At 41.9% G+C, this 72089-nt stretch overlaps 1 protein-coding gene and 1 non-coding gene across 5 annotated transcripts; both read left to right on the top strand.

The window, feature by feature from the left end:
• Window positions 1-15880: 15880 nt before the first annotated feature.
• HMGXB4 (HMG-box containing 4) lies at window positions 15881-69779 on the top strand. 4 transcript variants are annotated; one of them, XM_058431194.1, is made up of 11 exons: window positions 15881-16000; window positions 37413-37511; window positions 38167-38315; window positions 38896-38974; window positions 39743-40698; window positions 58631-58712; window positions 60671-60735; window positions 62012-62117; window positions 62903-63072; window positions 67919-68041; window positions 68534-69779. In XM_058431194.1, the coding sequence occupies exons 2-11, from the start codon at window positions 37481-37483 to the stop codon at window positions 68576-68578; spliced, it is 1806 nt and encodes a 601-aa protein (XP_058287177.1). In that variant the 5' UTR covers window positions 15881-16000; window positions 37413-37480; the 3' UTR covers window positions 68579-69779. The 4 variants fall into 4 exon arrangements, with proteins under 4 accessions (XP_058287177.1, XP_031996028.1, XP_031996031.1 ...); XM_032140137.2 differs by lacking the exon at window positions 15881-16000 and adding an exon at window positions 32544-32608; XM_032140140.2 differs by lacking the exons at window positions 15881-16000; window positions 37413-37511 and adding an exon at window positions 32544-32608.
• On the top strand, window positions 24445-24506 carry LOC116459589 (U7 small nuclear RNA). The gene has a single exon (XR_004245626.1). It is a non-coding gene; the product is annotated as a U7 small nuclear RNA (small nuclear RNA).
• Window positions 69780-72089: the final 2310 nt, after the last annotated feature.

The raw sequence follows: 72089 nt of genomic DNA, 5'->3' as shown, positions 1-72089 counted from the left end.
CACTCCAGCCTGGGTGACAGAGCGAGACTCCATCTCAAAAAAAAAAAAAAAAAAAAAAGCTCTTTACGGGGACCTCTGAAGAACCCACAAAGGCACTCTGAGAAACAGCTAGCATCCTGCCCATTGCTCCCAACCTTTCCCATCCCTCTCTCGGCGCAGGTCCCTGGGACTGGGTCAAGCCTGAGCTGGAGGGTGGGAAAGAGGAGCATTAAATGAAAAACAGGATTGAAGTACTTAGCTGCAAATGACCAAAAATCTCTAGGATCTGCCTACAATATTGTGAGAAAGATAAGAGTAGAGCAGAATATGCCCCCACCTGGTTCAGACAGTTCAATACATCCTTGATAACTACCAGCTATTGAGTACTAGACACACAGCGAGGTGTTCCTCAGGGCTGAGCTCATCTAATCCTCTCAGCAACCTTAGGGGAAGGTGTTACTGTCCCTACTGTACAGCTGAGAAGTGTGAGGCTTAGAGAAGCTACACAGTTTGCTCAGGATCATACAGGCAACGCATAGCAGAGTCTAAATTCAAACTCGGACCATTTTCATTCTGGTGCCTTGTTCATCAACTGGTTGGTAAATTATGGTATACCCATACAATAGAATACTAGTCAGTAACAAGAAGAAATGAATGACAGATGCATGACGGAACCTGGGTGAATCACAAAAACATTATGCTGAATGAAAGCAGGCAGACACAGAAGACTACTTTCTGTAGGATTCCACGTATATGAAATTCTAGAAAAGGCAAAGCACAGTGCCAGGGAACAGATCAGTAGTTGCCAGAAGCCAGAGACTGGAGAAGCAATGGGGCATGGGAAGCTTTTTGGGGTGGTAAAAATGTTCTATACCATGGCCAGATTCTGTGGCTCATGCATGTAATCCCAGCACCTAAAGGTGTTAGCAGAGCCAAGGAGGCTCCAGCCATGTGAAGGCATGGGCTGGAGAAGAGGACAGAACTAGAAAAATAAAATGAAATGACAGGTGGTAGAGTTGAGAAAGGGATGGACAGGGAGCAAATCCTAGAGTAAACATCTGACTGGAAAGAGACTTGGAGATGAACTCGAATCCAATGCCTGCCCCTACCTTTAAAGTTGGGAAACTGAGACCCAAAGAGAAGATCAAAGCAGTGGCAGTGGTGCTGGGGGGCTGTTTACCTCTGTATTAGTCCATTTCACACGACTCTAAATAACTGCTTGAGACTGGGTAATTTATAAAGAAAAGAGATTTAATTGACTCACAGTTCCACGTGGCTGGGGAGGCCTCAGTAAACTTACCATCACGGCAGAAGGGGAAGCAGACATGCCTTACACGGCAGCAGGAGAGAAAGCTTGTGAAGGAAGTGAAGGGGGTGGAGCCTCTTATAAAACCATCAGATCTCGTGAGAACTCACTCACTATCACGAGAACAGCATGGAGGAAACCGCCTTCATGATCCAGTCACCTCCCACCTGGTTCCTCCCTCAACACCTGGGGAGTACAGGTCAAGATGAGGTTTGGGTGGGGACACAGAGCCTAACCATCTCAACCTCCTTTATTTCATTCTTTCAACAAACATTTACAAACAGCTTGTTCTACATAGCAGACAGTCCAAGTCAAACAGGACAGAGCCCCTACTCTCCGGGAGTCCACAGCCGGAAGAGAGACAGCCAGATGCCCTGGAAATCTACACTTCATGATGCTCAAGACACTCAATTTCCCAGTCCCCAGGCTGAGTTACCAAAGTATTGACATAAGCAGGGGGGACTACAGATTTGAGGAGCCTGCAACTTATTCAGGAAGCCCTCTTATGGAGAAATGATGCAAAATTATAAATGCAAAGTTGAGTACAAAAGCAGAAAGGGTCTGTACAGGTGAGAGGTCCTGAAGCTTAAGTTTCTTTAGCTTTTACAGCAATTCCTTCCCTGACCACACCTGAAGCCAAGGGCAAAAACGTAATTCTGAACTGGGCCAACAGCGCCCTCTAGTGTACCCACGGAGGAAGGCCTCAAGGAGCTCTGAGCTTCGGACACACCCACGCAGGCGCGTAAAGCCAAGCAGGTAAATTTGGCCATCGGCTTCCTAGGCACTTTCTTATCAGCCCATAGACCTCCCCTTCTAACCCTAGACGTATGCAATTATTATTAGAAGCTCAGAGCTCAGCGTCCAGATGGACAGTTCCTTGCAGTTCCTTGATTTGGGGCAGGTAACTTTACCCTTCCACGCTTGTTTCCTTTCCTGCAAATAAGTTGCGTCATAATGAGATTAACTACCTACTTCAGAAGATAGTTGTAAAAATTAAATTAGATGACTCACTTTTATGATGTCTCTAAAATTAGTTTTAAAAAGACTCGCTTCTAAATGCTTTATACAAAGGGCACTTTGATGCGTAATTTTTTTATTTTTTATTTTTATTTTATTTTATTTTATTTTTTTTTTTGAGACGGAGTCTCTCTCTGTTGCCCAGGCTGAGTGCAGTGGCGCGATCTCGGCTCACTGCAACCTCCGTCTCCCGAGTTCAAGCGATTCTCCTGCCTCAGCCTCCCGAATAGCTGGGACTACAGGCGCCCGCCACCACGCCCGGCTAATTTTTGTTATTTTTAGTAGAGACAGGGTTTCACCATGTAAGTTATTTTTTAAGGAAAATGTATTCACCTGGCCATATTTTCTGCTTCTTCATGAACTCTTCTGAAGGAATTACCCTTACTGCACACTCACAAAGGACGACGCAAGGCCCAGTTACACAGTGCAGGGTAGAGACAAAGTGTGTGTCTGTCTCATCCACCACTCCACAGACCCCTAAAGAGTGAGGTGGGAGTTTATTCATCTCCCCATTCCCCCCAGCACATCCCTGGCTCATGTCCCATCACGGGAAAAGTCACTTCATGGATCCATGTCTGGAGAGGGTGCAATGTCGGTGTGAGATGCGTGAATACTAAGTGAGTACTCTTCATGTTTTCTTCTAACTTTATATTTTGACACAATTTCAGATTTAGAGAAAAGTTGCAAGAATAATGAATGATGAATTCTCAGGGGCTCTTCTTCCAAATTCCCCAAAACATGCACATTAAACTCAGAGCCTTCTGTGTCCTCTGCCCCTTTCTCTCTCGATACGCTTGAGTGTGTATTGCATCATCTTCTGAACCATCTCCAGTTAGTTGAAGATGTGGTCCTCTTTTGCCCCCAAATCTTCAGTACATATTTCCTAAAAAGAAGGACATTCCCTTATATAACCACAATTCAATTATCAAAATCAGGAATTTGGCATAAATTCAATACTATTCTCTACCCTGCAAACCTTATTTAGATTTTACCAACTGGCCCCAATAATGTCATCTACCCAGAAGAAAATCCGAGATCGTGCACGGCATTCCACTGTTACCTCTTTTCAATCCGACCAGATTCCTCCCTCAACACCCGGGGGGTACAGATCAAGATGAGATTTGGGTGGGGACACAGAGCCTAATCATCTTAACCTCCTCTATTTCATTCATTCAACAAACATTTACAAACAGCTGACCCTAAGCAAGCAGCTGGAATTGAGAGACCAGCAGGAAAGTAATGGGATATCAACCCTCCCTCATCACACCATTTGCTTTTCACTTATTTATTTGCAACTGTAGTCTTACATATGATAAGTTCCTCCAAAGAGAAGAGGGAAGAGAATTCTGATCCCTCCCTTCTGAAGTTTAAAATTATTAAAATACACCTTATGGACTGGGGTAGCCTCAACTGGAGCCCAATTGCTGAAAGGACAGGACAGACCCTGGGAGGAAGTTTGCCCTGGGATGGATAGCTGGGAATTAAGGGGCATGATGATAGGAGCCTGGACAAGTAACCAGGAATCAACCCTGAGAATTCTGTCCTCAGAGAATTCTGATCCATCATAACCCATTCATGGTCCAACCACCTGGCACTGTGGTCATGCCTTGGAGACAAGATATGGTGTCCATCCTCAAAGAGCTCATCACTGAAGAGCTCCTGGGACACTTGGGGACCATGTTTGTCATGTGATCATGTGCTTGCCAGGTGACTCCCCTGACTAAGCATAAGCAAAGAGCTGAGGAAGGTGAAGCTGTGCTCACAGGAGGTGGGCAGCTCTGTTGGAGCCATATCACTGCAGATATTCTGAAAATCACAAGGTCATCAGGGAAGGGTGCTTCAGGCAAGGAAAGGCAGAATGAAAGCCAAATCCTGAGACTGTGCAAGAACCTCTGGGCACCTGGGAAAATTTGGGGAACTAGAGAAAGCTGGACCCCTTCTGAGTAAATTAAGTGAGGGCTCAGAGCTGTTGCCGTTTGAACAGGCTTCTATAGGAGACTGTGCTTGGGTCCAGGGAATGGAGAACTTCAGAGTTAACATTCCCTGAATCCTTGGTCATTGCGATAGAGTTATCGGCCTTCAGACAAAAGGAAAGAGGGAAACAAAACTTGTCTCTCTGAATCCAAGTTCCCAGACACCAGCCAAGGACCAAACCCACAAGCAGCCTTTTCTAAGGACAGCAGTCTTCACTCTTTTCTACACATAGATCTTTTTACTCTGGCTGCTTTTTGAGATTTTTCTCTTCATCATTGGTTTTAAGCAATTAGATTATGATATACTTTGATGCAGTTTTTACGTTTGAGGGTTTGGAAATTTTTGACCCATTATTTCTGCAATTTTTTTTTAGTATTCATTCTCTCTCTATTTTTCTTTCCAACTTTTATTTTAGGTTTGGGGTACATGTGCATGATTGTTACATGGGTAAATTGTGCATCACAGGGGTTTGGTGTACAGATTACACTTCATCCCCCAGGTAATAAGCATAGTACCCAATAGGTAGTTATTTGATCCTCACCCTCCTCCTACCCTACACCTTCAAATAGGCCCCAGTGTCTACTGTTCCCTTCTTTGAGTCCATGTGAACTCATTGTTTAGCTCCCACTTGTAAGTGAGAACATGTGGCATTTGGTTTTCTGTTCCTGCGTTGATTTTCTCAGGATAATGACCTCTTGCTCCATCCATGCTGCAAAAAAAAAAAAAACAAAAACAAAAACAAAAAACAAACAAAACAAAAACATGATTCTGTTATTTTTGTGGCTGTGTAGTATTCCATGGTATAAACATACCACATTTTCTTTATCCAATTTACCATTGATGAGCACCTAGGTTGATTCCACATCTTTGTTATTGTGAATAATGCTGTAACGAACATAAACATACATGTACCTTTATAGTAGAATGATTTATACTCCTATGGGTATATACCCAGTAATGAGATTGCTGTGTCAAATGGTAGTTCTGTTTTAAGTTCTTTGAGAAATCTCCAAATTGCTTTCCACAGTGGCTAAACTAATTTATGTTCCCACCAGCAGTGTATAAGCATTCCCTTTTCTCTGCAACCCTGCCAGCATCTGTTATTTTTTGACTTTTTAATAGTAGTCATTCTGACTGGTGTGAGATAGTATCTCACTGTGGTTTTGATTTGCATTTCTCTAATGATTAATGATATTGAGCATTTTTTCATATGCTTGTTGGCTGGGTGTTACATCTTCTTTTGAAAAGTGTCTGTTCATGTCCTTTGCCCATTTTTTAATGGGGTTGTTTGCTTTTTGCTTGTTAATTTGTTTAAGTTCCTTATAGATTCTGGTTATTAGACCTTTGTTGGATGCATAGTTTGCAAATATTTTCTCCCATTCCGTAGGTTATGCAGAAGCTCTTTAGTTTAATTAGGTTCCATTTGTCCATTTTTGGTTTTATTGCAATTGCTTTAGGTATCTTTGTCATGGAATCTTTGCCAGGGCTTATGTCTAGAATGGTATTTCCTAGGTTACCATCAGACCTGCCTTACAAGAGATCCTTAAGGGATTGCTAAATATGGAAATGAAAAACTATTACCAGCCACCCCAAAAGCACACTTAAGTACACCATTGACACCATGAAGCAACTACACACTCAAGTCTCTCTCCTCGTTCAGGTACTCAAATTACATTTACGTTAAACTTAAAATTGTCCCACAGCTCACTAAAATTCTTCATTTAGGGGTCTTTCTTCTATATTTCATTTTGGATGGTTTCTATTGCTGTATCTTAAAAAAAAAAACTTTTCTTCTTCAGTGTCTAAATGGCTATTAATTCCATTTAGCACATTTTTCATGTCAGGCATTGTAGCTTTCATCTCTAGAAATTTAATCTGAGTCCCTTTTTTGACATTTTGATACCTTTATTGAAGTATATTTGACATATATTTAAAGTGTGATATTTGATGGATTTGTAAACACCAATAAAACAATGATCACAATCAAGATAATAGACATATTTAATCACACCCAAAAAGTTTTTCTTTCCTTACCATTTTGCCATATTTGCTGTTATCTCCCTTTCTTTGTCCATATATATTCATTTTTCTGAACCATTTGAGAGTAAAATACATACATCATGTCCCTTTACCCCAAAATAGTTCAGTACTTCTTTTCTGAAAACAAAGACATTCTCTTACATAATCACAGTGCAGTTATCAAATTCAGGAAAAATAATACCAACACTGTTACTAAATCTGTAGACCATGTGCCGATTTTGCCAATTATTACCATCATGTCCCTTATAGCAATGGATAGACTTTTTAATTAAACTTTTTATCTTGAGATTATTGTAGATTTGCGTGTGGTTGTAAGACATAATATAGAGAGCTTCGTGCACTCTTTACCCAGTTTCTTCCATTGGTATCTTCTTACAAAATCAGAGTACAATATAATAACCAGAATATTGACATTGATACAGTCAAGATTCAGAATGTTTCCATTTTCACAAAGATCCCTCATGTCCTTTTATAGCCATACCCACTTCCCTCCTGACACCATTCCCTCTTTAATCCCTGACAACTTCTAACCTTTTATTCTATTCTTAATTTTTGAGGAGGCTCCACACTGTTTTCCATAATGGTTGTACCAGTGTACATTCCCACCAACAGTGTAAGAGGGTTCTCTTTTCTCCACATCCTCACTAACATGTGTTAGCTCTTGTCTTTTTGATAATGGCCATTCTAATAGGTTTGAGGTGATAGCTATTTGTGGTTTGGATTTGCATTTATCCTAATGAGTAGTGATGCTGTGCACCTTTTTGTATATCTGTTGACCATTGTTATATTCGAAAAATATCTATTTAGGTTCTTTGCCTGTATTTTAATCAGGTTACTTGGGTTGTTTATTTGCTATTAAGTTGTGCGAGTTCCTTATATATTTTGGATATTAACCCCTCATGCAATGTTGAGAAAGAAAAAGAAAGTTGGAGGCCTCACACTTCCTGATTTCAAATTATATTACAAAGCTATAGTAATCAAAATATATGATACTCGCATAAAAACAAACACATAGACCAATGGAGCAAGAGTAGAAAGCCCAGAAATAAACCCAAGCATGTACAGTCAACTAATTTTTGACAATAAGAAGACACAAAAGGAGAGTCTCTTCAATAAATGATGCTGGGGAAACTGGATCCACATGCAAAAGAATGACACTGGACTCTTACCTTTTACCATATACAAAAATTAACTCAAAATATATTAAAGACCTAAACATAGACCTGAAACTGTAAAACTCCCAGAAGAAAACAGGGGGAAGGCTCTTTGATACTGGCTGTGGCAATGATTTTTTGAATATCACAACAAAAGTTCAGGCAACCAAAGCAAAAATAATTGAGTGGAATTACAGCAAACTAAAATGCTTCTGCATAGCAAAAGAAACAATCAAGGAAATCAAAAGGTAGCCTACAGATGGGAGAAAATATTTGCAAATCATATACTGTTGAGAATTCTTTATGTATTCTATATTCTAGTCCTTTTTCAGATATGTGCCTTGCTAATATTTTCCCCCACTGTGTAGACTCTTTCCATCCTCTTAATAGTCTTTCACAAAGCAATGGTTATTAATTTTGATAAAGTCTAATTAATCAGTTTTTTTTCCTTTTAAGGATCATGTATTTGGTGTCAAGTGTAAGGACTCTTTCCCAAGGAATAGGTCCTAAAGATTTTCCCCTGTGCTTTTTTCCAAAGTTTTGTAGATTTCCATTTAATTTTTGTGCCAAGTGTGAGACTTAGTTCAAGGCTTTGTTGTCATTGTTGTTTTTGCCTATGGGTGTCCAATTATTCCAGCACGATTTGTTGAAACAGTTATCTTTCCTTTATTGGATTTCTTTGTTCCCCTTTGTTAAAAGTCAGTACAGTGTATTCGGCCAGGCACAGTGGCTCATGCCTGTAATCCCAACACTTTGGGAGGCCGAAGTGGGTGGATCACTTGAGGTCAAGAGTTAGAGACCAGCCTGACCAACATGGTGAAACCCCTGCTCTACTAAAAACATAAAAATTAGCCCAGCATGGTGGCACATGCCTGTAGTGCCAGTAACTCAGGAGGGCTGAGGCTCTCGGGAGGAGCCTCCACACTGTTTTCCATAACGGCTGTACCAATTTACATTCCCACCAACGATTGTAAGAGGGTTCCCTTTTCTCCATATCCTCACCAACATGTGTTATCTCTTGCCTTTTTGATAATGGCCATTCTAATAGGTTTGAGGTGATAGCTACTTATGGTTTGGATTTGCATTTATCCTAATGAGTAGTGATGCTGTGCACTTTTTGATATTGGAAAAATATCTTTTAAGAATCGCTAGAACCTAGAAAGTAGAGGTGGCAATGAGCCGAGATGCCGCCACTGTGCTCCAGCCTGGGTGACAGAGTGAAACTCTGTCTCAAAAATTAATAACTTTTTAAAAAGTCAGAAGGGTGTATTTGTATGAGTTAATTCCTATGTTCTATAATCTATTCCAATGATCTATGTATCTCTGCCTCTGCCAATACAGAAGGTATTGGCAATTACTGTAGGTATATAGTAAGTCTTGAAATCAGGTACACTGATTTCACACACTGTATTCTTCTTTTTCAAAATTAGTTTATTATTCTAGTTTGTTTGTCTTTCTTTCTTCTTTTTTTTTTTTTTTTTTTTCTGAGACAGAGTCTCGCTCTGTCGCCCAGGCTGGAGTGCAGTGGTGTAATCTTGGCTCACTGCAACCGTCCGCCTCCCAGGTTCAAGCGATTCTCCTGCCTCAGCCTCCTGAGTAGCTGGAATTACAGGCACCCACCACCACGTCCAGCTAATTTTTGTATTTTTAGTAGAGACTAGGTTTCACTATATTGGTCAGGCTGGTCTCGAACTCCTGACCTCATGATCCACCCACCTCAGCCTTCCAAAGTGCTGAGATTACAAGTGTGAGCCACCACGCCCAGCATTTGTTTGTCTTTATGTATAAATTTTAGAATAATCTAGTCCGTAACTACAAAAAAATCTTGGTGAGATCTTTCTAGGAATTGCATTAAACCTACATATAATTTGGGGAGAATTAACATCTTTACTATGTTGCATCTTCCAATCCACGAAAACATGTCTCTCCATTTATTTATATAGTCTTTAAATTAATTCATCAGCATTTTGTAGTGTTCATCATACAATCCCCATACATGTTTTGTTAGATTTAAACCTAAGTATTTCTCTTTTTTTAGCAATTTCAAATGGTATTTCATTTTATTTTTGAATGATTGTAAATGGTATTGTATTTTACATTTTGGCATCTGCATGTTGCTTGCTATTGTATAGTATACATACTAGCAAGTATGTAGAAATACAGTTGATTTTTATATGTTTTTATTGTATGCTGTGATGCTGCTAGGCTCACTTACTAGTTCTAAGAGTTTTTGGTTGATATCTTGAGATGTTCTCCATAAACAATCATGTCATCTGCAAATTGAAACAGTTTTATGTCTTTCTTTCTGATCTATACGGCTTTTATTTCCTTTTCTTGCCTTATTGCAGTACCTAGAATTGACAACACTATGTTGAATAAGAATAATGAGAGCAGATATCCTTGCCTCGTAGCCAATACTAGGGAAAAAATATTCAGTCTCTTATCAAGTATGTTAGCTATAGGTTTTCTGTGGATGCTCTTTATCAACTTGAGAAAGTGCCCCTTTTATCCTATCTTTCTGAGAGTTTTTTGTCATGAATGGGTATTGAATTTTATCATATGCTTTTTCTGCATTGATTGATATGATCATGTAAATTTTTTTCTTTATTATGTGGACCAATATTCAAATATTGAACCAGTCTGACATCCTTAGAATAATTGTGTAATTCTTTTATATATTGCTGAATTCTTTGCTAATTTTTTAAATTTTTATTAATTTTTCCATAAGTTCTTGGAATAATTGTGTAATTCTTTCATATATTGCTGAATTCTCTTTGCTATTTTTAAATTTTTATTATTTTATTTTATTTTTCCATAAGTTATTGGGGTACAGGTGGTATTTTGTTACATGAGTAATTTCTTTAGTAATGATTTGTGAGATTCTGGTGCACCCATCACCCGAGCACTATACACTGCACCATATTTGTTGTCTTTTATCCCTGGCTCCCTTCCTACTCTTCCCCGCAAGTCCCCAAAGTCCATTGTATCATTCTTCTACCTTTGCGTCCTCATAGCTTAGTTCCCACTTATCAGTGAGAACATACAATGTTTGGTTTTCTATTCCTGAGTTACTTCACTTAGAAGAATAGTCTCCAATCTCACCCAGGTCACTGCAAATGCTGTTAATTCATTCCTTTTTATGCCCAAGTAGTATTCCACATTAAATATATATATACCATAGTTTCTTTATCCACTCATTGATTGATGAGTATTTGGGTTGGTTCCACGATTTTGCAATTGTGAATTGTGCTGCTATAAACATGCATGTGCAAGTATCTTTTTTGAATAATGACTTCTTTTCCTCTGGGTAGATACCCAGTAGTGGGATTGCTGGATCAAATGGTAGCTCTACTTTTAGTTCTTTAAAGAACCTCCACACTGTTTTCCATAGCGGCTGTGCTAGTTTACATTCCCACTAGCAGTGTAGAAGTGCTCCCTGATCACCACATCCATGCCAACATCTACTATTTTTTTATTATGGTCATTCTTGCAGGAGTAAGGTGGTATTGCATTGTGGTTTTGATTTGCATTTCCCTGATCCTTAGTGATGTTAAGTATTATTTCATGTTTGTTGGCCATTTGTATATCTTCTTTTGAGAATTGTCTATTCATGTCCTTAGCCCACTTTTCAATGAGATTGTTTTTTTCTTACTGATTTGTTGGAGTTTGTTGGAGATTGTGGATATCAGTCCTTTGTCAGATGTATAGATTGTGAGATTTTCTCCCACTCCATAGGTTATCTGTTTACTCTGCTGACTGTTCCTTTTGCTGTGCAAAACTCTTTAGTTTAACTAGGTCCCAGCTATTTATCTTTGTTTTTATTGCATTTGCTTTTTGGTTTTTGGTCATGAATCCTTGCCTAAGCCAATGTCTAGAAGGGTTTTTCCAATGTTACCTTCTGGAATTTTTATAGTTTCAGGTCTTAGGTTTAAGTCCTTAATCCATCTTGAGTTGATTTTTGTATAAGGTGAGAGAAGAGTATCCAGTTTCATTCTCCTACATGTGGCTTGCCAATGATCCCAGCACAATTTGTTGAAAAGTCTGTCCTTTTCCCACTTTATGTTCTTGTTTGCTTTGTTGAAGATCAGTTGGCTGTTAGGAATTTGGGTTTATTTCTGGGTTCTCTATTCTGTTTCATTGGTCTATGTGCCTATTTTTGCACAAGTACCACACTGTTTTGGTGACTATGGCCTTGCAGTATAGTTTGAAATCAGGTAGTGTGATGCTTCCAGATTTGTTATTTTTGCTTAGTCCTGCTTTGGCTATGTGGGCTGTTTTTGGTTCCATATGAATTTTAGAATTTTTTTTCTAACTCTGTGAAGAATGATGGTGGTAATTTGATGGGGATTGTGTTGAATTTGTAGATTGCTTTTGGCAGTATGATCATTTTCACAATATTGATTCTACCCATCCATGAGCATGGGATGTGTTTCCATTTGTTTGTGTTATCTATGATTTATTTCAGCAGTGTTGTGTAGTTTTCCTTGTAGAGGTCTTTCATTCCTAAGTGTTTTATCCTTTCTTTTCAGCTATCGTAAAAGGGGTTGAGTTCTTGATTTGATTCTCTGCTTGGTCACTGTTGATGTATAGAAGAGCTACTGATTTGTGTACATAAATCTTGTATTGGAAACTTTGCTGAATTCTTTTATCGGTTCTAGGAGCTTTCTGGAGGAGCCCTTAGGGTTTTTAAAGTAAATGATGATATCGTTAGCAAACAGCAACGGTTTGACTTCCTCTTTACGAATTTGGATGCCCTTTATTTCTTTCTCTTGTCTGATTGCTCTGGCTAGGATTTCCAGTACTATGTTGAAGAGGAGTGGTGAAGGTGGTCATCCTTGTCTTGTTCCCGTTCTCAGAGGGAATGCTTTCAACTTTTCCCTATTCAGTATTATGTTGGCTGTGGGTCTGTCACAGATGGCTTTCATTACATTAAGCCTTTGCATGCCGATTTTGCTGAGGGTTTTAATCATAAAGGGATGCTGGATTTTGTCTAATGCTTTTTCTGCATCTATTGAGATGATCATGTGATTTTTGTTTTTAATTCTATTTATGTGGTGTATCACATTTATTGACTTGCATATGTTAAACCATCCCTGCATCCCTGGTATGAAACTCACTTGATCACAGTGGATTATCTTTTTGATATGTTGTTAGATTCAGTTAGCTAGTATTTTGTTAAGGATTTTAGCATCTATGTCAATCAAGGATATCAGTCTGTAGTTTTCTTTTTTGGTTGTGTCTTTTCTTGATTTTGAAGGCAGCAGATAGTTAGTTGGTGAGTTCTTATCCATTCTGTGGTTCTGTACCTTTTAAGTGGAGTATTTAGGCCATTTACATTCAATGTTAGTATTGAAATGTGAGATACCATTGCATTCATCATGCTCTTTGTTGCCTGCATACTTTGGGGTTTTTTTTTGGTTTTGATTTTTAAACTTGTATTTTTGTTTTATAGGTCCTATGTGATTTATGCTTTAAAGAGGTTCTGTTTTGATGTGTTTCCAGGATTTGTTTCAAGATTTAGAGCTCCTTTTAGCAGTTCTTGTAGTGGTGGTTTGGTTATGATGAATTCTTTCAGCATTTGTTTGTCTGAAAATGACTGTATCTTTCCTTCATATATGATACTTAGTTTCACTGGATACAAAATTCTTGGCTGATAACTGTTTTGTTTAAGAAGGCTGAAGATAGGGCCCCAATCCCTTCTACCTTGTAGGATTTCCACTGAGAAATCTGCTGTTTATCTGATAGGTTTTCCTTTATAGGTTACCTGGTGCTTCTGTCTCACAGCTTTTAAGATTCTTTCCTTCGTCTTAACTTGGGATAACCTGATGACAATGTGCCTAGGCAAAGATCTTTTTGCGATGAATTTCCCAGGTGTCCTTTGTGCTTCTTGTATTTGCATGTCTGGGTCTCTAGCAAGGCCGGGGAAGTTTTCCTTGATTATTCCCCCAAATATGTTTTTCAAGCTTTTAGAATTGTCTTCTTCCTCAGGAACACTGATTATTCTTAGGTTTGGTCATTTAACACAATCCCAGACTTCTTGGAGGCTTTGTTCATATTTTCTTATTATTTTTTCTTTGTCTTTGTTGGATTGGGTTAATTTGAAGACCTTGTCTTCACGCTCTAAATTTCTTTCTTCTACTTGTTCAGTCATATTGCTGAGACTTTCTAGAGCATTTCACATTTCTAAAAGTGTGTCCAAAGTTTCCTGACTTTTTTACTGTTTTTTCTTTAGGCTATTTCCTTGAATATTTCTCCCTTCACTTCTTGTACCATTTTTTTTATTTCCTTGCATTGGGCTTTGCCTTTCTCTGGTCCCTCCCTGATTAGCTTAATAGCTAACTTCCGGTCGGGCGTGGTGGCTCACGCTTGTAATCCCAGCACTTTGGGAGGCCGAGGCGGGTGGATCACGAGGTCAGGAGATCGAGACCACAGTGAAACCCCGTCTCTACTAAAAACACAAAAAAATTAGCCGGGCGTGGTGGCGGGCGCCTGTAGTCCCAGCTACTCGGAGAGGCTGAGGCAGGAGAATGGCGTGAACCCGGGAGGCGGAGCTTGCAGTGAGCCGAGATTGCGCCACTGCACTCCCGCCTGGGCGACAGAGCAAGACTCCGTCTCAAAAAAAAAAAAAAAAAAAAATAGCTAACTTCCTGAATTCTTTTTCAGATAAATCAGGGATTTCCTCTTGGTTTGGATCCATTGCTGGTGAACTAGTGTGATTTTAGTGCGGGGTGTCGATGAGCCTTGTTTTGTCATATTACCAGGGTTGGTTTTCTGGTTCCTTCTCATTTGGGTAGGCTCTGTCAGAGGGAAGATCTAGGGCTGAAGGCTGTTGTTCAGACTTTTTTGTCCCATGGGGTGTTCCCTTGATGTAGTACTCTCCCACTTTTCCTGTACATGTGGCTTCCTGTGAGCTGAACTGCAGTGATTGCTGTCTCTCTTCTGGGTCTAGCCACCTAGCGAGTCTACCCAGCTCTGGGCTGGTACTGAGGGCTGTCTGCACAGAGTCCTGTGATGTGAACCACCTATGAGTCTCTCAGCCATGGATACTAGCGCCTGTTCCAGTGGAGATGGCGGAGGGTGCAATGGACTCTGTGGGGGTCCTTAGCTTTGGTGGTTTAATGCTCTATTTTTGTGCCAGTTGGCCTCCTGCCAGGAGGTGGTACTTTCCAGAAAGCATTAGCTATAGTAGTGTGGAGAGGGACCAGTGGTGGGCAGGGCCCCAGAACTCCCAAGATTATATGTCCTTTTGAGAGGTGAAGCTGGCTGGGCTTCTGGGTCGGGTGGGGACTTGGAGAACTTTTCTGTCTAGCTAAAGGATTATAAACACACCAATCAGTGCTCTGTGTCTAGCTAAAGGTTTGCAAATGCACCAATCAGCACTCTGTAAAAACGCACCAATTAGTGCTCTGTATCTAGCTAAAGGTTTGTAAACACACCAATTAGCACTCTGTAAAAACGCACCAATCAGCACTCTGTAAAATGGACCAATCAGCAGGACGTGGGCAGGGCCAAATAAGGGAATAAAAGCTGGCCACCGACCCAGCAGCGGCAACCCGCTCGGGTCCCCTTCCATGGTGTGGAAGCTTTGTTCTTTCTCTCTTCACAATAAATCTTGCTGCTGCTCACTCTTTGGGTCCACACTACCTTTACGAGCTATAACACTCACTGCGAAGGTCTGCGGCTTCACTCCTGAAGTCGGTGAAACCATGAACCCACCAGAAGGAAGAAACTCCGGACACATCTGAACATCTGAAGGAACAAACTGGGGACACACCATCTTTAAGAACTGTAACACTTACCTTGAGGGTTCGCGGCTTCATTCTTGAGGTCAGCAAGACCAAGAACCCACCGGAAGGAACCAATTCCGGACACATTTTGTCTACAGCTACCAGGTTGGGTAGGGAAGGACTAGCAGGTGGGTGCGAGGCTAGGCATGTATGAGCTCAGGCTCCCCTCGGGCAGATCTTGCTGTGGCTGCTATAGGGGATGGGGGTGAGATTCCCAGGTCACTGGAGTTGTGTACGTAGGAGGATTATGGCTGCCTCTGCTGAGTCATGCAGGTTGTCAGGGAAGAGGGGAAAAGCCAGTCACAGGCCTTATCCAACTCCCATGCAAACCCAAGGGTCGGTCTCACTCCCACTGTGACCCCCACAACAGCCCCAAATCTGTTTCCAGGCAGAGGGCAAGTTGAGCTTGAAGACTTGCCCAAGGCTTTCTGCCTCCCAGCTGGGAAAGAAAAGGGCTTTAGTTCCTCCCCCGCCTGTGAAGTCTGCAAGCCAGATTTGTGCCCTCCCCCGAGTTCTGGCCTAGGCTTCTCGCCCCGTTCAAATTGTTACAAAGTTCAGCTAGAAAAGTCCTTGTCCCTGTGGAGTTTTATCCCCTGCTCCTCTGGCCACCCTCCTGATGGATCCCGGTGGTGCCAGGCGGGAATGGGCTGCTTCGGGATCCATTGAGCTCCCAGGGCCTCCCTGCTGCTTCCTCTACTCCTGTATTTTGCTCAGCTCAGCTCTCTAACTTGACTCAGCTCCAGGTAAAGTCAAGAACTTCCTCAAACAGACCTTCAGCTTCTCCACTGGGGGTGTGTGTTCAAGAGAGGAGGGTCTCCCTTTCCCACTTCCGCAGTTGGGGCACTCACAGTATTTGGGGTGTCTCCCGGGTCCTGCAGGAGCAGTCTGCTTCCTTCAGAGGGTCTGTGGGTCCTCTCAGGATTGCTGGTTTGTTCTTGCAGTCAATCTGGGGTTAAAATTCACAGTGCAAGCCTCCGCATGCTGCTCTGTCTGGAGCTGCAATCTAGTCCTGCCTTCCGTCCGCCATGATCCCTAATATTTTACCAAGGATGTTTGTGCCTATATTCACGAGGGATATTAATCTGTAGATTCCTTTTTTATACTGTCTTCTCTGGTTTTGCTCTTGGGGTAATACTAGTTTCATAAAATAGACTTGAAAGTGTTCTCTCCTCTTCTGTTTTCTGGAAGATATTTTATAGACTTTAAAATTCTTCTTTAAACGTTTAGGAGAATTCTCTAGCAAAATCATCTGGGCATGGAGATAAACTTTTTGAGAAATTTCAAATTATAATTTTGGTTTCCTTAATAGTTTGTAGGGCTAGTAAAAAGATCTATTTGTGATAGTGTGTGTGTTTTTTTTTTTTTTTGAAGAACTGATCCATTTCATCTAGGTTGTTAAATTTAAATTACAATTTTGATTTCCTTAATAGTTATAGGGCTAGTAAAAATATCTATTTGTGGTATTAAATAGTTGGTGTTTTTTTTGAAGAATTTATTTATTTCATCTAGGTTGTCAAATTTATGTGTGTAGAGTTGTTCAAAATACTCCCTTATTATTCTTTTGGTGTCTGCAAGGTCTGTAGTGATATCTTCTGTTTCATTACTGATAATAGTAATCTGCTCACTCTCTCTCTCTCTTTATCTCTCTCTCTCTCTGATCTTATCAAGGAACTAGCCCTTTGCTTCACTGATTTTCTCCATTTTTTCCTGTTTCCAACTTCACTGATTTTGCCTCTTATTTGTATTTTATTCCTTCTGCCTTGGATTTAGTTTTCTCTTCTTTATCCAGGTTCTTGAGATGGGAGCTTCAATTATTGATTTAGACCTCTTTTCTAATGTATTCATTTAGTGCTATATATTTCCCTCTCAGCCCGCCTTTAGCTGTGTCCCATAAATTTTGATATGTTGTGTTTTCATTTTCACTCAGTTTAAGTTACTTGTTCATCTTTTTCAGACTTCCTCTTTGACCCAAGTACTCTACAGAAGTGTGTTGCTTAGTTTTCAAGTGTTTGGAGATTTTACTATTATCTTTCTATTATTAATTTCTAGTTTGATTCCATTTTTGTCTGTGAACAAAATTGTCTCTGTATGATTTCTTTTAAATTTGTTGGGATTTGTTTTATGGCCCAGAATGTAGTCCATCTTGGCATATATTCTTTTTTTTTTTTTTTTGAGACGGAGTCTCACTCTGTCACCCAGGCTGGAGTGCAGTGGTGCAATCTTGGCTCACTGCAAGCTCCGCCTCCCGGGTTCACGCCATTCTCCTGCCTCAGCCTCTCCGAGTAGCTGGGACTACAGGCGCCCGCCACCACGCCCGGCTAATTTTTTTGTGTGTATTTTTAGTAGAGATGGGGTTTCACCGTGGTCTCGATCTCCTGACCTCGTGATCCGCCCGCCTCGGCCTCCCAAAGTGCTGGGATTACAAGCGTGAGCCACCGCGACCGGCCCATCTTGGCATATATTCTGTTGGCACTTGAAAAGAATGTATGGGGCCAGGCGCGGTAACTCACGCCTGTAATTCAAGCACTTTGGGATGCCAAGGCAGGTGGATCACCTGAGGTCCGGAGTTCGAAACCAGCCTGGCCAACATGGTGAAACCCCCTCTCTACTAAAAATACAAAATTAGCCAGGTGTGGTGGCACACGCCAGTAATCCCAACTACTTGGGAGGCTGAGGCAGGAGAATTGCTTGAACCTAGGAGGTGGAGGTTGCAGTGAGCCGAGATCACACCATTGCACTCCAGCCTGTGTGACAAGAGCGAAACTCTGTCTAAAAGAAAATAAAAAAGAAATGCTTTTCCAGAAACACATTTACAAACACAGCCAGAAATAACACTTTACCAGCTATCTGGGCATCCCTTAACTCAGTCAAGTTGATAAATAAATGAACTGTCACAGATATTTAACAGTTCTTTTTTTGTTTGTTTCTTTGTTTATTGTTGTTGTTATTGAGTCAGGGTCTCACTCTGTCTCACCCCACCCAGGCTGGAGTGCAGTGGTGTGATCTCAGTTCACTGCAACCTCCGTCTCCAGGGTTCAAGCAATTCTTGTGGCTCAGCCTCCCAAGTTGCTGGGATTACAGGCGTGTGCCACCACGCCCGGCTAATTTTTGTATTTTTGATAGATACGGGGTTTCCCCATGTTGTCCAGGCTGGTCTCAAAGTCCTGGCCTCAAGTGAACCACCCATCTTGGCCTCCCAAACTGCTGGGATTACAGGTGTGAGCCACTGTGCCTGGCCAACAGTTCTTTCCTTAATGCACCTGAAAAATATCGCTCCACTTCCTTCTGGCCTCCATGATTTTTGATGAGAAATTTTTTTCTCATTCAGATTGTTTCTGTTGTATAAGAAAAACATTTTTCCCTGGCTGCTTTCAAGGTTTTTTTTTTGTATTTAGTTTTCAAAAGTTTAGTTATGATGTGTCTTGGAATGAATTTCTTTGGGTTTATCTATTTCGGGATTTGTTCACCTTCTTGAATATTTAGGCTTATGTCTTTTGCCAAATTTGGAAATTTCAGCCATTATTTCTTCATATACTTTTCCAGCCCTGCCCTTTTATTTCCTCTCTCTAGGACTCATGATAGGAATGTTGACTCTTTTGTTGTAGTCCCATGAATTCCTAAGACCCTGCTCATTTTATTTTCAGTCTATTTTTTTTCTATTGTTCATATTGGTTAATTTCTTTCTTTCTTTTTTTTTGAGACAGAGTCTTGCTCTGTCACCCAGGCTGGAGTACAATGGCGTGATCTTGGCTCACTGCAACCTCTGCCTTCTGGTAAAATAGAGGTTTCTCTTCAAAAAATTCCTCCCCATCTAATTAAGAATAAATAGTAACTTCTCTTAAAAACAAAATTTATTCAAAGACCTGTGCTAACATTCTTAAATATCTGCTAGCCGTAATAAAGAAGTCAATGTACTTTATGTTCTTAGCTCCCACAGTTTAACCTAAATATTTGCCCTGGCATAATCATACTGGTTCAAGCAAGCATTGGGTCATAGCCTGTTCCTCTTCCTTATTTAAAGGTGTTTTTACCTTTCTCATCATTCCACAAGTTACTTCCTCCTTCCTTTGTTCTCTGCCTTTGCCTCTTTTAAAAAGTTCCAAGTTGCTAGCCAATCAGGACAAATACAAAATGTGAGGTCCCGGTCCAGCCAATGGAAACCGAACACAGCAGTAGGGTAAACACATCAGGCATCAGGTTATAAATGACTCTGTCTCCTTTGTTCAGTATACTCTCGTAACAAAACTGCTGGCAACTGTACCCTTTCTGTAAAAAGTATAAAAATGGCCTTACTGAGAACATTAAATTTATGTTAAAGTACAATTTCTTTACAGCACTGGGGAACAAACATTTCAAACAAAGCAATTCTCCTGCCTCATCCTCCCGAGTAGCTGGGATTACAGGTGCCCGCCACCACGGCCGGCTAATTTTTTGTATTTTTAGTAGAGATGGGGTTTCACTATGTTGGCCAGGCTGGTCTCAAACTCCTGACCTCGTGATCCACCCACGTTGGCCTCCCAAAGTGCAGGGACTGCAGGTGTGAGCCACTGCACCTGGCCCATATTGGTTATTTTCTAATATTCTGTCTTCAAGTTCACTTGCCCCTCCACTTCCTCTGCTCCACCTCCATTCTGCTGTTGACCTCATCCACTGGGTTTTTTGTTAGCTCTTCTATATATTCTTTATTTCTTTTTCTCTTTTATTTTATGAAGCTTTCTTTTTCTTTGCTGAGACTATCTTTTTTCTCTTTTTATAATATTTTATATTTATATTCTTGTTTTTTATTTTACTGCCTACAGCCCTTTTAAGAATTTTTTTCTTTTTTTAATCATGTTCATAATTGCTCACTGAAGTATCTTTATGATGGCTGCTTTAACATCTTTAAGAGATAAATGTAACGTCTCTGTCATCTTGCTGTTGGTATCCATCAATTGTCTTCTCTCATTCTGTTGGAGATCTTCCTGGTTCTTTAGGTAGGATGAGTGCTTTTTGATTGAAATCTACACATTTGGGGTATTATGTTAGGAGACTCTGGATCTTACTTAAACCTTCAGTTTAGTTACCTTTTTCTGATACCACTCCAGCAGGGGAAAGAGGGGGCTGCCACCTCATTACTGCTAGCTGGGGGTAGAAGTCCAGGTTGCCACTATTGACACCAGAGGGGGGTTCTTCATTACTGCTGCCCAAGAGTGGGAGCTTCGGCCCTCTGCTAGGCTTCTGCTGCTCTCTCCTGGGTGGGAGGGGCAGGAGTGCCTCGTTATTGATCCCCACAGGGTCCCACTGACACCAGGTCCAGGGCAACCTCATTACTGCCAGGCAGTGGTGGCCGTCCTGACTCTCTCCTCGGCCTCCTCTGACACCACCCCAGCCAGAACAGGGAAGGGTGGCTAATTACTCCTGGGCGCAGCTCCCCACATAATCTCCACTGTCACTGTAGCTGGGTGAGAGTGGGGCCTCATTACTATGCAAGGGGACGAAAGCCCCATCGTCCTCTTGACCTTCCCTGACACCACCTGGGATGGGAAGGGGGTGCAGGAGGGCAGGGTTGAGGTGCTCAAAGAGAGTGGAAGTCTGGGCTCCCCACTCAGCCTTTGCTGGCACAGGTGGTGTGGGTCCACCGCCTATTCTGTGGTGTTTGACTGGAGTGGAGCAATTATTTTCTTTTTTTTTTCTTGAGATGGAATCTCGCTCTGTCACCCAGGCTGGAGTGCAGTGGTGCGATCGCAGCTCACTGCAAGCTCCACCTCCCGGGTTCACGCCATTCTCCTGCCTCGGCCTCCTGAGTAGCTGGCACTACAGGCTCCTGCCACCATGCCCGGCTAATTTTTTGTATTTTTTTAGTAGAGGCGGGGTTTCACTGTGTTAGCCAGGATGGTCTCAATCTCCTGACCTCGTGATCCGCCTGCCTCGGCCTCCCAAAGTGCTGGGATTACAGGCGTGAGCCACCGCGCCTGGCCATATTTTCTCAAAGTTCTCTGTCTTGCTAGGAGGTAGCTGGCTAGAAACAGCGTGCTTCTGTTGGGCCTTGTGTGCCCCTGTTGGCTCTTCCACATTGCCCACTCCTCCAGCACCCCATCTGGTATATATCAGGCAAAAAGAAACCCCAGGGAACTTCTTCAGGTCCTGAGGTACCCGGTTGTTCTGCCTTCTTCTCCCCACCTTGCAGTATCTTCTTGCATTTGTTTTGTATGTAAAATCCAAGGTGTTTAGTTGTACTTAGCAAGGATAGGAAGAAGCACATCCACGCCATCTTCCTGGAACCAGATGACTTCTTGAGTCCCTTTTACATCTTTTGTGTCCCTGCTCGGCACACTTCATTTTCCCTCCACCTTCTTGAACATATGGAATATAGTTATAATGACTGCGTTTATTGTCCTTGTCTTCTAATTCTGTCATCTGTGTCGTTTCTGGGTCTGTCTATATGGATTGATTTTCTTCCCCATTGTGGGTCACATATTCCTGCTTTTTTTCCATGCCTGATGATTTTTTTTATTGAATGCCAGGTATTGTGAATTTTACCTTGTTTGGGCACTGGATATTTGTATTCCTGTAGACTGTCTTGAGCTTTGTTCCGTGACGCAGTAAAGATACTTAAAAACAGTTCGATCCTTTCAAGGTTTGTTTCTAAGCCTTGTTGGATGGATCAGAGAAGCCTTTACTCTAGGGCTAATTTCCCTCACTCCCAAGTGTACCACCAGATGTCCATCCTGGCTGATGGGAACCCAGATGGTTCCAGCACTCCACGAGCTACAGAGATTGTTCCCTCCAGTCCTTCAGGTGGCCTTCTCCAGCCTTGGGTGCTGTCTGCATGCATTAGCTGATCACTATTTGCTGAAGATGCAAGAGGGACTCTCACAAGAGCTGAAACTGTCTCTCTCGTTAGCGTTCTCCTCTTCCATGCTCTGCGTGTGAATGCCAGCCACTTTGGCCTCCCCAAACTCCCCACTCCGTCTCCTCAACTCAGAGACACCATGGGGCTCCAAAGAGGTCAATAAACTGTTCTGGAAACTCTCCAGGCAGTAAGCCAAGGCAGCCATAGGGCTCACTTTGTTTGTCTCCCTGTCTCGAGGATCACTCCCTTGTGCTGCCCGATGCATAATGTCTGAAAACCATTTTTAGACTTTTTTTTTTGCTGGTTTGTTTGTTTGTTTGTTTTCATTATCTCAGGCAGCAGGGGAAATCTGGTCCCTGTTACTCCAACTTAGCTAGAAGCAAAGTCTCCCAAAGACATAATTTTAAGTGAGCAAAACAAGTTGTTAACAAAATCATGTGTCATTTAACAACAGGGATACAGTCTGAGGAATGCATCATTAGGTGATTTTATCGTGCAATCACCAGAGAGTGCACGTACACAAACCTAGATGGGATAGCCTATCACACACCCAGGCTACATGGTATGACCTATTGCTCCTAGGCTACAAATGTCTATAGTATGTAACTGCCCTGAATACTGTAGGCATTTGTAACACAATGATATTTGTGTTACAAATACCATTGTATCTAGACGTATCTAAACACAGAAAAGGTACAATAAAAATACAGTATAAAAGGTTGCAAAATGGTACACCTGTATAGGGCACTGTGTTAGCCAGTTCTTTCATGGCTACAAAGAAATACCTGAAGCTGGGTAATGTATAAAGAAAGGAGGTTTAATTGGCTCGTGGTTCTGTAGGCTTTACAGGAAGCATGCTGCTGGCATCTGCTTCTGGTGTGGCCTCAGGAAGTAAACAATCAATCATGGCAGAAGGCAATAGCCAGAGCAGGAGCAATGGGCAGGGGATGTCGGGATTTTTTTTTTTTTTTTTTTTTTTTTGGAGATGGAGTCTCGCTCTGTCACCTAGGCTGGAGTGCAGTGGCGCAATCACAGCTCACTGTAGTCTACACCTCCCAGGTTCAAGTGATTCTCCTGCCACCTTCCCAAGTAGCTGGGACTACAGGCACCCGCCGCCAAGCCTGGCTAACTTTTCATATTTTAGTAGAAACAGGGTTTCACCATGTTGCCCAGGCTGGTCTTGAACTCCTGAGCTCAGGCAATCCGCCCTCCTTGGCCTCCCAAAGTGCTAGGATTACAGGCGTGAGCCACTGCGCCCGGCTGGTCCCAGACTTTTAAACAACCAGATCTCTAGTGAACCAGCTGAATAAAAACTCATTTATCATTAAGGGGATGGTGCTAAACCACTCATGAAGGATCCCTCCATGATCCAATCACTTCCCACCGGGCCCCATCCAACACTGGGGATTACATTGCAACATGAGATTTGGAGGTGGCAAACCATCCAAACCACATCAGACACTTTCCATGAATGGAGCCTGAAGGACTGGAAGTTGCTCTGGGTGAGCACCCGGGTGAATGAGTGGTGAATGAATGTGAAGGCCTAGAACATTACTATACACTAATGTAGACTTTATAAACACTATACACTTAGACTATGCTAAATTTATTTTTTATAATTTTCTTTTCTTTTCTTTTCTTTTTTTTTTTTTTTTTTTTTTTTGAGGCAGAGTCTTATTCTGTTGCCCAGGCTGGAGTGCAGTTACACGATCTCGGCTCACTGCAACCTCTGCCTCCTGGATTCAAGTGATTCTCCTGCCTCGGCCTTCCAAGTAGCTGGGATTACAGGCACCTACCACCACGCCTGGCTAATTTTTGTATTTTTAGTAGAAACGGGATTTCACCATGTTGACCAGGCTGGTCTCGAACTCCTGACCTCAGGTAATCCACCCACCTCAGCCTCCCCCAAGTACTGGGATTACAAGCCTGAGCCACTGCACCCAGCCTTTAATTTTCTTTCTTTAATAATAAATTAACCTTGCTACTGTAAGTTTTTTACTTTATAAACTTTTTAATTTTTTTAACTTATTGACTCTTACCAATATTTTGTACTGCATGTAATTAAATATGGGCTATACTGCTTCTCCTGTAAATAGGTGATCAGAACATGGACAGAAAGGACACACCAATTTCTATTCCTCTGAGAAGGGTGCTGGGGATAGATCTGGGGCCTAAACTTGTTCATGTGTTTTCTTAACTAAAACAATTTTTTAAAAAAAAAGAATCTGAAGCCATTATAGTAGAATAATGTTAATATTTATTCATTCTGGGAGGTGGGTCATGGATGTTTGTACTTTGAAATATCTTCAAATTTTTAAATATTATTCTGTGAAAAGAAGGGAAAGACAAAATGGAGAATATTACTGCTATTTTAGAATTTGTCTAGCAGGTTTTCCGGTCTTCACCAGAAAACCCCTAGAAAGAAAAAGAAAAGAGAAAAAATATTTTAATGGAGGGAGTCACCATGAGATACAAATGCACAGATGGGAGGGAGAGGCAGCAGTTCTGGAGGAGAAGGTAGGGGCTGGCCCAGGTCCTTCCAGGTTAAGTACAAACCCTCAGCATGTTCCCAACCTTCCCTGAGAACTCTCAGGAACTGACACCACATACCAGAAAATGCCACTGCTTGTCATTCCAAAGACACAAGGCAGTACTGACCCTCCTTACCTCCTTTCACCCAGTTTCTCCCAACAGGGATGTCCTCCCATCCTACCCCACCACACTCCAACCCACAGACAAGGACCAGCTCAAAGGCCCCCTCTTCCCTGAAGCTGCATGTACTAGTCCATTTGCATTGTATAAAGGAATACTTGAAGCTGAATAATTTATAAGTAAGAGGGGTTTACTTGGCTCACAGTTCTGCAGGCTGTACACGAAGCATAGTGTCAGCATCTGCTTCTAGTGACGGCCTAGGAAACTTACAATCACGGCAGAAGGGGAGTCAGCATGTCACATGCAGAGAGCAGGAGCAAGAGAGAGAGGAGGAAGTTCCAGGCTCTTTTAAACAAGCAGATCTTACATGAACTCGTAGAGCAAGAACTCATTCATTATGCATATCTAGAGAGAGAACTCACTCATTACATGAGCACAGCACCAAGCCATTCATGAGGGATCTGCCCCCCATGACCCAAACACCTCCCACTAGGCCTACCTCCAACCTTGAAGGTCACATTTCAACATGAGATTTGGAGGGCACAAGACATCCAAACCATATCACCATATCAACTGGGAGGTCCTCTTGGTTCCAAATGACAGAGGAGCAAACCGGCCAGCTTACACAAAGGGGAGTGGGGGAGATGCTTGGCTCACGTGACATAACACGGAAGGGACAGGGGCAGGGACCTCAGGGATGACTTGATCCAGGCACCAAGCATCTCTGAGCCTTTCTCTGTGTCTTTCTGATTTTCACAGTCTCTCCCCACATGGCTTGGGGCAGCCCCAGTTTCCTCATAACCCTCACCACTTGAGAGCTACAAAGGGCCTTTTGCCTCCCAAAGTTTTCAAACACCTGCAGGAAAGCTCAAGTGGATGTATTATGATTACCTTGGCTGGAGTTATCTGCCCATTCCTGTAGCCCGGGCAGTGGCCTTTTCTGCTACAGACAATGGGTGATGGACTGGGCAAACCAAACCCGTTGCCAATACAACGCCTATAACTTTCTTTTTTTTTTTTTTGAGACAGAGTCTTGCTCTGTTGCCCAGGCTAGAGTGCAGTGGCGCGATCTTGGCTCACTGCAAGCTCCGCCTCCCGGGTTCATGCCATTCTCCTGCCTCAGCCTCCCGAGTAGCTGGGACTACAGGCATCTCCCACCACATCCAGCTAATTTTTTTGTATTTTTAGTAAAGATGGGGTTTCACCATGTTAGCCAGGATGGTCTCGATCTCCTGACCTCATGATCCACCTGCCTCAGCCTCCCAAAGTGCTGGGATTATAGGCATGAGCCACCGCGCCCGGCCTACAACTCCTATAACTTTCCAAAACAATTCTCATCTGCCTCCTCTGAGTCCCAAGAAAAGTTTTTTGTCCCACTCTTCATTCAATGACATCCAATCAAAAGGATTCATTGAAAACTGTATATACCATGTGCCCAGAGGGACAAAGATGCTTAGAAACAGGCCCTGTCCTTGGGGAACAGGGGAACAAGGTGTATAAAAGGATTGTTGCAATGCGATATGGGAAATGCAGTAATAGATACATGTTACTAGGTATGTGGGAAAATAAGATGACTCGGAGAGGGGGCATTCAAATTAGATTCTTTTCGTGGCTTTATCTAATCTTTTTTAAACAGTTTTATTGAGGTATAATTGATACGCAAGGAAGTGCACATATTTAATGTGTAAAACTTGATGACTGGGTCATATGCAAATACCCATGATACCATCATCAAAATCAAGGGAGGAGCCTAGGGGACCTAAGGTTGTGCAAAAGGAGCCTGTCAAGAACGCAGACAGCAGGCCGGGCGCGGTGGCTCACGCTTGTAATCCCAGCACTTTGGGAGGCCGAGGCGGGCGGATCACGAGGTCAGGAGATCGAGACCACGGTGAAACCCTGTCTCTACTAAAAATACAAAAAATTAGCCGGGCGTGGTGGCGGGCGCCTGTAGTCCCAGCTACTTGGAGAGGCTGATGCAGGAGAATGGCGTGAACCCGGGAGGCGGAGCTTGCAGTGAGCCGAGATCGCGCCACTGCACTCCAGCCTGGGCGACAGAGCAAGACACCGTCTCAAAAAAAAAAAAAAAAAAATATCAAGGTAATAGACACATCCACCACCTCCCAAAGTTTCCATGTGTCCTTTTGTTTTTGTTTTTGGTGTTTTGGTTTGGCTCGGTTTGGGTGGTTAAAAAAACACTTAACATGGTAGTTTTCGCCAGGTGCAGTGGCTCATTCCTGTAATCCCAGGACTTCGGGAAGCCAAGGCGGGTGGATCACCTGAGGTCAGGAATTAGAGACCAGCCTGGCCAACACGGTGAAACCCTGACTCTATTAAAAATACAAAAATTAGCTGAGTGCAGTGGTGCGTGCCGGTAATCCCAGCTACTTGGGAGGCTAAGGCAGGACAATCACTTCAACCCAGGAGGTGAAGGCTGCAGTGAGCCGAGATCATGTCACTGCACCCCAGCCTAGGCGGCCGAGAGAGACTCTGTCTCAAAAACAAACAAACAAACAAAAAACACTTAACATGAGATCTACCCTCTTATATTTTGAAGTTCACAATACTGTATTGCTAACTGTTGTATAGCTGGTCTCTAGAACGTATGCATCTTGCATAACCGAAACTTTATACCCACTGGACAACAACTTTCCATTTCCCCCATGCTCCAGCTCCTGGCAACTATTGAATTCTCTGTTTCTATGAGCTTGACTATTACAGAGACCTCACAGAAGCAGGATCATGCAATATTTGTCCTTCTGTGATGGGCTTGTTTCACTTCGAATAACGTCCTTCCATGTTGTCACAGATGGCAGGATTTCCCTCTTTTTAAGACTGAGTAATATCCCACTGTATGTATATGCCACATTTATCTATTTATCTGTCAGTATCAAGTTAGATCTTGAAGAATAAATAGGAGCTTTCTAGCTGCATGTTGCTAGCTAGATGCATGAGCTGGCAAAAGTGGTGGAGTGTGGGGGACCCATTAGAGACAAGAAAATGTGGCCGGGCACAGTGGCTCACACCTGTAATCCCAGCACTTTGGGAGACCAAGGCAGGTGGATCATGAGGTCAAGAGTTCGAGACCAGCCTGACCAACACGGAGAAACCCCGCCTCTACGAAAAATACAAAAATTAGCTGGGCATGGTGGCACGCACCTGTAATCCCAGCTCGGGAGGCGGAGGCAGGCAGATCACCTGAGATCAGGAGTTTGAGACCAGCTGGCCAACATGGTGAAACTCTGTCTCTACTAAAAACACAAAAATTAGCTGGGTTTGGTGGCACATACCTGCAATCCCAGCTACTCGGGAGGCTGAGGCAGAAGAATCGCTTGAATCCAGGAGGCGGAGGTTGCAGTGAGCCGAGATCACGCCACTGCACTCCAGCCTGGGCGACAAGAACAAAACTCTGTCTCAAAAAAAAAAAGAAAAAAATCATTAGCTGAAGTATAAGCTCATGTTAGCAGTGCTTTATCCTGATGGCAATGGCGGATGGACTTGGAAGTGGAGAGGGGGCCCTGAAGATAAAAATCAATTAGGAAGCTATTGTAATAGCCCAATGAGAGATGGCCCATCGGTTGGGGCACATCTTTCTTTTAAATTTGTACCATAGTAATTATGGACTTGGACTTCTTTTACATTGCCCACAAAACACACATACACATAGAAGATAATAAGTTGCTCAAAAGCAGGAAAACAAGTATCATTGCTTCACCATAGGGGACATTTATTATTTGTCTTCCCAGAATAGATCCCCTTTCTTTTGTAGAAGGACTAATGTCCTATTGCAACTTTGTAGTGTGCCAGGAACTGTCTATCACAAGACTGAATGATCACATGACCCCATCCTAGACAATTGGAGTTCTTCTCTTGGAGTGTGTGTGTGTGTGTGTGTGTGTGTGTGTGTGTGTGTGTGTGTGTTGCTGATGTGGGAACATGCTCTTCCCTCTCTGGTCAGGAGACTATAAAGATGTAAGCCTGGGCTACCTGTGGCCATGATTCCAGGCCCCTAGGGACTGCCAGCCTGAGAGAACAGAGTTAAGAGGGAAGGATTTGAATCCCCAGACCCAGCTGTCCACAGGGCCTGCTTCTCTCCGGCTCTGAGTGGTTTTTGTTTTGTTTTGTTTTGTTTTTTTACATGAGTTACATATTTTCTACTAGTCTCTTTATTTTTTTATTTTGCAATTTAGGGCATACACACAGACCGAGAATCTGTGGTATGTCCCTCTGCCTGTCTCTCAAGGTAGTTTTAATTAGGTCCTGTCACTTCTAGCAAAAGGCCCTGGCCTAATGTATGTACCCAGGATGGCATCCTCCCATCAGACCTAAGACAAAGACGCTGCTCAAAACACATCTGGAAAGAGAAGAGCACAGAAAAATGGCCTGAAGAAGGAGATGCCCAAACCAAGCACAATTTGACAGACCCCACCTGCTGCTGCCAGGCACCGGGGAGTTTTCCTTAGGTCAGGTGGACCAGAGAAGAGCCCCACACTTAGGGAGAGCCCCCTCTTCACATATGCTAGATGCCATCCTCACTTGCCATGGGAAAAGGCATTCTTATTCACAAACCCCACCATGACTAGGCCTACCCAGAGGGTCCTCCTTTCTGCCTTTCCAAGTTTCAAAAATGCAAGAGAACTGTGAAAGATACTCACCAAAGAATACTTTTCCATCAAGGTACAGAGGAAGCACTTGAATCCATTCAAGGAACTACAATCTCTTGGCTCCCACCACCAACCCACTTCTGGCTGAGCTAGCTCCGGTGTGCACCTCAAAAGAGAAGCCTCCCTGATCACTATTTTAAAGAACAAGCTGTTCCTACCCACATCCCCTGCTGGTACTCTCGGAGCCAACCTGGCATTATTTTCTCCACCTCTGATTATCACTGAATGTAGTATTCATATCTTAATTTTGTGTCCCCCAACCCAACCGGAATGTAAGCTCCTGGGGGCCAAGGACTCTCAATTCTGTTCACTCTTCTATTCCCAACACCTAAGACAGTGCCTGCCGCATGCTGTGTTTTCAATAAATATCTGTTTAATAAATGGATGTGCAATGATCCAAGACTGGGAGCAAGTTAATCGCATTTTGTGATTGAGAGAGTAGGCTGAGGAGAGATCTGACTTCAGGTCTCCAGGAGGTTAAAATAAGCAAGAACTTGATATGCTCCATCTTCGGGTGGACTAAAAGAAGAAACGGGACCAATAGGACTCATGAGGCTTTTAGGTCCAAGCTAGTGGTACAGTGTCGGGACAGCTACTGTTTTTGCCTACCTAACATGCACTCACCCTTCTGACAGCAAACCTTGATTTTCTTTGTGTCTACCCCAACCTACTTTTGGAGGTAAGCAGATGACCTAATTTAACCAATCAGCAGCAGCAGCAGACCCCACACCTTTGCTCATAGTGATTGCTTTTTGTCTGGACACATGATCTAATTCCGGCAGTAAGAATCAATCCCATGACTTTTGCCAAAGCAAAAGGGAAAAAGAAACTCCTTGCAGGGCTAGGCATGGTGGCTCACACCTGTAATCCCAGCACCCTGGGAGGCCAAGGCAGGTGGATTGCTTGAGTCCAGGGGCTTGAGACCAGCCTGGGCAACATGGTGGAAAAAAAAAAAAAAAAACCGTCTCTACAAAAAATACAAAAATTACCTGGGCATGGTGGCATGCACCTGTGGTCCCAGCTACTTGGGGGGCTGAGGTGGGAGGATTGCTTGAACCCAGGAGGTCAAGACTGCAGTGAGCTGTGATCATGCCACTGCACTCCAGCCTGGGTGACAGAGCAAGACCCTGTCTCAGAACAAACAACAAACAAACAAAACCTCCCTCCACAGGGACACTGCTAGCAGGAAAAATGATGAAGCTTGGGGCTGCTGGAGTCATCACCTGAATGTGAGAATAAAGCTAACTCAGAGGAGAGCACCACAGAGACGTCAAGGGGCCGGCTTGAGTTATCTCCCTGGAAGTGACCATGTCTGCAGGTACTGGAAATTTCAATCATGTGAGCCAATAAATTCCCCTCTTCTGGGGAACCACATGGAAATGGGTTTCTGCCACAACTGAAATCATCCTGACCAATGGATTTAGGGCTCTGAAGAACAAAAAGGAAATACATCATTAGGGCTCTTAAATGCCTCAAAGGGAAGCCTAACGTCAGGCAGGGTGTCCGAGAAATGCAATCTAACACCTTTTGGTGAAACTCATTGCCTGTCTTTTTGATGAGTAGGATGGGAGCTGCAGAGAAAAAGGCCATGCTACCTTTATTAAGTATTTGCAGTTACATTTTGCAAATGATTTCAGCAACTTTATCTCAGGTGTTTTAACATCTCAGCATCTCACAGTTGTAAGAAACAGAATCAATCTTCTACTCAGTGCAGAGGGGGAGAGAGCATGATATAGCAAACAGAGCACTGAACCAAGAGTCTAACAATCTGGCTTTTCATCTTTATCTGATCGCTGATTAGCAGCGTGGTCTTAGACAAATCACCTTGCTTCTATTGGTCTCATGACTACCTCGTCTTCAAGCACTCACCCAATTCTGCAATGGAAAATCCACTAGGACAGGGGTTCTTAATTTTTGATAGGGCCTGGGCCCCAGGAAAACACACATTGCACACATGAGTTTACGTTGCATGGGGTTCACAACTCTAGAAGCCAATCTACATCTCTAACCTCTCTGCTTTACAGTAACACCAACTTCTGCTTGAGTGCTCCTCCAGTGAAAGGGAGCTCACTACTCACAAGGAAGCCCATTGTACTATTGAACTTACTAGAAAAATAAGTTCTTCTTCATATATATATATATATATATATTTTTTTTTTTTTTTTTTTGAGATGGAGTCTCGCTCTGTCCCCAGGCTGGAGTGCAGTGGCGCGATCTCAGCTCACTGCAACCTCCGTCTCCCGGGTTCAAGCGATTCTTCTGCCTCAGCCTCCCGAGTAGCTGGGATAACAGGCGCGCGCCACCACGCCCGGCTAATTTTTTGTATTTTTAGTAGAGACGGATTTTCACCATATTGGCCAGGCTGGTCTCGAACTCCTGACCTCAGGTGATCCGCCCGCCTCAGCCTCCCAAAGTGCTTGGATTACAGGCATGAGCCACCGCCCCTAGCATTCTTCTTCATATTAAACCAAGTTCTATGCACTGTAATTTCTTCTCATTGATCCAAGTTCTCCACGGCAAATCAGAAAAATTGTGTTCGCGCCTGTAAATGACATCTCTTCCTCTCTCTCTGAAGACTGTTTCTAACTAAAAAATGTAGATGATTCGCCATGCAAATTATTTTACTGTACATTGTTACAAAGATAAGCTCTTCCACCTCACCCCTAATATGCCAAATGTTCAAATGTAGATGCTGAAGTCCAAATAAGCACCCTGCTATTAATCTGCATAGATCTAGGTTTTGCAAAGAGGAGAACTGCTGTATAAAAATATCTTGAAAGAAACAGGATAGTATTTTGGGGAAAGCACTGCATTCAGAATCAGAAGACTTGGAGTAATATTCGGTCTCATATTCCAACTACCTGTGTATCCTTGGGCACGTCACTTAACTTCTCTCAGCCTGGTTCTCTTCTGCAAAATGCGACAGGAATACAGTGATGATTAAGTGAAATAATGTTTGTAAGCTTCTAGCGCAAGGCTGGGACATAGCAAATTCTCAATAGATAAGTGCCAGCTCCCGCGCTCAGCAAGCTCCGAGTTTTATTCGATGCGCTCGGCGCTCTTGGTCAAGCGGGATTCCCCCTCCGGAGCCCGAGTCTGCGCTCTGGGCTCGACTGAGGCTCCCTAGCCGCTCGCGCTTTTCTCTCCTTCTCCAAGATGGCGGCGATCGGCGGCGCTGAGGCGGGATCCGGGCGAGCCGAGTGAAGGTAGCGGCGAGCGGAGACCCCAGGAGACCGGGCTGGGCCCCCACCCTGAGGCGGCAGCAGCCCTGCCCCGCCGCCACCCGCCGCCCTGGGCACGCGACACCACCCCAGGGGTGCCCCAGGCCCGTCGCGGCCTAGCCCAGGGGCCGAGCCGGGGACTGGAGTAGCGGCCGCAGCCGCCCCCAGGAAGGGGCTGGAGCGGGCAGAAGGAGGAGGGCGGGCGGGAGCTGTTCAAACGGGGAAGGCGGGAAAGCTGCGGGGCCGGGAGGGGGCGTGCGGCCGCGCCGGGGGCCTGCGGACCCGGGCCGCCCCTCCCCCTGCCCGGGCCGTCTCCGCCCTCGGGGGCGCCGTGAGGCCGCCGGAGACGCGGGAACCCGGGTCTAGGTCGAGCTGTGCGGCTCGGAACCCGCGATGCGGTGGTCCCTTGGGCTGTCAGGGGGAAAGGGCTCGTGGCCGCGGCCACGGGAGGGCTGGGGCCGCGGCTGGCAGGAGAAGGTACGAGGAGCTTTCTTCTTTTCCTCTTCACAGAGCTTTGTTGAACTAGCTGTTGCCGCAAAACTGCCGGGAGAATCCCACTGGTTTGCCGTGGGGACCACAAAAATGGTGGTCCTGGGGGCTGTTTGTATAAATCACCTGGTATTTTGTGTATTCCTTGCGTGCAACCCGGCTTGGCCGTGCCTTCGTGGTGGGAGCCTTCTCCATGCAGGCCCATTTTCCCTCCACCAACTACTACTTGTAGATTCACTTTATAGCGTGCAAAAGCAGAGAAACATCTCTGTCCCCTCTTTCTGAGGGCTAAGCTGGTGGCTGATTATATTTCTTCCTAATAGAACAAAGTGAAAAACTGAATCCCAAATAAAGCCTGTTGATTGGACAAGGCTTGTCAAAATTTCGATTGCTGGTCTTATGGAATGTGTGTTGTCAGCCAATCTGTGCGGTGGTCGTGGTTCCGCTTAATTGCACTGCAATGAGAGGATTCAATCCCCATCCCAGACTGTCGGGATCTCTGCAGCTTCCAGAGCTGGCAGGGGCTGGGAGTGCTGCCTAGGTAGGTCCCTGGAGAAGGGAGTGGCAAGAGGATTCCGAGTCACTGTGTTCGGAGATTGGAGGAAACCTGGACGAAGATGAGAAGGCATCGTTTGCCTGTATCGTAGAAGTAACAAGAAAATTTCAGAAATTGGCAACCGGCGGATGTGCATCTTCCTTTACCTGCACTGACTGGCATTTCGAGTTCTTGAAAGGAGTGTTGGAAGAAGAGAATGCAGAATCTTGGACATGGCTCTCATCCTGGAACAGACCTGGAGTTCAGAATTTCTCTTACTGCCGGTGTGATGGGGCTCACTTTGTTTCCTTTTTTTCGATACTCATTTACATTATGGGTTGAAGAAGCTTGTTGATTGCAGGAGCTCAAGTTACCTCAAAAAAAGTCTGAAACCTTTTTTTTTTTTTAAGTATAATTTGAAGTTTCAAAATGACAAAGTACTATATCTGAGGATTTTTTTCCTCCTGATTACTTTGGTCATCCCAAAGGCCTATGCCTGAACATAACTTGTATACTTACCTACAAGGGAAAGAGCAACTCTGCCGCCTCCTTTTTCATATCCTGAAGAAAAGTCCCCGAAGAGCTATTTAACAATTTGTGCATTTCATAAGTATACATTTTTATGGTACCAGTTTTTTACTTGTATCAACAGTATGAAATAATGAACTTTTACTTATGTTGTCATATCTTAGCACACTGAGACAAACAAAATTATTCCTGCCTCTTGGAGTTGACAACATTGAATTTTACAAACTCCCAAATTATTGAATTGAGAATGGGTTTTAACACCTGTTTGACATTTGCCAACATTTAATGTAATTATGACCTCCCTTTTCTAATGTGAAAATCAAACCTGATATTTTTCATTTTCATTAATCCTCACAATCTACTCTCTACCCCTGAACTCTGAATTTTCACAGATCGTATTCAAGGCCTGGAAGGAATATCAGGGGTTCATCTGATCTTATATAAATGTTGCCTGAACTCTGCCTTTCTTTCACACTGTTGCTTGAGATTTATCTGATATCTTTCTTCTATGAGTCAGCAACCAAAACTAAACCCTGAGCTTCAATAATATCCTGATTTTAAAGAATGTAGAAATTCAAGGCCCATCGGTCTGCCCAAGCTGTGGGTGATATAGTCCGTTGTGTTTAATTTTAGTTTTTCAAGCTCTTGGCTGCCCCAGTTCTTTAGTGAATTGGACTTGTCTTCAGGCCTTATTCCTTCTTTTTTCTTCAGGTTATTTAATCCAGTAATTTATAAGATGCTCTTCAGTGTTTTTAAGAAAATTTAAACAGTGGCAGACCTAATCTAATATGTAATGCTAACACCACATTTTCTGTGTTGGCCTGTGCCTCTGAGAAGCAGTTCCTAATTTTCTATTCCCTCTCACAACTTTTTAATCCACTAGTTTTTTAAAGCAGCCAGTAACGAGACCACGATACGGTCATCTTCTTTCCTTCTGTCTTCAGAGGTACTTATTTCTATTCTGTTAGGTTGCCCAACTCTGTTTTATGTTGATTTTGATGTTACCAAAGGGAAGGCCTGTTTATAAGTCTCAGGACCAGCCTTTGCTTACATTTACAAGTGCATTTTGTTGTTGACAAAACATTGATGACTGTATTTATGACATTGAATATTTAAGTTTTTTGCCATTATTTCTCAAATATTCTTTGCCAAAATTCATGCACAGAAAGTGTTTACTTTGAGGTTTCCATTGGTTCTTGGCATTATCAGCCTATGAAAACCTATATAATCTATATATTTTTCTTATAAACTCAGTATTTTAGTGCCATTGAGAGGATATGCTGTTTTCAAATGAATGGATATAATTCCCTATATTTCTCTTCTCCTACCTGCACCCCTTTTGGAGTCAGCACCACGTGGGTGGAAAGGGGAGGACAGTGGTTTCCACTGAGAAAGTTTCATCCTTAAATGCTGGAACATGAAAAACTGGCTACATTGTGTGTCTTGCCTCCTCACATTTTTATCGTAGGCCTGACCTTATGTCCCCTTCGTTTCCTATGAAAAGGCCCTTCGAACAGGCAGTTCTGCAGTTGATCTGTAAAACAATCCAGTTAATGTAGTTTCATTACTCTAGCTTCTCTTACTTTGACCAAATCCATTCTTTATTTCACTTCTCAGAGAAGTAAAGAAATGCTTTTTTATGTTTCTTTTCTTAATCTAATAAATCATTCTTGGTAATGCTTCATTTTCCTATTTAGGCCTACCTGTACATTGTATTTTATCTGATTGTGCAAATAAGTCTTTTTTTTAATGTAACTCTTATGAAAGTCTCCCTTGTTAATCAAATTCATCTTTTCTTTCATGAAAGTTCCATGCTTCAGTGTTGTCCACAGCTACCTGAAGGAATTAGTAATGTGTCATTTAAGTGTCCTTCAGTATTTCTAAATACCCTTATAATAATGAAGGTAAAATTAAATTTAAATAAATGATCAATTAGATTAACTTTGTAAGTATCTGAGTTAATTGGATGAGAACAGTTCCGAAATATGTAATATGTAATTTTAAAATTCCTGAAGGACTTGTGACATTGCTTGTTCTTAAAACATTTAAAGAACTTTACCTTGGCTGGGCGCGGTGGCTCACGCCTGTAATCCCAGCACTTTGGGAGGCCAAGGTGGGTGGATCACGAGGTCAAGAGTTCAAGATCAGCCTGGCCAAGATAGTGAAACCCCATCTCTACTAAAAATACAAAAATTAGCCGGGCTTGGTGGCAGGCGCCTGTAATCTCAGCTACTCAGGAGGCTGAGGCAGGAGAATCGCTTGAACCTGGGAGGCGGAGGTTGCAGTGAGCCAATATCATGCCACTGCACTCCAGCCTGGGCAACAGAGCAAGACTCTGTCTCAAGAAAAGAAAAAAAAACAACTTTTACCTTACAGTGCATTTTATAGCATTGTCATCTTCAAAGTCAAAATGGACATATAAACTCAAATGCCAAAAAAGGTTGTAAAAATTCAATGAAAAATACAATATCTAGGAACATTTAAATTATAGCAATTCTTATTAGTGAAGATCTTAATCATCATAAAAGTTTTATGACCAGTGGACAAATGATAAATATCTCCCTATTTTCACCTAGCCTTTAAGAAAGCCTTGGTGGTGGTGACAGCTGTCATATGGTCAACTGATGTAAGGAGTATACCTGCTTTTACAGTTACATAAATTTGAACAAATTCATGTGGCCCCCCCCCAAAAAAAAAATGCAAAAGAAATTGTGCTCTAAAGATATTTAACATCCCTGTACAGTTAATCATTTCTGTTTAAATTACAATGCAATAGATGTTACCGCTTCACCAATCCAGTTGGTAGGATTTTATGGTCTTCAAATGTTTGATGTGATCTGTCTTCTCTGCATCTTGCTTTACCTGTGTATGTTGTAACCATGATTGAACCTATCATTCTAACTTAATGTTGGTTTCTACCCTGTCTCAGTGTTGTCAGTCCTGTTGGCATTTCAGAAATTCTCATTAATTTTGAAAATATTTTTTGTATTGGAGGTATTTTATATACTTCCCCAAATGACAACTTTAATTCATGACTGAAATCTAATTAAGCCTAGTGTACTTCCTGCAGTATCAACCCCACTGTATTTACAAAGAGAATGAGGAGGTGACAAGACACTCCTTTATTTCTTGCTGCCCTTCCAGTCGGCCCTTGGATCACTACGCATTTCCATCTGGAAGGTTGCTTCTCCTCAGTGATTTCGCATTACAGGAGGGTTTTCCTTCTTTGTTTCTCAGACCTGGTCCTGTAGACGGGAAGGAGCCTGGACACAGTGACACATTCTCAAAGGCCCTGCAGGACCACCATGGCTTATGATGACTCCGTGAAGAAAGAAGGTATGACCCCATAATCTGAGAAGCATTCCAAAGGGGGTATCCTCTTCAATCCTTGCAGCCCATGGATATAGAGACCAGGACTGGGCACCACAGCCTGGACTCCCAAGTGATGGTCCAGAGCACTGTTATGACACTCAGCCTCCACGCCATCCCCAGACTGGGCCCATGGAAACGAAAACCAGGACAGGGGTTCCAACACAAGAGTCTGAAATATGAGTCTCTTAGTTTATTGGGGTGATCCCCTGCAGCACTCTTGGTCCTTGCCAGCTCCAGTGTGCAGGAGTCTGGGGATAGGAATCACATCCTGGACTCCCACAGAGAGCAGCACAGCACATGAATCCTTATTCTTTTCAGCCTTTCGTCTGCAAGTCTGTGTCCACCTACCAAATCACAACTCAGAAACCATATCTGAGGTTGCACTTGGGGCCTTTGCATAGCATGGAAACATTGTTTCTTCAGGTTTGATTCTTGTTATTTGCAGCCAGGTCATCAAGAAATATTCTGTTCCCCTGGGTCTAGCCCTGTATTTCACTGAAGTTGATTGAAACATTGTTTTAATTTGGAAATAGGGTAACTTGCATTACCTGCATGGTGATTTGGTCATTACTTACTTGACTTTCTCATTTCCTTTCCCAAATAAACCTGTGCTTCTCAGATTGTTTTGATGGTGATCATACCTTTGAGGACATAGGACTTGCAGCTGGCCGAAGCCAACGAGAGAAAAAACGTTCTTACAAAGATTTTTTAAGAGAAGAGGAAGAAATTGCTGCTCAGGTTAGGAATTCTTCCAAGAAGAAGTTGAAGGTAAGTCCTGAAAATTTAAATTAGGAAAGTCTTAAACTACTCTTTTTTTTTTTTTTTTTTTTTTGTGATGCAGAGTTTTGTTTGTTTGTTTGTTGGCTCTCGTGGCCCAGGCTTGAATGCAATGGCACGATCTCTGCTCACTGCAACCTTCGCCTCCCGGGTTCAAGCGATTCTCTTGCCTCAGCCTCCCAAGTAGCTGGAATTACAGGCGCAGGCCACCATACCTGGCCAATTTTTGTATTTTATTAGAGACAGGGTTTCACCATGTTGGGCAGGTAGGTCTCGAACTCCTGACCTCAAATGATCCACCTGCCTCGGACTCCCAAAGTGCTGGGATTACAGGCCTGAGCCACTGTGCCGGGAAAGTCTTAAACTACTTCTTACCATATTTCCTAATATTTGAAGAAGGAAGTATTTTTTAATAACTTTAGAAAAGAAAAATAAAACGTTATGCACATCTATTTTTATTATTTTTTGTGCTTTGTTTCTCAAAATCAAAAATCATCAGAGACAAGAGTGGTTCCAAACTGCATTTGCCTCATCATCTTATTATTGGTCAATTCTTCTTCTTTAATTATAGGATAGTGAACTTTACTTCTTGGGGACGGACACACACAAGAAGAAGAGGAAGCACTCCTCTGATGATTACTACTATGGAGGTGAGGATGGGAATGGGCAACAGGTGGGATAAACACATCGCTGGTTCTTGGAGTCGGGGTAGGGGAAAGGGATCCAGATGTTGCTGACTCAGTGGCCTATTTAACAGGACAGTGGTTCTTGTTCTGAGTGCCGATAAACCAGTGTGAAGGAGGAGAGAGGTGGAGGGCTGGTATTTTGGAGGATTCAGCATAGAAGAACAGTCTGCATTTGTGATACACCAGGTACCAGGTTCCTTCTCCCCCCAATCATCCACTTATCTTGTGCCCATTGTTATCTAGCATCCCTTTTGCCATACGTAGTCCTCTGGCCTGCACCTGTGGGTCACTTCTCAACCAGTATATATCCACTCACAGAACCAGTTTTCTTAGCTATGTTATGCACATAGCTGATGAGACTCAACTTTCACCAGAACGGGTTTGTCCTGAACACAGAAATAAATGATACTCTGTCTGCAATCTGAATTGTTAACGTGCCATAATCCTACAGCTATAGTCAATTCTTCTGGGTATGTGCTCTTTGGTTGCTTCTGAAGACTCAATGAAGAGAAACAACTTTAGTGGCAAGAACTGTGTCCAGGGTCAGAGGCAGAATCTACCAAGCCAAGAAGCACAAGGGCATCATTTCTCAATGTTAGGAATCAGTTAAAGAGTCTCCCTTCAAATCATTCCTGTTAGCCTCTTTCTCATATTAGCTAGTTTGATGAGAGAGGAAACTTGTTAGAAGTTGCTTCCCATCATATTGACAGTACTTCTCTTGATTATTTCTAGACATTTCGTCTTTGGAATCGTCACAGAAGAAAAAGAAAAAGTCCAGCCCACAGTCCACTGATACAGCTATGGACCTGTTGAAAGCTATCACTTCCCCACTAGCAGCAGGCTCCAAGCCCTCCAAAAAGACTGGGGAGAAATCCTCTGGCTCTTCAAGCCATTCGGAGAGTAAAAAGGAGCACCACAGGAAGAAAGTCAGTGGAAGCAGTGGGGAACTAGCCCTGGAGGATGGTGGCTCCCACAAATCGAAAAAAATGAAACCTCTCTATGTGAACACAGAGACACTGACCCTTCGGGAGCCTGATGGTTTAAAAATGAAACTTATTCTCTCGCCAAAGGAGAAAGGAGGCAGCTCTGTTGATGAGGAGTCTTTTCAGTATCCCTCCCAACAAGTGACTGTGAAAAAATCCTCAAAGAAATCAGCTCGGGATGAGCAGGGTGCTTTACTCCTAGGACACGAGTTACAGAGCTTTCTGAAAACAGCCCGGAAAAAGCACAAGTCATCCTCAGACCCACATTCATCTCCTGGCCCTGAAGGCTGTGGGTCTGATGCCTCCCAGTTCGCAGAGTCCCACAGTGCTAACCTTGATCTTTCAGGGCTTGAACCTATTCTGGTAGAATCAGACTCATCCTCTGGTGGGGAACTAGAGGCTGGGGAGTTAGTGATAGATGATTCTTACCGGGAAATCAAGAAGAAAAAGAAGTCAAAGAAGAGCAAAAAGAAGAAAGACAAGGAGAAGCATAAAGAGAAGCGACACTCCAAGTCCAAGAGAAGTTCAGGACTTTCTGCCGTGCCAGTGGGAGAGGTCACAGTGACATCTGGCCCTCCTCCCAGCATCCCATACGCTGGAGCAGCAGCACCTCCCCCGCCGCTTCCTGGCCTCCACACAGATGGGCATAGTGAGAAAAAAAAGAAAAAAGAAGAGAAGGACAAAGAGAGAGAGAGAGGAGAAAAGGTAAAGCATCTTTTAAGTGTGGTAGGGATAAGAGATGAAGCAGGTTCTTCCTGGATAGTCAGTGGACTTTTAAGTTAAGCAGTTGAGGTAAACCACTGGGAATTAAGCACGTTTTGGGGGATATGTTGGAATGATATAAAGTATAAAATATTACCAGTGGCCCAGTTTATCTGATACAAAATAGGAGCAATCTTTTTTTTTTTTTTTTTTTTTTTGAGATGGAGTCTCGCTCTGTCGCCCAGGCTGGAGTGCAGTGGTGCAATCTGGGCTCACTGCAACCTCCTCCTCCCAGGTTTAAGCCTCACCCTCCCAAGCAGCTGAAATTACAGGCGCCCACCACCACACCTGACTAATTTTTTTTTTTTTTTTTTTGGTATTTTTAGTAGAGACGAGGTTTCACCTTGTTGGCCAGGCTAGTCTCAAACTCCTGACTTCAAGTGATCCGCCCACCTCAGCCTCCCAAAGTGCCAGGATTACAGGCATGAGCCACCATGCCCGGCCTCGGGTTTCTTAATAGAGTTATTCTCCCATTGTGCCAGGAATAGGTTTACTTACACTGTAGCTTATTCCAGCTGGTTCTTAGAATTCATAGAAGGAACTAAACCCAATTTCTTTCACTTAGCTTAGGGCAGTTGGGAGATGTCAAAAGGTGTTCTTTGAGTTCATTTTGAAAAATAGACTATCAAAATTGGTGGAACAATGAGCAATCAAGTTAACAGAATAGCTAATGACTTTCCACCAGCTGGTGTTGGCTACTTTCTGGTATTCTTTTCAGTGTCGAACGTATGTTCTTTTACTGTCTGAGTGCTTACTGTATGCCAAGCTCAATGCTGTAGATAGTACCAGGAAGTAAAAACACAAGCAGGACATAGTTGTTGACTTTAGGGAGCTCACTGTTGATTAGGGAGATAAGAATGATAAATCAGTCACCTTGGTTTGATTTCTTTCCTCACAACTCAACAGTTTCTAGCAGTGAACTTTAGGGTCTCATAACTATGTCATTAAAGGTTTCTTTTTTTATTTATAGTTCTGCAAAATGCAATGTCAAATAAAATCTAGAAGAAAAGCTACTAAGAACGAGGAAATCAAATGTATTAAGAATCTGGGGCTGGGTGTGGTGGCTCACGCCTGTAATCCCAGCACTTTGGGAGGCTGAGGCAGGTGGATCACTTGAGCCCAAGAGTTCGGGACCGGCCTGGGCAACATAGCGAAACCCAGTCTCTACAAAAAAATACAAAAATTAGCCTGCTGTGGGGGTGCACATCTATAGTCCCAGATACTCAGGAGATTGAGGTGAGAGGATTGCTTAAGCCTGAGAGGTGGAGGCTACAGTGAGCTATAATCTTGCCACTGCAACTTCAGCCTGGACAACAGAGTAAGACTCCCTGTCTCAAAAGAAAAAAGAAAAGAATCTAGGAATGGGAATTTAGTTTGATCTTTGAGGTAGAAGTTATTTCTCCACTATAAAGGGTGCCTTTTAAGAAAGTCTGTTTATATCTATCTGTTTATAGATCTATATCTGTTTGTCAGTGTGTGTGTGTGTGTGTGTGTATACACACACACACACACATATATCTGTTTATATCTATCTCAAAAAACAAAACTATACCTCTGAGCCAGGAATCAGTGTGAACATAAAGACCTGGATATTCCAATACTAAGTCAGGTTTTATTCAGTTGTTTCTTTGAAAAATTGCTTTAAACACTATGTGTTCTTTTATATAAGATTCTGTTTATCCTAAGAATTTCCAGTCTAGTGACGTGATAATGCCATGAACTAATCATCCAGTGCTGAATGTCGGAGCACAGGGTGGTCAGGGAAAGCTTGAAGAAGGAAAAGGTTTCAGTGGAAGTGGACACATGGAGGCAGAGAGATGTTCAGGAAGCAGCAGAGTAAAATAACTGAACTCTACTTGTGCAATTCCAGCTGCCTGGTAAATATTTCTACTTGAATGCCTTGGGTACCTCAAACCCTTATGTTACTAATTGACATAACCTACCTACATCTTCTATATTCCCAGTATCCCGCCAGTCAACCCAAACTCAAAACTGAATGCTTATCGCTTTTCTCAACATTTTATTATGAAATTTTTCAGAGAAAAAGGATTGAAAGAATTGTATAGTGAAAACTGTATATCCTCTACCAGGAGTTTACAGTTAATATTTTCTTTTTGCTTTATCATATCTGCCCATCTTTTTATCCACCAGTCCATGTTATCTTTCTTAATGTATCTCAAAGTAAATTGCAGGTATCATACACTTCACCCCTAAACACTTCAGCTTGCATATCATTAACCTGAGTTCAGTATTTGTTTTCAGGAATTTGTAAATATGAAATTTACATATAGGGAGGCTGAGGCAGGAGAATCGCTTGAACCCGGGAGGCAGGTGCTGCAGTAAGCCAAGATCACGCCACTGCACTCCAGCCTGGGAGACAGCGCGAGACTCAGTCTCAAAAACATAAAGATAAAATTTACATATGGTGAAATGCATAGATATTGAGTATGTGATGAGTTTTGATAGATGCACACACCTGTGTGGTCAAACCTCTGTCAAGACACAGACATTACTATCATCCCAGAGAGCTCTCTCGTACCCCTCTCCAATCCATCCCTAACCGCAGAGCCAACAACTGTTCTGATTTTTCCAGTCTCATGGTTCACCTTTACATTTCCCCCTTCCCTACTCCCCTCCACCTATTTCTGCATAAATATTAAGCTTGATAGTCTTCCTCCTTAATATGTTTCAAGCCTTTGGCTCCGCCATTACCACTGCCACTGTCTTAGGCCTCATTCGTTTCTAAACTTACTGTAATAAGTATCCTTTTTTTTTTTATTCTGCCGTGCAGTTAATCTCACACATTGATGCCAGAGTAATCTTAATGTTAAGTAGTACCTTGATGATGACAGTCCTGTGTTCTGCATCTTTAGTGGATTCTTACTGCTTTTATGGTAGACTCTAAGCTCCAAGAGGACCAGGACCACGTCTGTCTTGCTATCCCTAGTGTTTAACCTGTCATCTGGCCTATTGTAGACAGTCAGTAAATACTTGTCAAAGAAATAAATATCAGGTAAGTTCAAACCTTGGCCAAGCATTCATTAAGTGTCTAGATTTAGCCTAATCCTCCCTTTTCAGCTTTACCTCTTATTAGTCTGTTGAACATACACTGTGTGGAAATCAGACTTGCTTCCCATACATTCTTACCTCTATTCCTTTGCTCATTTTTTACAGTGACCTTACTCTTCCTGCCTATTGAAGCTCTGCCCTCTTTGCAAGACCTACTCAAATGCCACCTCTTCTAAGACATCCTGAACACCCCCCATTAGAATTAACGTCTAAACTCCCATATTACCTTGCTGTCTTATTGCACTTATTTTCTTCCTTACATTGGCATTATCTTTGTACATATTCTGTTTCCCTTATTAAAGACTATCAGGGAAGACTGGTTCTTAGAATTCATAGAAGGAGCTGGGTGCGGTGGCTCACACCTGTAACCCCAGCAGTTTGGGAAGCAGAGGCAGGTAGATCACTTGAGGTCAGGAGTTCGAGACCAGCCTGGCCAACATGGTGAAACCCCCATTTCTACTAAAAATACAAAAATTAGCTGGGTGTGGTGGCATGTGCCTGTAATCTCAGCTGCTCTGGAGGCAGAGGCAGGAGAATTGCTTGAACTTGGGAGGCAGAGGCTGCAGTGAGCCGAGATTGTGCCACTGTACTCCAGCCTGGGCGACAGTGTGAGACTCCATCTCAAAACAAACAAAATAGAATTCATAGAAGGGGCTACACCCAATTTCTTTAACTTAGCAGCACTGTCTGCTTGGGGCAGAACATAAGCTCCTTTACCACCTTATAGTATTTTGAACTCCTCAATGTCCTTAGTAAACACTTTGTAATTATATGTCGAATGAATATGTGGATGAAAACATAGTACTGAAAAGGTAGGTTGGGAGCAAATTGTAGAGAATCTTAAATGCCAAAGTAAAGGACTTGGCAGCAGGCAATTTGGGGTTTATAAGCAAGGTTTAGTTATGATCTAAATGATAAGAATAAAATGATAGAGTTGTATAAGGTGGATTAGACTAGGGAGAGACTAATAACCAAGGGAGTTACTATAGTCCAGAAGGTTAGTAATAAAAACCTAAGAGACAGGAGGATTGCTTGAGTCCAAGAGTTCAAGGCTGGCCTGGGCAATCTAGCAAGATCCAGGTGTGGTGACGCATGACTGGAGTCCCAGCTACTCCTGAGGCTGAAGTGGGAGGATCACTTGAACCCAGGAGTTCAAAGCTTCTGTGAGTTGTGATTGTGCCACTGCACTCTAACCTGGTTGACAGACCAAGACCCTGTCTCTTTAAAAAAGAAGAAAAAAAAAAAAAGCTTGAGAAAAATAAAATTGAAGAGATTGATTCAGGAGAGGCTCTGAAGGAAAAATTGACAAGATCTACCTAGAGCAGGGGTCCCCAATCCCCAGACCACGGACCAGTAGCCGTCCATGGCCTGTTGGGAGCTCACATTACTGCCTGAGCTCCACCTCCTGTCAGATCAGCAGCAGCAATAGATTCTCATAGGAGCACAAACACTGTCATGCTGTACCCCGTCGCAAACCCCAGCAGGCTCCTTATGAGAATCTAATGCCTGATGATCTGTCACTGTCTCCCATCACCCCCAGATGGGACCATCTAGTTGGAGGAAAACAAGCTCAGGGCTCCCACTGATTCTACATGATGGTGAGTTGTATAATTATTTTATTATATGTAACATAATAATGTAATAATAATAGAAATAAAGTGCATAATGTAATGAATGCACTTGAATTATCCCGAACTCCACCCCCACCCCTGCCCCAGGTCCGTGGAAAAATTGTTTTCCACGAAACCGGTCCCTGGTGCCAAAAAGGTTGGGGACTGCTGACCTAGTGGGCTTGTATCTGGGAAGCCAGAAACATAAATGAGTCTAAGAAATACCTCTTCAGCTTTGAACCTAGATACATTGGAAAAATAATAAGCTCTTCAGAGTTAATGACTTGTCTATAATTTGCCCATGTGGCTAGCAGTTGCTAGTGAAAAATGAATTTTATAGCAAAAACCTTAAGAGTTAATATTTGACTGGCTGTCCAAAAAATCTGAAGTAGTCATAATCTGAATTTAATCATTTATTTGTCCAACAAACATTTATAATGTATATACTGTGGTTTTTAAACCTGATTTGTGCGTTAAAAATTCCTATAAAGGTTTTTAAAAATATCTTTTCCTGGGTTTTGTTTCAGTATAAAAAAGAACTGTATAAAAGTCAGGGACAGGAAGGCACAATGGCATGCACCTGTAATCCCAGCTACTTGGGGGGCTGAGGTGGGATCACCAGAGCCCAAGAGTTTGAGACCAACCTAGGTGATACAGCAAGACTCTACCTGTTAATTTTTTTTTTTTTTAATTAGCCAGGCACGGTGGCAAGCACCTGAGTTTCAGCTACGTAGGAGGGTGAGGCAGGAGGATTGCTTGAACTCAGGAGTTCACAGCCAGCTGGGCAATATGGTAAGACCCTGTCTCAAAAAAAAAAAAAGTCAGGGACAAAGTCCACCCAGAGGTAGAAAAGAATGATTTAGGAGTAGTGTTTCTTCAACCTACAATGAGCAGAGACTGGAGAAACTACTGGTAGAAATGCCAAAGGACTCTGTGGGCCCCTTCTACCTTAGATTCTAGGACTAGGACTCTAATAAAAATAGAGAAGTTAAGAACAATAGCTGGTTTGGGAGAAGAAGATAAGTTAGATTTAGATCGGGAGATTCAACATAGCTAAGTGGTTCAGAGCGTGTGCTGTGGAACCCACCTGAGTTCAATTCCTGGCTCTGTTCAACCACTTACAAACAATGTGATGTTGGATAAGTTACAGAACAACTCCATCTCTAAGTTGAGGATAATAACAGACTTACCTCCTAGGGTTGTGAGGATTAAATGAGGCAATACATGCAAAAGTGTTCAGGGCCTCGGTGTGCCAAGGCGCTCTGGGACGCCACATCAAACTCACCAGGACAACGCTTGATATTTTAAATACATTTTGAGACAAACAGCAATACTTGACATCTCCCAGATACCTTATGAACTACTAGTTCAAAGTAATTCCCAGTTTCAACAATGTATGTTACGTTCTTTTCAGTAGTGCCATATCTTTTCAAAGCCAAGTGTGTGTGCTCTAGAGGTAAAAAGCAACTACCACATTGAAAACCCACATAAGCACTGTGAACCAAGAACATTGGAGAACTTTGTCTTTGCACGATGCTCAGCACATCAGTGAGCATTCAATAAAAACTATAATTATCTCAGTGGCAATGGAAGTTCAAGACCCAGAATTTGGCTGGAACTTGGGTGAGAAATTGAGTGTTCATGTGTGATAAATGAAATAGGTAAATGGACAAGAGGAAATTGAGCTCAGCAGAATTTTGTAGAACACTTATACAGGGGCATTTATATAAGAGGAGGAAGAGGGGGCAGCTATATTGGAGGAGAAACACAGAAGGGCGGAGAAAGACAGTTTCAAGAGTAGAACGATCTCGTGCTAGAGAGGCCAAGGAGTTCAAGTGCAGTAGATAGGAATGGAGCTGGGTCAGGGGTTGAGGAAAGAGTGAGCGGTGTGGAAGTGAACGCAGCAGCGGTGGGCTCTTACTCGAGAATTTTGACTGACACAAAGAAGGGAAATTACACTATTTCCTGGGTGAAAAGTAGCCTTTCAGTTGTTTCGGAGGTGGTTTTTGTTGTTTGATTGGTTGGTTTTATTGGTTTTGAGTCCTACATTCTAAAGAAGAATAGAGAAATTATATGGTAATATCTTGATGATTTCCCACTAAAGATCATCTTATTACAGTGGAAGCTTTTCATTTATATAGGAGGAGCAGGATACAATTACATTTTAAATATACCTTACTTTTGGTTTTACCCCAAATAAAAGCCCGTTTTTTGTCACTTAAAATAATAGCTGGGCGTGGTGGCTCACACCTGTAATCTAGCACTTTCGGAGGCCAAGGTGGGTGGATCATGAGGTCAGGAGTTCAAGACTAGCCTGACCAACATGGTGAAACCCCGTCTCTACTAAAAGTACAAAAATTAGCCGGGCGTAGTGGTGCGCACCTGTAATCCCAGCTACTCGGGAGGCTGAGGCAGGAGAATCGCTTGAACCCGGGAGGCGGAGATTGCAGTGAGCCAAGATCACGCCACTGCCCTCCAGCATGGGTGACAGAGCGAGACTGTGTCTCAAAAAAATAAATAAATAAATAATATCCCGTAATGTTGCCATTTCAGAGACATGCCTTTAGTTATCTGTGTGTTTCCAAAATATGCACATTTTTCTGAACCTAATGCTGGGCCGGGTAGCCTAATGCCTGGCACACCCAGACATTGTTGATGTAATAAACACAAGTCTGAAACATAACTAGACTTGTGATGCTATTACATTACTTCTCTCTCTGGCAAACCTGAGGCTAAGTAACAGCAACAATAAATGATAGAAATTAGTCACTACCATCTATTGAGTGCCAGGCTCTCCTAGGCATTTTCTGAATGTTACCACTCTTGATTAATAATTATCATTAGCCCCACTGACAGAGGAAGAAGCTATAATCTTTCCACTATGCCACATGCCTTTCCACAGCTTTAAGACATGGTTACTCGGTGCCATGATACATCTTTGACTCAAATTCAGCAGACTTGGATTCTTACTCTGGTCTGCTACTTAATAGGTCTGTTCTCCTGAGATTGCTTTCTCACTTCTGCTCATTTGTAAATTGGGGTCAGATTAAATTAGGTGGTGCATGTAACATGCTTAGCACAGGGCATGGTTTAGTAAATGTCAGCTGTTACAGTTACTTTCGCTTACGTCTTAAGTTCTTCAGAAGTCCAAAATATATTTGAAAACATCTTTTTAAAATTTTGTTTTCAGCCACTCATTTCACATATTAGACTAAGCAAGGAGATTATGTTTTATGCATATAATACCCACCTTACTATAACCTCCTACCTTTAGGAACCAAATCTGTGGTTACGTCACATATTTGGAAAATAGTTAAGAACCAGAAAGAAAACAGGGCCTCTAAGGAGCAAAAGCAGATGTTATAAAACCTACAGCTCATTAGAGAGCTTCGTCGTCACTAAAAGAAGGACCAGTGAGGTGAGTCCTGTGACCTCTCTGCCTCTGTTCCTTTATGCTTAAAATGGGGAACTAGCACCCAGCCTACTTCACTTACAAGGATGTCATGGAAATCAAATGAGGTGCTACACATGAATACACACTTGGCCTCTTCATGCACAGTTCTGAGACTTTGCTATTCAATAGTACATATTTACTCTGCTCTTACATCCTCCCAGGTGGTAAGGACACAAAGATGAAGATACAGTGTCTGCTCTCAAAGAGCTTTCAGTCCAGTAAAAGGTTGGAAAGGACTTGGTGTGTTGAACTTCAACAGAGGCATGGGCGCAGAGTACTGAAAGAGTGCAAGGAAAGCCCGGAATGGCTGGCTTCCTGGGAGAGCTGTCATATGAACCAAATCTTAAGGCCAAGTAGGAATTATCAGGTGGAAAATAGGAGTAGGCACCTCAGTCACGGAATGGAAAATATTTGTGAAGGCCCTGAGACGCCAGAGGGCACAGGATGTTCGGAGAAACCCAGGAAGTTGATATGACTGAAGCGAAGCCAGCGGAAGGTATGTAGAAGGCAGGAAGAATTGCTACCAGGCTGGCCTTCTAGGAAGGGGCAGGAGAACTGAGTAGGAATTGGCAAAGCACAATCCTAACAGCTGTACATGTAGAGTTCCTCGTATGTTCTAGGCACTGCACTAGTTTTTTATCTACCATATATCACCGAATTTTCACAAGAACCCAATGAGGTATAGGTGTTGTCATCTCAGTTTCACAGAAATAAGCTTAAATAAATGAAATAGCATGCTCCGGGACATACCTGTTCATGGCAGAACAGGAATTAGAACCCAGGTTTTTCTGACTGCAAGAGCCACACTCATTTCAATATACAGAAAGTGGTTAAATTATATTCATTGATGTGGTATGAGAGATAGTGGAAGTATAGAGTACATGTAGAAAGATTTTCATTCAAGGAAGTTAAAATAAAAACTTTGGTGTAGAAACCTTACTTATCTGCTGGTTTTCTTTTTAGCCAGATCAGATTTGGGGATCTCAGTCAAGTTAGTTCAGAAGAGCATCAGGTGGTAAAATGGTTACAAGTCCAGGCTCCAAAGCCAGGCTGCCTGTGTTTAGTGGCCCCGCCACTCCATGGAGTTGTGAGTCTGGATCTCAGTTTCTTCATTTGTACACTGGCAGGAATGATAGAACTTACTTCATAGGGTTGTTATGAGGTTTAAGGGAATTTCTATGGGTAAAGGTCTTATGACAGTGGCTCGTACGTAGTATTAACATCACCAAATTTCTTTTTATTTTATTTTATTTTTTTGAGACGGGTTTTCGCTCTTGTCACCCAGGCTGTAGTGCAGTGGTGCAATCTCAGCTCACTACAACCTCTGCCTCCAGGGTTTAAGTGATTCTCCTGCCTTACCCTCCCAGGTAGCTGGAATTACAGGTGCCCGCCACCACGCCCAGCTAATTTTTGTCTTTTTAGTGGAAACAGGGTTTCACCACCTTGGCCAGGCTGGTCGTGAACTCCTAACCTCAGGTGATCCACTTGCCTCGGCCTCCCAAAGTGCTGGGATTACAGGCATGAGCTACCACGTCCAGCCACCAAATTTCATTTTTAAGAATCATAAGCAGTATTGTGCTTCAACTTCCAAATATTGTATTCTTTAAAACAGGATCTTAAACTAGAGTTATGAGGAGAGATTTTCATCAGGTTATTAGAGTTCTATGACCCAAAAAAGTTAAGCAGGACACTTTATAAAGAGCATTAAGAAGTTGCATTTTGGGCCAGGAGCAGTGGCACATACCTGTAATCCCAGAGTTTTGGGAGGCCAAGGCAGGATGATCACTTAAACCCGTTCAAGGCTGCAGTGAGCCATAATGAGCCACTGCACTCCATCCTGGGTGACATAGTGAGACCCTGTTGCTTAAAAAGAAGTTGCTTTTTGAATATTCTTGATACTGTGACATACCTCGTCAAATATTTAAAAGGAGATCCTGGCAGTAAAATGGTAACATCATGAGTCACATGTAGTTAAGTGGACTTGTTGCAAGTAATTTGCTACTAATAATAAAGTATCCAAGTTTTTAAAATATTAACATTTTGTTAATTAAAGAAGTGTCTTGTGTATCCCAGCTGTAATCTACTTGCCATCCTGTATGTTTTCTTTCATGAGAAAATTTAGAGTGGAATTACTGGCCTTGCATTTGGAATCTCATGGAAATGTTTTGTATTTATAGAGATCATCCTCTATTTGTATATTTTTAATTTAGAAAAATGTGCCATGGAAAATTTTTAACCCTTAAGTTTGAAATCTGAACTTTAGGTCCACAGACTAGAGTTGCATCTTACACAGTGATTAGGTTTTAAGTCAGCACGTAAAGCGAACAGTGTAAGTAGTCAGTTTCCCTTGAAAATCCTTTAGAAAGGCTCCACATTGAAGGCTGACAGAGTCTCAGCCCAACAGAATGTCATTCCAGTGCAGCTAGATTTTTCTCTCCACCACCAGATGAAGTCATTGGCCTTGTTCAGGAACCATGATTTTACCTTATTTTTTAAATTACCTTAGCTACAAACATCAGAATCACACTTGTGTAGTGAGTTGCCCACACTGAGAGAGACACAGAAACTATCTGGGGAGAATAGATTTATATCTCCTGTCCCACTCACTCCAAGGTATAGGTTCTTAGAGTGGAATGAGTGGCAGGTGGAACACCCAGACTAATTAAACCACACCCCACCAAATGGCCACGAGTACCCCTTACATGAACTCATGTGCGAGCGTGTGTATGTGTTTGGGTGTGCGTGTGGTGCCTCTCCATTGTATCTTAGGCCCAATAAAGGAGGATTTGAGAGGATCCTTAGAACACTTAAGACATTAGGAGATAAAAAGCTGATACTGAATTAATAAAGGAGATCCAGCACCCACAACACACTTCTTTACCATCTCTAAACAGGACTGGCTTCACCAGAAGAATACTAAAATAGTATTTTTAGTTTGGTTTGCTATTTCAATGAAAAATTTTAAAATAAAGGGCTTGCTGCTATTTGTCTAATAAAGGTCAAATGATTTCACCCTATCCTCCTTCACCACAATTTTTATTTTTTAAAAAGCTTGTATTGGCTTTTTGGGTGCCACAACTTCTATTTTTGAAAATGCATAAGGAATAGAAAAGAATTCATATTAGTTTTCTCTTGTGGCATAACAAATTATCACAAGCTTAGCAGTTTAAAACAACATCTATTTACTATCTCACAGTTGTGTAGATCAAATTCCTCCTGGAGGACTCAACTGGGTTCTCTGCTCAGGGTCTCACAAGACTGAAATCAAGGTGTCCACTAGAGCCGGGTTCTCATCCGAGGCTCAAGCTCATTCAAGTTGTTGACAGCTTTCAGTCCCTTATAGTTGTAGAACTCATGGCAACTTGTTTTCTTCAAATTCGAGACCAGCAGAGACTTTCGTGCCTTCTTGTCTCATTTTATTTGTGTGTTTCTTAACGTTGGTTCGATGTGGGGGGCGGGGGGGGTTTGTTTTGTTTTTTTGTTTTGAGACACTTTTACTCATGTTGCCCAGGCTGGAGGGCAATGGCACCATCTCAGCTCACTGCAACCTCCACCTCCCAGGTTCAAGTGATTCTCATGCCTCAGCCTCCTGAGTGGCTGGGACTACAGGCACGTGCCACCATGCCTGGCTAATTTTTCTATTTTTAGAAGAGATGGGGTTTCACCATGTTGGCCAGGCTGGTCTTGAACTGCTGACCTCAGGTGATCGGCCCACCTTGGCCTCCCAAAGTGCTGGGATTACAGGTGTGAGCCACCGCACCCAGCCAATGTGGTTTCTATTCATGTGAAATTTGTTCAGGAAACTCTTGAAGATTTTATTTTTTGCAGCAGCAGCAGCTTTAGGTCAACAACAAAATTGAGAGGCAAGTACACAGGTAACCCATATATCCCCTGTCCCACACATGCACAGCCTTCCACACTGTCAACATCCCCCACCAGACTAGTACATTTGTTACAACTGATGAACCTACACTGACACATCATTATCACCCAGAGTCCATAGTTTACACTGGGGCTCCCTCTTACATTGGTGTTGTCCATTCTATGGGTTTGGACAAATGTATCATGACATGTATCCACCATTACAGTCTCAGGCAGAGTATTTTCACTGCCCTAACAATCCTGTGGTCCACCTATTCATTACCTCCCTGGCAGCCACTGAACCTTTTATTGTCTCCATAGTTTTGCCTTTTCCAGAATGCCACATAGTTGGAATCATACATTATCTGGCCTTTTCAGATTGGCTTCTTGCACTTAATAATATGTCCTTAAATTTCCCCCATGTCTTTCCATGGCTCGACACCTTTCTTTTTTTCCTTTTAGCATTGAATAATATTCCATTGTCTAGATATAGTACTACAATTTATTCATTCGCTGATTGTAGGACGTCTTGGTTGCTGTCAAGTTTTGGCAATTATGAATGAAGCTGCTATAAACTTCCAAGTGCAGGTTTTTGTGTGGACATCCTTTGAAAACAAGGGAGTTTTCAACTCCTTTGGGTAAATATCAACGAGCACAGCTGATGGATTATATGTTAAGAATGTTTAGTTTTGTAAGAACCACCAAACTGTTTTCCAGAGTGGCTATACCATGGGATCTCAGCCCCATTCAGACAAGGATCTTGGCCTGTCTCATTGGCCATTGAGTCCCCAATACCTTCAATATTTCTTGCTTGAAAGAATGAGTGACTGAATATTTTTAGGAATGAGTCTACCCAAGAAATGTCATTAAGCCCCTTCCAAACCACCACCTGGGGTCTGGGGCTTTTAAATTTTATGTTTTTTTAAATGTTATTATTTTTTTAAGATGGGGTCTCACTCTGTCACCCAGGCTGGAGTGCAGAGGTGCAATCCTAGCTCACTACAGCCTCAAACTCCTGGGCACAATCAATTATCCCACCTCGGCCTCCTGAGTAGCTGGGGCTACAAGCACGCACCACCACACCCAGCTAATTTTTTAATTTTTTGAAGTCTCACTGTGGCAACGTAGCAAGACTGCATCTCTACAAAAAAAAAAATTAGCCAGGCACGGTGGCACACGTAATCTTAACTACTCGGGAGGCTGAAGCTGGGGAATCAGTTGAATCCAGGAATTCAAGACTGTAGTGAGCTATGATCACACCACTGCACTCCAGCCTGCATAACAGAGTGAGATCTTGTCTTAAAAGAGAGATTTTTGGATAATAGTTCTTTATCAGCTATGCCCCTTGTAAATATTTTCTCAGTCTATGGATTGTCTTTCTTAAGTGTCTTTTGCAGAGCAGAAGTTTTTAATCTCTTTAATGAACCCCAGTTTATCAGTTCCTTCTTTCATGGATTGTCTTTGGTTTCTGTTTCTAAAAAGTAATTGCCAAGCTCAAGATCATCTCCTGTGTTGTCGTCGGGAGTTTTATAGTTTTGTACTTTACATATAGGTCTGAGACTTATTTTGAGTTAATTTGTGAAGGGGGTAAGGTCTGTGTCTAGATTCCTTTTTTTTTTTTTTTTTTTCTGACATGTGGATATCCAATTGTCCCAGCATCATTTGTTGAAAATACTATCTTTTCTTCATTGTATTGTCCTTGCTCCTTTGTCAAAGATTCGTTGACTTTATTTAGGTAGATTTGTTCCTGGGCCCTCTGTTCTGTTCCATTGATGTATTTGTGTATTCTTTCACTAATGCCACACTGTCTTGGTTATTGTAGCTTCATAGTAATATTGAAGTAGGGTAGTGTCAGTGCTCCAACTTTGTTCTTCTTCAATACTGTCTTGTCCATTCTGGGTCTGTGGCCTCTTCATATAAACTTTAGAATCAGTTGATGTCTTCAAAATAGCTTGCTGGGCTTCTTGCCTCTTTTATGTGCTCACCTGCTATGGTCAGGCCCAGTCAGGATAATCTCCCTTTTGACTAACTCAGAGTCAACTCACTAGAGACCTTAAGTGCATCTGCAAAATCCCCTTGCCATATAACATAACATGACCATGTCTTGCCCACCCTTACGGGAATGCAAACCCAGGAGCAGGGGTCTTGGGGGCCATCTTATAATTCTGCTTGCCACAAAAATAACATTGAGTACCTACTGAAGTGCCACACAGCAATGGAGTAATTCCCACCTTTGAGTTAAATCGTGTTATCCAAGTTTTGTAGGGAAACGAAATGTCAGGAAAATGAAGCAATTCATGTAACTAGTAAACAGCATGGTCAGGATTCTAACGCAGATTCGCTGGTCTTGAAAGCCATTTTGCCACACTATCTCTAATAAATCCTGTCACATCCTCCTCCTTCTCAGTTTATTTGCTTTTCTCCCAACCCACTGTCTTGATTGTGGGCCATCATCATTCATCCCTTCCCCGCACTCCTGCAGCAGCCTCCTGATTGGTCTTCCTGCCTTTGCTCTTGTTTTTCTCCAGTTTGTTCTCCATAGTCCTTAAGTGTAACCCTGACTATATAACTTCCTGCTTAAAATACTTGAATGGCATCTTCCGGACAGAATCCATGCACTTTAATATGGGTTACATGGCCTCAGTTGATGGGCTCTGCCTGCCTCTCTAACATCATCTCTTACCTCTCTCTTCTTTGATGAATGTGCCCCATGTTGTTGCCTCTGCCTAGAACACTCTTAACCACCCTTCATCTGCCTACTTCTATCCAACTCTCTGGTTTAGATTAAATGTCACTTCCTCCAGAAGGCTTTCTTTGACTCCCTAACTTGGGAAGTTACTCCTACTACGTGTTCCCATAGCACCCAATGCTTTCCCTATAATAGCACTGTGTTTTATTAGAATGACATATTTAACTGCCTCATTTGTTAGATTCTGCATCTGATCCTTATCTGTATTCCCAGTGTCTGGCAATATGGATACTCAGTAAATATTAATAAATGAATAGTAGAATACTTTAATGGGTTACTTTTTTTCTACTACCTTTGAAATCTTAGTCTCTGCTTTTCCTTAATTGCCATTGAAATACTTTTAATATCACACATTAGAAAAGCTATCCACTTCCCATGTGTTTTATTCAGGATCCAATAATTGGTATATGGTGAAGCTGAGACAAGATTGTGGGTCTTTAAATTGTAAATTTCATGTGTTTTCCACTATTTTATGCAGCTTAACTTCCTTAGAATTAGATCTGGGCTTCAAAAGCTTATCCTCCTAACTACTTGCTATACCACCACCCAGCACAGGTACTCAATAAACGCTAATCTATTTTCTACATAATTGAATAAAGTCCTTCGTAAGAGTTATGAAGGAAACCCTTTTCTTCAGTATGTGAATTTGGATCTATAGTATATTGGCCAAGAATTGTGATTAGTGTGACAGCTATAGATAGCCTTATAGAATAGGAACATTAACCTTTTACAGTACTGTGTTTGAGAAAACGTTAAACGCCTTCCTTGTAAGTTTTATAATATGCCAAACAAGCTATGAAATCTCTCAAGCATATATACTTTCTAATGTTCTCAGTATTCTGTAGTGAGATTGATTGTACAGTTGGGAAAGATTTGGCAGCATATAGACTTCCACAAATTATTCTTTCATCATGTATTCTAGCAAATGTCAGGCATATAGATAAGCCATTATTAAAAGATTAGTATGAAATTTAACAAACATACCACAAATTTTATCTCCAAATAAGTGCAATCTCATTCAAAGCAGTTAACCTTGGAAGGTGTTCTAGGAATGTTTCTATTCATCAAATGATTTCCGAATCGCTTTTGGAATTAAAGTCAGAGTCCTCACATAAGCTTTTTATTGCCATCAGCCTCAGTCTTTGTCCTTTGAGGGTCGTTATTTTATGGCAACAACATGAAGAACTAAGGCAGCTAGACAGAGTGCACAATCGAGCTTTGTTTAAAGCAAGATACAAATCTGAAGTTATGAGACAGGACTGTATGGCTGGTTTGGTTTTTGTCACAAAACCTGACTCTTAAGGCAAACAAAAGCTCCCAAGGGCTTTTAAAGCACCATACATTCATGTCATATTTTTTTGTTGTTGTCGAGATGGAGTCTCGCTCTGTCGCCCAGGCTGGAGTGTAGTGGCGCAATCTCAGCTCACTGCAAGCTCCGCCTCCCAGGTTCACACCATTCTCCTGCCTCAGTCTCCCGAGTAGCTGGGACTACAGGCGCCCACCACCACGCCTGCTAATTTTTTATATTTTTTTATATTTTTAGTAGAGACGGGGTTTCACCGTGTTACCCAGGATGACCTCGTGATCTGCCTGCCTCGGCCTCCCAAAGTGCTGGATTACAGGTGTGAGCCACCCCACCCAGGCACATTCATGTCATTTTAATAACTGTAGGGCCAAAAAGGACTAGGAGTAGATGAAAGACGGAGAATCATATTTTGATGCTTCCAGATGAGTTTTTGAGGAAAGCCATACTGAAAAGATTTGTTAGATTAAGATTATTAAGTGATAACTCTTTCTATTTTAAATAGTTAACTTTCTCTGTAAGGGAGCAACATATGTTCTTTCTTGGGCCCATAATGCATGGCCCTGAAAGTCAGGGCTACCTGGGTTGTGGTTATAACTGGCAGGGTCTGTTATACTAGCTTAGTGGTGGTACCCTCAGCAAGTTACAGTTTCTCTGACTTTAATTTTTCCCATGCTCACAATGGGAAATTTGGATAGATGAATCTAATTGCATGTCTCTTTCTAGATAGGAAAAACTTAACTTTTTCCCCTTAGACCATGTGTAATTGTAAAATGGAATGCATAGAAATCAAATCTTCTGTTTTATATATCTCTTGTTGAACTGACTTTAAAAATAATTTGATTTTGTTTCTCAAAAATCATATATTCCTTTTGGCATTGTCAGAATGTAGTGAAGAACAAACATGCCTCAGGTAGTACACAGCAGTTTGTTGAAGTGAAGGCGTTGCATCTGACAGTGACTACCAAAGAATTATCTTCAGTTATTTATTCACTTCTCACCTTGAACCCAAAAAATGTGAACAATCCAATAATGAGAAGCTACAAATGACAATAAAAGCAGGATGAGGGAAATTACAAGATTAGAAATCAAAACCAGAGAAGCAAAAAGAACATAGATTTGGCTTTTGGGTTTCTGGCTCCAAAGTTTAAAAGGAAATTATGTGGTTCAGATTTTCAAAGATGAGAAAAATAGACACCCCAGGTAAAGATTTTCTTAGCACTTAATTCTGAAAGAAATGTGTAACATGGGATTGTATATAGGGAGAAGGAAGATCTTTACAAATAATTTAGCATGTGGTTTTTACCTACTAAAATTAAAACTGATGTTCATCTCTGAGTGGTAAGTAACATGGATTAAAAATGTATTTTCCTGGCCAGGCACGGTGGCTCAAGCCTGTAATCCCAGCACTTTGGGAGGCCGAGGTGGGCAGATCGCCTGAGGTCAGGAGTTCGAGACCAGCCTGGCCAACATGGTGAAACCCCATCTCTACTAAAAATACAAAAATTACCCGGGTGTGGTTGTAGGCACCTGTAATCTCAGCTACTTGGAAGGCTGAGGCAGGAGAATCGCTTGAACCCAGGAGGCGGAGGTTACAGTGAGCCAAGATTGCGCCACTGCACTCCAGCCTGGGCGACAGAGTGAGACTCTTATCTCAAAAAAGAAAAAAAAAAAATATTATCCTGTTTAGGAAAGCTGGTTAGTAGTTTGGAACTCTTCCACTGATGAAAAAGTTTAGGTATCCTTCTATTTTATTACTATGGATTCAGGGTTACTAAACTTGGGTTCTAATCAAGTCTTACCCTGTTGTATCTTCTATGCGGCACTAGCCAAAAAAGAAGAACATGTCGGCCTACCAGGTGTTCTGTAAAGAGTATCGCGTGACCATTGTGGCTGACCATCCAGGTATAGGTAAGAACATTGCTGATCTGTAGCGCTTTTGCTTTCCATTTATATCTTGAAGCAGTGCAATTAATTTCTTCTTCCTGTAGCATTAGAGCATAAATCTTGTTTCTTTCCTCAGTTCTGCAAATCACTTTAGATTTTGCCTTAGTTTACCTCATCTGTAAAAGAGATGAACTTTCTATACATATCTCTTAAACTGATAAGGTGGGAAACTGTGTTAAAATAAATGTTATAAAGCACATACATAAATGCACAAAAATATACAATTGTTTATTTCCAAGATTCTATAATTGGCCTTTTCCTTAAACTGCCCTTGGACGTAAAGTTATAATGAGATGTCTTGTATTATATTGTTGTAAAGATGCTCTTCAACTTATGATAGTGTTACATCCTGATAAACCCATTGAAAATTGAAAATACTGTAAGTCAAAAATGCATTTAATACACCTAGCCTACAGAACATCATAGCTTAGCTGAGCCCACCTTAAATGTTGCTCAAGACACTTACATTTGCCTACACTTGGGCAAAGTCATTTAACACAAAGCCTGTTTTATAATAAAGTGTTGAATATCTTGTGTAATGTATTGAATACTGTACTGAAAGTGAAAAACAGAATGGTTGTATGGGTACTAGAAGTACAGTTTTTACTGAGTGCATATTGCTTTTGCATCCTCATAAAGTTGAAAAATCAAAAGTCAAACTATCGTTTAAGTCAGGGACTGTCTGTATTTGTCTCTGTATTAGAAGTTAATGAGGTGAGAAAAACACTATACCAGAGATCCTGGACACATGTCACTTAACCGCTACAAATTTCATTTGCCTAATGTGTAAAATCGCTGCCCTACCAACTCCAAAAGGCTGCAGTGTTAGGCACACATGAATATGCTTTATAAAGCACAAAACTCTTATACAATGGAAGGGTAAGATTACACATCTAGAGGATTGCTTCTGAGCTGCTCTAGGGAAATCCTTCTTTGGTTCTAATCATTCAGAAATTTGGTAAAAACCTAACATCTTTTTTCAGATTCTATGCATATTTTTTAACCTAAGTTGATAGGCCTTGTATTGTGGGATCAAATTAAAGACACCAGAGGCAGGATGCAGTGGCTCATGCCTATAATCTCAGCACTTTAGGAGGCTGAAGCAGGAGAATTGCCGGAGCCCAGGAGTTTGAGAGCAGCTTGGGCAACATAATGAGACCTCATCTCTACAAATAATAATTTTAAAAAATAGCCGGGCGTGGTGGCTCACGCCTGTAATCTCAACACTTTGGGAGGCCGTGGTGGGTGGATAACCTGAGGTCAGGAGTTCGAGACCAGCCTGGCCAACATGGTGAAACCCCATCTCTACTAAAAATACAAAAATTAGCCAAGCATTGTGGTGCATGCCTGTGATCCCAGCTACTCTGGAGGCCGAGGCAGGAGAATCACTTGAACCCGGGAGGCAGAGGTTGCAGTGAGTTGAGATCACGCCACTTCACTCCAGCCTGGGCGACAGCGAGACTCCATCTCAAAAAAAAGAAAAAAGAAAAAAATTTTAAAAAATTAGCTAGGCATGGTAGCCCACGCCTGTGGTCCCAGCTACTTGTGAGGCAGAGGTGAGAGAGTGGTTTGAGCCCAGGTGGTTGAGGCTGCTGTGAGCCATGATCACACCACTGCACTCCAGCCTGAGCAACAGAGCCAGACTCAGTCTCAAAAAAAGACACCAGAAAGATGCTTAAGGAATAAATCCCTAGGGAGTAGATGGTTACGAGTTGAGACTGTCTCGTGACCATCAAAACATCCCCTTCCCTATAGAAAAAAATCAAAGAAAAGTGATGGGATTGGGGTTGGTGTTTTGAAAGAATCTTGGAATATTTAAATCTGACCTTCAAAACCCTTTTCCAGTTTTCACTTTCACCAATCTTCTATTTTGTTAATAGCTAACCCTTTACTGTATTGAGTGTTTTACTCTTTTATGCCAGATTTTGGGGAACTTAGTAAAAAACTGGCTGAGGTGTGGAAGCAATTGCCAGAAAAAGACAAACTGGTAAGTACATTTTCTTACAAACATATTTTTCAGTGCTTCTTGCCTTCCAAAATATGTAATTCTTCTATAGACCAGCCAGCCAGACAGCACTGAAAATAGTGAAGAAAATTACAAATCAATAGAAAATGGTTTAGCAGAGGACATTAACACTGTTAGTGCCAGTTCACTGTACATGAGGATTTAGCTATAGCAAGGCTGTCTTTTCTAACCTGGTCTAGTTTTTTCCAGCAGTGTTACATTTGAGCCAAAAGATGACCTAAGTTGAGGAGTAATTAAAGTGTTAAAAGAAATTCTAAAATCAGAGCTGTTTACTGCAAACACCTAGTAATCAGTCATGGTCTGAGAACTGAGGAAAGTTATCCTCTCAGCAGTCACTGCAAACAATAAAAACATGAGAATGTGATTACTAGGTAGCCAGGTTCAAGGTTATCATCCTCATCAACCATTACCAAATAATGTACTCTACTATCAAGAAGCTAGTAAGACACTGATAAACAGTCACCTGGGCTGGGCATGGTGGCTCTTGCCTGTAGTTCCAGCACTTTGGGAGCCTGAGGTGGTGGATCACCTGAGGTCAGGAGTTCGAGACCAGCCTGGCTAACATGGTGAAACCCCATTTCTATTAAAAATACAAAAAATTAGCCAGGCGTGGTGGCGCATGCCTGTAATCCCAGCTACTCGCGAGGCTGAGGCAAGAGAATCACTTGAACCCCAGAGGCGGAGGTTGCGGTTAGCCAGGATCACACCATTGCACTCCAGCTTGGGCAACAAGAGCAAAACTCCATCTCAAAAAAAAAGAGTCATATCTGAATCATTGAGACTTATGATATGAAAGTCATATAGGAGCAAGATGTCATCTAGATGAACAACCATTCTTCACCCAGGTAGATTATCCTTAGTTTTTGTTTTCCATGTTATTGTTATCCTGCTATTGTGTTGGTATTGCCAACCAGCAGGTTAGAAGAACCACATAGACATTTTATTGAGCCAGATGTTTAATCTGTGATTTTGCATTTCAACTTACAGTGATCTAAAAATCAGTGCCGAGATCTGACCATTAGCATTGAGGAATGTTTATAGTCCTTTACTAAGATATTAATGTAGTCAGCTGTCTGAAATCAGTTCAGTGACCCCCAGCTTAAAAGTTAGCATTAACCCTTGTCTGCCTACCTCCTACTATTGCCTTTCTTTTCTCCATTTTGTTCTTTTATGACTGCTTTTCCTTTTACATTTTGTCCTTCTTAATTTAATTTAATGTTCACTGATGTGATTGCAGATTTGGAAGCAAAAAGCTCAGTATCTGCAGCACAAACAGAACAAAGCAGAAGCCACAACTGTGAAAAGGAAAGCATCCAGCTCAGAAGGTTCCATGAAAGTCAAAGGTAGTGACCACATCCCGCTCCTGCTTTTCTCTAAAGCATGTGAATTTTGCTTCCTTGCTAAGAAACTGGGAAAAAAGCTTGCAATATTAGAAGTGGACCTTGATTCCCAAGTATTATTACCTGGGAATGTTACAAGCTACCAGAAAGAGATGTTCAAATTTAGAAAATGCAAATCAGAAGTCAGCAAACTTTTTCTTTAAAGGTCCAGAGAGTAGATCAGGCGCAGTGGCTTATGCCTGTAATCCTAGCACTTTGGGAGGCCAAGGTGGGCGGATCACCTGAGGTCAGGAGTTCGACACCAGCCTAACCAACATGGAGAAACCCCGTCTCTACTGAAAATACAAAATTAGCCGGGCATGGTGGCACATACCTGTAATCCCAGCTACCAGAGAGGCTGAGGCAGGAGAATTGCTTGAACCCAGGAGGTGGAGGTTGCGGTGAGCCGAGATCGTGCCATGGCACTCCAGCCTGGGCAACAAGAGCAAAACTCCATCTCAAAAAAAAAAGGTCCAGAGAGTAAATATTACAGGCCTTGTGTGTTGTATGCATTCTCGCATTCTCTGTCACATATTCTTTGTTTTTCTATAACCCTTTAAGAATGTAAAACTATTCTTAGCTCACGGGCTGTGAAAAAAAAAGAGACCATAGACTGAATTTAGCCCACAGGCCACAGTTTTGCTAATGCCTGGTATAATTCATAAAAAGGGAAAATCAGGAAGAACAACTTTGTATTGTTCAAGGCTGTAAGCAAGTTTTACCTGTCTGCCTCAATGCTCTGTTCTCAGCCTCTTCTGTAGGAGTACTGTCACCCCAGAAGAAGTCCCCACCCACCACCATGCTGTTACCAGCCTCACCAGCCAAAGCCCCTGAGACAGAGCCCATTGATGTTGCTGCTCATCTTCAGCTGTTGGGAGAGTCCCTAAGCCTCATTGGACACCGTCTGCAGGAAACTGAGGTGAATACAACTATCAGCAGCATGACTACAGTTTCCCATATAGTTTCCCATATAATTTTGATTCATTCACTCATTTTTACGTACATGTATTGAGCATCTACTTTATGCTAAATTATGCCAGGTACTCAGGATGCAGTGATATAGAATATATAATGATAATAACAGAAATATCTATAGAAATATTCAGTCTACCTATTAGCTCTCAAAGTTTCACTAATGATATCCTATTGAAACAATGGCACAAAAAGAAATTGGAATACCCTGTAACTTATTTTTATTTTTTTAAAATGCAATGAGGGCTGGGCGCAGTGGCTCACGCCTGTAATCCTAACTTGGGAGGCCTAGCTGGGAGAATCGCTTAAGGCCAGGAGTTCGAGACTAGCCTGGTCAACATAGTGAGACTCCATCTCAAAAAATACATACATTCAAAAAATTTAAAAGAAATAAAAAGGGGGCTGGGTGTGGTGGCTTACGCCTGTAATCCCAGCACTTTGGGAGGCTGAGGCAGGTGGATCAGGAGGTCAGGAGTTCAAGACCAGCCTGGCCAATATGGTGAAACCCTGTCTCTACTAAAAATACAAAAATTAGCCAGGCATGGTGGCATGCACCTGTGGTCCCAGCTACTCGGGAGGCTGAGGCAGGAGAATCGCTTGAACCCGGGAGGCAGAGGTTGCGGTGAGTCGAGATTGCGCCACTGTACTCCAGCCTGGGCGATAGAGCAAGACTCCATCACAAAAAAGAAAGAAAGAAAAACGCAGTGGTGGCTGGGAACGGTGGCCCATGTCTGTAATCCCAGCTATTTGGGAGACTGAGGCAGGAGGATCGCTTGAGGCCAGGAGTTGGAGAGCAGCCTGGGCAACATAGCAAGACCCCATTTCTACAAAAAATTAAAAAATTAGCCAGGCATGGTGGTGCACACCTGTAGTCCCAGCTACTCGGAAGACTGAGGCAGATGGATTGCTTGAGCCCAGGAGCTCAAAGGCTGCAGTAAGCTATGATTGCTGCACTGCACTCCAGCCTGGGTGACAGAGCAAGACCCTATCTCTTCTAAAAAAACAAAAACAAAAAGGCAAGATAAAGGATGAGTACAAATTCCATAGCAGTTTTGATTACTTCTGTCTCCTTCTAAGAGACTTTGAATTTTTCTGTGCATTTCCAGCAAAGTCTTGAATAGAGATTCAATTGTATAGGAGATTAAGAGTTCCTCTATTTTGAAAATAGGTAACAAATGGAGAAGCTAAGGTTCTCAGCTCTCCATTACTCTGCACTTAAATTGTACAGTGCTATATGCCCTAGGGAGATTTTTGTCCTTTTAAGCTTCAATTTCAAAATCCCTTAACCTGCACAGCTGTCGTGTTTCATTTCTGTTACCATATTCAATTTCTAACAATATTGTCCCCTTAGCTAACTCAGTAGTTCCGCTTTCTACCAAGTTCTAGTAAGACATTTCAGCAAAGAAGTCAGTCTAAGCTACTAAAGCCATTTTTAAGCTAAGAAATTAATGTAGGAATGTAAAACTAATCACTTGCTTCAATGTGGAAATTGAATTATTAAACAAATAAAATGCCAAAGGCCACAAGAGCTAAAGCTGTATCTAAATTCTTTGGCTAGTTTCTAAAAATTTAGCAGTAGTCAAAAGAACTTTAGCACTTTCATATAGGCTCGATATCTGAATGGACATAGATATTTCCAGAAGGAATATTCTGTGACCTTATTTTTCATATTTAATCATTCTTACATTTCGTAACAAGTTAGAAGTAAAAACGGTTTGTTTTAAGCATATTCTGAATTTTCCCAGATATTTCCATTTAGTTTAGTAAATACAAAGTTCACCCTTTTAAAGTGCAGAATTTAGTGATTCTTAGTATATTCACAGAATTGTGAATCACTACTATTTCATTCCAAAACATACTGTTACCCGTAAAAGAAACCCTGTACCAGCCAGGCACGGTGGCTCAGGCCTGTAATCCCAGCACTTTGGGAGGCCGAGGCAGGCAGATCACGAGGTCAGGAGATGGAGACCATCCTGGCAAACGCGGTGAAACCCCGTCTCTACTAAAAATACAAAAAACTAGCTGGGCGTGGTGGCGGGTGCCTGTGAGAGGCTGAGGCAGGAGAATGGCGTGAACCCAGGAGGCGGAGCTTGTAGTGAGCCGAGACTGCGCCACTGCACTCTAGCCTGGGCGACGAAGCGAGACTCCGCCTCAAAAAAGAAAAAAAGAAACCCTGTACCCATTAGCAATTATTCCCCATTCTCCCTCTAATCCACTTTTGGCCTGAATTTAATCATTTTCATAGATCTCTGCAATTTTACAGTTTCCACATACCACTTAATACTATTATTTACTTTATAATTTTATTTAAATAAACTCATCTGTGCTTTTACAGTGACATTCATGACATCTCAAGGGTTATATTCTATTTTTTAATGTACATCGTAATGGACATATAATTATCAAAATAATATATTCAGTAGTAAATTAATGTTCATCATTTTAGCAGTAAAACTGGAACATACAATGCAAAAGTTAGAAAATTAAGGCTAGAGGCCAAGCACTGTTGCTTGTGCCTGTAATCCCAGCACCCCGGAAGCCAAAGTGGGAGGATCACTTGAGGCTAGCAGTTCGAGATCAGCCTGGCCAACGTGGCAAAACCCTGTCTCTACTAAAAATACAAAAATTAGCCAGTCGTGGTGGTGCACACCTGTAATCCTAGCTACTTGTGGGCCTAAGGCAGGAGAATCGCTTGAACCAGGAGGTGGAGGTTGCAGTGAGCCGAGATCACACCACTGCACTCCATCCAGCCTGGGCAACAGAGTGAGACCCTGTCTCAAAAAAAATTAAAATAAAAATGTGTGTGTGTGTGTGTATGTGTATCTTAAGAAAGTTAAAGCTAGAACCCAAATTGCAGAGGGACTTCATAGACATTCTGAAGTGTGTATACTTTACTGTTGGGGAACTACAGGGGTTTTTAGAGTGGAAAGGGATGAGATCAGAGCTCTCATTTACTTTTCTCTGAGAATATCTTTTATTTTAGATTGGAAGTGAAAAGAGACCAGAATTGGGGAGAAGTTAAAACAATAATCCTAGTCTAGATGTGACAAAGATAAATTAGCTATAAATAACTATAGGGCAAAGGTAATAGAATAATATTACTAATTACTGACATTTTTGGGGTTTTAGCTATTATCTTCCCTGTATACTAACATTTTATTGAAGGCTTACCCAGCTTTGGTTCAGAGTGCTTAATATGAATTATATCATTTAATTCACACTGCAGCTTTGTGAGGCAGAATTTTTGTTCCCCCCATTTTACAGAAGAATAAACAGAGTTAAAGAGGTGAAGTCACTTTCTCTAGAGTTTAGCCCCTAACTGGTAAAGCAGAGACTTGAATTTGGAATGTGACCTCAAGGTCCGGGTTCTTAACCTCTTACTGTACTGCTGCCCTCAGAAAGTATAGAGGGGAGATGTTGACAAGGAGGATGAGGGAAAGGAAGAGTCAGTGATGGCTAGGCCTTGAGACTCGGCAGTTATGTGCATGGTGGTGACTGTGGCAGAGAAATGGATGCTAAAAGGAAGGCTAAGGCCGGGCGCAGTGGCTCACGCTTGTAATCCCAGCACTTTGGGAGGCCGCGGCGGGTGGATCACGAGGTCAGGAGATCGAGACCACGGTGAAACCCTGTCTCTACTAAAAAATACAAAAAAATGAGCCGGGCGTGGTGGCGGGCGCCTGTAGTCCCAGCTACTCGGAGAGGCTGAGGCAGGAGAATGGCGTGAACCCAGGGGGCGGAGCTTGCAGTGAGCCGAGATTGCGCCACTGCACTCCAGCCTGGGTGAAAAAGCGAGACTCCGTCTCAAAAAAAAAAAAAAAAAAGGAAGGCTAGATTTGGATGGGAAGGTTATTCTTCCTTACAGCAAGTTGAGATGGAGAAATATCCAAAAGGAGAGACCCAAAAGACAGCCAGAAATGCAATTTTTAATGTCAAGATATTGGTAGTAATATTCATAATTACTGATATTTTTTGAGTACTTACCCATATATTAAGCACCATCCCAAGTATATTATATCTATTATCTCAATCCCATCTGCTGCAGATGCTGTTAGTATTTTACAGGCACAGCATAGTAAGCAACTTGCCTAGGTACAAAACAGTGAGTCGTGGAGCCAGGATCTGGACCCGGGCAGTCTTGAATCCAGAGCCCATTTTCTTAAGGACTCTGCTGTGTTGCTTCCCAATATGACATATCCTCACACTGCTTCTAGTTAAAGCAGATTATACAAGAACTGGGCAGCAGCAACAGTCTTTCTTATCTCTTTGAATCACAAATAGACAATATGAATTACATAAAATGTTAAAATTTGAACCAAATTCACTTTGAGAATGAACAACTCAACCTAGAAATATTGTATCATCAGCTATCAAAAGCTACATACATGCAGGGTTGTAGGATTCTCATAGTAATCACATCTGAGCTAATCTGTGGAGTTTATAACAGATATACTTTGCATACATAATTACAAATCTTACCAACAGCTCTCCAGAGTAGGTAAAGCATTTTTTACTATTCCTGTTAAGGAGACAGAAGTTAAGGATTTGACCTCCCCAAGGTCACATAGAAGGTAAGATGGGCTAGGATTACAGAAAGGAAACCTGGGAATGTGTTATAAAAGTTTTCTTTCTAAACAACTTACAGTTATCAAAGTAAACTTTCCATTTCTGCTGTAAAGTTTCGAATTATAAGATTAGAACTGCCTAGGATTTAAAGTACTGTGTGAGAAAGTCAGCCCGAACACAGAGAGAGCATCAGGAGTGTGACTCAAGCAACAACCTCCTCTCCTTTTCAGGGTATGGTGGCTGTGTCTGGCAGTTTGTCAGTGCTTCTGGATTCCATTATCTGTGCCCTTGGCCCCTTGGCATGTCTCACCACACAACTACCTGAATTGAATGGCTGTCCCAAACAGGTCTTGGTGAGTTTTCCCTGGATTTTTAGGGTCAGACCCGTTGGGCGTCAGAGATGGCCTGCCTTAATGAGCACTGTCAGACACACATAAGGCTTTGTGACACACAGTGCTTCCTTCATCTGTTGGCCCATGGAACGTGATGCTATATTATCAAATGCATGCTGTGCTTTCACTGAAACTAGAAAACAAGCCATTTACCAAAACAGTACTTAAGAAAGAAGCATTCTAGCCCTTGAGGTACTGCAATTCCTGTGTTTCCTGTTTGCTATTCTGCACCCAAAGACAGTACAGGAATTGTTTCCCTCTTTTTTACTAGGATTAATGGGAGAAGTCAGCAGAAAAGTTCCTAGCATAACAAACAAGAGGATGCCGTCTTCATTCTCACCTGTTTTTCTAACTCCATTTGATTTTTCTTATCTCTCTCCTTGAACAAAGAAACATGTCTCAGGAAACCAAGGTAAACTACTCTTCAGTTGAACATTTTTCTTTGTTTTGCAGTCAAACACACTAGACAACATTGCTTACATCATGCCTGGACTGTGACAGCAAAGAATCCTGGGACAGAAACCTTATCCTACACCATTGCTGGTTTGTGTATATATGACTGTTCCAGATTCCTTCACTGGCCTCTGGGTGTAGGTTTTAAATTTTTATATCTATACATACATATATACAAATATATATAATGTACAATATATACATAGGACTGTAACTACTTTGCTTTTAATAATTTTATGAAATGGCAAAGGTTTAGCCAAGAGGAAATTTTGGCATGAATACAGGCTTGGGATTCTTTTTTCTCCTGTGGTGGATAAATCTGCCTTAAAAATCAATGTAACTTGGGGGCTGGGGGCTTGTTCTGGGTGCCAAGCGCATCTCTTTATGGACAGCTAAAATGTGATTGTTTTCCAAACTCAGTTGGACCTCCAGACCCATCACTGACCATTTGCCTTACCTGTCTTAGTCTGAAATGTAATAGGAAAGATAACAGGAAGATGCCAGTTGACTGAAAATTCAAAGCCTTTCAATTTGAAGTGACCTAGGTGAGAGGTGATAAAATTTGTTCCCATTATAGTTACGGAGGTGGCTTAGGTGAATTGAGTAGGGGGTTCATTCCAATTCCTGCTGTATAGGTGTCCATGTCTCAAAATTTATTGTAATCATTGGTACCACTGGCGGCCTCAACAGAGGCCAAGGAGTTCTGTGAGCGCTGGCAGCAAAAAACACCTTGGGGGGTGAAGCTGTCAATGCCACCAGTTGGACCTCCATACATCTGAGCTAACCCAGAATATTTAGTCTGAAGAACTAAGAGCTGGTGTCTTTCACTGGCAGCATGAAGTTAGCCACCAAGTCCTCACAAGCCGTGCTGCTTAGTTGCTCGGTGGTTATGGATAAACTTTGCCCAGCATGATTTTTGGGTTCATCTTATCAGTTCCCCTGGTGGGCAGATACACAGTGTTCTGCATTCCACATGTAAGTGAATTGCAAAAACAAAACAAAACTCACTCTCTTGTAGGTTTATTTATGTGTGTGTGAATGTGTATTTTAATTATGTGTATTTAACTCTTTAAAATCTCTTAGATTTTAATTTATCCTGTAAATTTCTGTATATATAATTTAATAACAGAAGCCTCCACCAGCAACAGCATGTGGAAGATACAGATTTGTCATTCCTCCCTCCTTCTTTCCTTCCCTCCCTCCCTCCCTCCCTTCCCTCCCTCTTTCCTTCCCTCTTACCTTCCTTCCTCCTGGTCTGTTCCAAAAACTCTGAATCATCTACATTTTAAGGTATTTTACCTGAAAAATGAATCATTGTGTTAGGATTCTAATTCTTTATAAAGAACTTCATGGGCTTCAATAATGTCTAGAAAGTAAAATAAAGAGGAACGTTACCGTCCCCAGCTGCCCTTATTTCCAGAGAACCAGACTTTTGTTTCCCAGTTGGAAAGAAGACAGTTGAGCACTTCAGGATGGTTTTTAAATTTGGTGTGAGATTCTCTGCCAACACCAAGCTCTGAGTTAACTGTGCTTTCTTCTGGCCTAGACAGAGCACTACAGCATCAAAGTAAATCTTTGGGGACAGTGTAGCCCGTCTGTATCCTATTTAATTTCTTCTCTTCTCCCCACCAGTGTTGTCACAGGGCTATGTTGCTTAAAGGTATTCTGGCTGCTGAATCCCTTTCTCAGCTCAGAGCAGTTTTGAAATTTAATTGGGAATACAGAGAAAGAATCAGGATTGTTTGGGAACCAAAATCAAGAGGAACAGAAATCTTAACTTGATTTCTTGTGTTAGAACGTTGTACCGTGCCTCTTCTGTATCTTTGGAAGTTTCCTGTTTAACACAGGGTATCTAGGAGGGGCGGGGAAGACATGGATAGTACAGGAAGACATTAATCCTAGCATTGTCATTTATATACATTAATGCAATCCTGATGAGGACCTGCTTTTTGTTTGTTTTCCTTTGAAACCCAGCCCTATTGTATTTGTATTTAAAATTTGTACACATTTGTATAATAACCTGTACCTTGTGGTATTTGGTACTATTAGAGGAAAAACTTTGGATTCAGACCTTCTTGCAGTTTTTATATCATTGTTTTATTTTGTTTTTTAAATAAATTCTAGTGGTTTGATCCAAATCCCATTACAGTTGTATAAAGAAATAAAATTTTGTACTTATATTATTAAAAATCACATTTTTAATATTTGTAGTCCAGTCTCAGCTGTCTTTTCCCTAATCATGATAATCATAGTTGCTATGAAATTATAAAACCTGTTTTTCACTCTATTCTACCATAATTTTCTTAAGAAAAAAATCAACCCACAATAGAGATTAAATTTCTAATCTTAGCCATTTTCCTAATATACACCTTACTCTGCTTCTATTAATTTTTACATTGTAGAGGCTCTCGTTTTCTCTTTTCGCAAATTGCAAATTTAGTGAATCTGATAATTGCACCTCCATTTATTGGCAAATGAAACTATGTGCATTATGGTGTTGGCCTAAATCAAGAACATGTTCATTAATCTTATATAAGGGTTGCATCTGAATCATGTGCTAAATGATATGTTTCAGTACTGTCCTGTTAGCATTACAGTAATGCTATTGATAAGTTACTTAATCTTTATAGGCTTCCAAAGTCCCATCTATAGAATAGTGTATTTTAAAGTCACTTCCCTGTCTCTAGACCTGCAGCCAGCCAGCCTGACATAAATGTTTAATAATATTATGAACATTGAATATATGGAGATATGACCTTTCAAGGTAAAACTTTCAGTGCAAACACAAGGTGTTAAAAGTCATAAATAGTGAAATAATATGATTAATTAAAACGCTAATGTCTTATGGAAAGGCAGCAAGGAAGAGACAACCATACCACTGAGTGACTATTAGAGTGATTTGCATACTTTGTCTCACTTATCCCCCCCACCAAAGCCTTATGAATATTATCTCCCTTTATAGATGCGAAAAAGTACTTTTCCTAAGTTTATACTGCTAGTAAATGGCAAAGGCAGATTAAGAAGAGTGGAACAGCTGACCCCAAACCCTAGGCTCTTTTCTACCCCAAGCTACTTTCAGATTTAAATCATGTATATAATTCATCAGAATGCTTTCCATTATCTCAAGTCCTGAGCAAATGTGATTGTAGGAATGCCCTCTGAGATCTTTGCATTGTTCAGATATCTGGCGGGCTTTCACTCTTGTCATACTATATTGTCTTTAAATTTTGAAGGCAAGGTATTTTGATTTTTGTCTGTGAGCTCTTAAAGGATTTAATAGATTACATTTATGCAGATTGTCAATCTTAAGAAATTTGAACATTTTAACCCTCAAATTAGTATTACTAAAACACTTAAAAAGTAAATTGAAACACTTTTTACTAAATGAGTTTGCTCCTTATTAGCACACTTTTTTAAGACACTTTTAATCAGTTTTGTACTAACATAATGTTTGCCATTTACATCCCTATCTACTATGTTGATAAAATCCATATACTGGCCAGGTGCAGTGGCTTATGTCTGTAATCCCAGCACTTTGGGAGACTAAGTCAGGAGG

Source organism: Hylobates moloch, unplaced genomic scaffold (genome assembly GCF_009828535.3).
Source record: "Hylobates moloch isolate HMO894 unplaced genomic scaffold, HMol_V3 SCAFFOLD_19, whole genome shotgun sequence".
NCBI classification, from domain to species: Eukaryota; Metazoa; Chordata; class Mammalia; order Primates; family Hylobatidae; genus Hylobates; species Hylobates moloch.
The sequence above is the reverse complement of the archived record's forward strand: the minus strand, read 5'-3'. Positions and strand labels throughout refer to the sequence as shown.

Excerpts from the sequence above, each read along its gene's own strand:
- HMGXB4 (XM_058431194.1), top strand. The coding sequence starts at position 37,481 with ATGGCTTATGATGACTCCGTGAAGAAAGAAG. Across the intron at positions 37,512-38,166 it reads TGACTCCGTGAAGAAAGAAG|ATTGTTTTGATGGTGATCAT; the intron begins GTATGACCCCAT and ends TGTGCTTCTCAG. Across the intron at positions 58,713-60,670 it reads GGCTGACCATCCAGGTATAG|ATTTTGGGGAACTTAGTAAA; the intron begins GTAAGAACATTG and ends CTTTTATGCCAG.